Genomic DNA, 72,089 nt, shown 5'->3' with positions numbered 1-72,089 from the left:
GCACACACACAGCCACATATATACACACATATGCAAATGTATGCACACACAGACACACATATGCCCATACATAGGCATATACACCTACAGATTCAGATATAAACACATACAAACACTCATGTACATATGCAAACACATGTACACACACAGTCTGCTGGCATATTGATGGCTAAACCAATGCAGGGTAGGGTAAAATGTCTGTGGTGCAAGGTCAGTAGGATAAAAACTGCAGGATCAAATGGCACACTTAACAACACTCCTCTGTGGGGTATCAGTGTCTCCATTTTACAACCAGTGCTTAATCAAATGCATATTGAGTTGAACTGAATATTGGAAAACGAATTGCTACGTTTGAATGAATCTACTGAAAAATCATACTTGTCCTGGGTCAGACTGTGTGAAAAGCACTGGGTATTGGAGATGAAAAGTGGTTGGCCCTTTTTCTTTGAAAGCTTAGTCCGGTGGGGAAGATGGATGTGGAAGCTGAGCAATTAAAATGCAGCTTGATAAAAGCTGTGCTGAAAAACCCTCATGAAGCAGTGGGGGCTGGGAGGGAGCAGGGCTTACACTGAATGATCAAGTTTAGTGGGAGCTGTTTAAATTCTGAGCCATCAGGCATTTCTGCTGGATTCCTTTCGGTGCGTTTGTTAATCATTTATAAAATAATAATAATGAACACTTCAGGAGAGAGGATGGAGGTTGAAAGACAGTAGAGGGCTGGACTTGAGGTTGGAAGATTTGCAGAGACCTGGATTGTGCATTCGACCTTTACAAATCGAAGCGAGAAGCTTTGCATCTCTGAACATCAGGATTCCAGTCTATAAAAAGGAGAATGAAAGCATTCAGTTTATAGGTTTGCTGTGAGGGCTCAACGAGAATGTAGATCCAAAAAAGCTTCGGAAACCAAAATACCACCAGTTAGCTTGCTGCTTTATTATCCAAAAGAGGCTGCAAAGATTTGAGGTTTGTTTGTAGTTTGTTTGTAGATTAGTCAGTGTCTACTAAAATAACAATGTGTAACAACCATGCCCAAATCTTGGTAGCTTAATACCTTAAATGTTATTTTTCTCATTCATGAGGCTGTAGGTGGGTTGGAGTTTGGCAGATGTAGGCTGGAATTAGCTGGACCTGCCTCCAGGACCTGGGTTGGATCCAAGTCTTCTGTACATGTGACTTTCTTCTTTTGGGGCCATTGCTACTTGGGATTTTAATTTCATGGTGCTAGCAGAAGCATAAGAGGGCATGCCAACCACGCGAACACTTTTAAAGCCTAACATCCTATAGGCCAAAGCCAGCCACAGGTCCAAACTGAACTTCAATAGGCAGGGAAAGTCCTCCACCTGCTTTACCAGGGGAGTACTGCAGAGCAATGACCAAGGAAGGAAATGTATAATCCTATTAGGGAGGGAGGAGGGGACCAGGAACACAAATCCCTCAAGGCAGGATGAGTAATGGTTGGTTGCCTAAGGTTGACAGACTGGGTCTCAATTCCTGGCACTGCTCCTCTCTAGCTATGAGACTTTAGGCAAGTCAACATTTCAGAGCCTCAGTTTCCTCATCTGTAAAGTGGGCATAATAATAGAATTCTCATAGGATTTCAGTGAGGATTGCCTGATTCATGACAACAGCCTTATAAGTGGTCTCCTTCTTTTACCTGGCATCTTCTGTAATCTCTTCTCTATGCTTCATCCTTTAAATACAAAAGTCACCCATAAAGACAGAAAACAGATTAGTGGTGGCCAGAGGTGGTGGAGGGAGAGAGGGGGAGAAATGAGGAGTGCTAAGGGGTATGGGGTTTCCTTTTGGGGCGATGAAAATTTTCTAAAATTGATGTAGTTACGGTTGTACAACTGCAAATATACAATCCCTCTGCCTGGAACCTTTTCCCCAAGGTATCTGCCCCCACCATAAATCCTCACTTGCGTACTGTATAATGAGGCTTTTCTGGACCACTCTATTTAATTACCCAGTCCTTGCTGTCCATGCCTCTCTCTCGATATATTTTCTCTGAATGTTTGTAGTAACCTGACATATTCTGCATGCTTATATACTGTGTGCTTTTTATTAAAGCACAGTTATGTAATTTATTTCTCTGCTCCTTTCACCTCCTTTCCCCCCTCCCTGAAATATACCAGTAGAATGTAACCTTCAGGAAGGCAAGGATGTTTACCTGCTGGGTTGGCTGCTGTCTCCCTAGACAGTGCCTGGCACACAGTAAGCCTTTGAAAAATATTTGTTGAATGCATGATGTAAGCCATATAATGCTTAGTAGGTGCTCAGGGCTGAGGAACATAATTGATGTTAGCTTTTATTATCTTTATTTACTTCAAATAAGCTACTTAATTGGGAAATTTTCCGAGTCTGGAGGGACTCTGAGTTTGAGTCCAATATCTTCCCTGGGAGTCCTTGCTTGCACAAATGTGTGGGATAGACTCCCGCTGTGTCTGTGGACTCAACGTCTCAGCTCCAGGCTCTTTGCTGCCAGGCATAGCGAGCCGTGACATTTATAAATCTCTGGGCTCTTAATCCCCTGCTGATCCTCGGAGAGGAGTAGACGTTTGTTGCTAAACACATTGCCCCACACTGAACAAAAAAAACCAAGAGATACCCAAGCATCAATACAACAGCTGCCCGCCATGGCTATGACGTCCCTTCTATCCTAAGGAGGAGGGTACGGGGACTGAGTCCTGTGCACTGACCTGCCCCACTCACCTGGCTGGTGAGGGGTGCAGTTACTACCTTTAGAACACATATCATTGGGTTTTTGCATTGCATTCTTCTGTCTCTGAGCAGATCTGTTTGTTTAAAGGTCTCTTCCTCACATTCAGCTCAAGCCTGTAAATCCTTCGTATAAATTCTGCCCGCTCCTTGATACCAATCTGTTCTCCTCCAAGTAAATCTTTTAAAGACAATACTCCAGCAGCACCGGGAGAACAGTTCCTACAAAATCATGCCTGGAAGCCCCCATTAGCATGCAAATATGCCCCTTTGCAGCATGTTCTGACTGTAATTCGTGGTGCACAGTGCAGAGAATTAAGCCGGGTCCCTTCCTCATCAGTCACCATTTAATGGAGACTGAATGGTTGTGGATGCTTTTGTTAGGGTCACCAAGAAGGTTTGCAGTGCTTGGCTTGGTAAGGAGGAGCTTGTGTGCTTCTGTAAGACAAACCTAGCACTTTACAAGCTCCCTCAAGCCCATGGTAGTTATAGGAGCCATGGAAAACAAACATGTAGACACTCAATAGTGGCCTCAGGAACCCGTGATGGCAAAGTCACTATTTATGGAAAGACCTGGAGGGCAGTGTCTTTGGCCATGACATGAAACAGCCCAGTAAGCTGCAAAGGCCAGATTGAAGAGAGCTGTTGAAAATTCATTTGCTTGCTACAGGCTGGCCTTTTATTTTGTTTGTTTATTTATTATGTTTTTTAGCAAACCACCTGAAATGGGATGAGAGAGTCACATTTGGGCATACCGCCTATTGGACCAGCAGTTCTACAGAGGTGAGGGTCCATTCTTTGGTTTGTGGAAGCCTCTCTGTCAGCAGTTCTCAATAGGAAAGGAGTTTATTTATCTTCAGCAAAATTTACTAAGTGCTGGCAATGGGCTAAGGGGATAGAGACAAAGAAGGAGATTCTTGCCCTCCAACATAATGTAAACACTTTTCTATACAACATTTGCAAATAGTAATTGCGTGGAAATTCAAACGGTGGACTTACATGTTATCAGACTGTGTGTGTGTGCACATGTGCATGTGTGTGTAGGTCACTCCCTAAAGAATGACAAATATGCTAAGATTTTAGTTACTCCTTGCTTTTTTGTCCCCCCTCCTCGTTTTTTAACCTTTATTGAAGTATCATTCACATACCGCAGACTGCAACCACTTCAAGTGTAAAGCTCAGTGACTATTAATATATTTACAGAGTTGTGCAACCATAACTGCAGTCTTATTTTAAGTAATTTCTACCTTCCCAGAAAGAAGCCTCGTGCCCATTTGAAGTCCCTCTCCTTCCTAACCCCAGCCTGAGGCAACTACGAATCTATTTTCTGTCTCCATGGATTTTCCTTTTCTGCACATTTTATGTAATGAAATCATGCCATATGTGGGTTTTTGTGCCTGGTTTCTTTCACTTAGCATAATGTTTTTTGCAGTTTATCCATTAGACACACTCGGAAGCAGTATTTCCAGCATCAATCTATGCTCTCATTTTGTCCTTTTCCTTTTACAATTGAAGGCGCAATTAACTGGCCTAAATTCGATGAAGTTAAAGGTTGGCCATTTGTGGCGTGCTTACTCAATTCAATCTCGGCTGAGATTTGCTCCCTTATTATTACATTAGTGCTTTTTACTTTTCTGTTTTCAGTTACCTTTTATAAAATAGTAAGAGTGGAAGATAATGAAATAGCTAAATAAATCTTATCAAGAGAGATAGTGAAGGTGCTGGAGCTTCCTCACTGAGCAAACAGAGCTACAGTAAAATGATAACTCGTGAAAAAATTAAAGTTGGGCATATGCATTGGATTTAGGGGCATCAGCGCTCAATGTATGAAAGTGCAGCTTGCTCAAAACTTGAAGGTGTGAATGTCAGAGACTACCTGCGAATCTCGTCATCATTGTCATCATTCTCATAACGATAATAGCAACTCCCTTTTTCTGAGTGCCTGGTATGTGCTATTCAGTTCCCACACATTTCCTCATCGAATCCTCACAACTGCTATTGGAGGAATATATTATTTTTATTATTATTTTCATTTTACAGATGGAGACAATGAGTCCCAGTAAGTTTAAAGACACATGCCTAAGACTGAGAACCCAAAATATCTGAGACAGGTCTCAGTCAATTTAGAAACGTTTATTTTGCCAAGGTTAAGGACGTGGGCGGCACACAGCCCAGGGAGGTCCTGATGACATGTGCCCAAGGTGGTCAGGGCACAGCTTGGTTTTATACATTTTAGGGAACACACGAGACATTAATCCATATGTGTAAGATGTACATTGGTTCAGTCCAAGGTAGAACAACTCCAGGTGGGGAGGGGCTTCCAGGTCATCGATAGACAAGAGACAAAAGGTTGCATTCTTTTGAGTCCTTGATCAGCCGTTCACTGAATACAGTGTTCACTCCTGGGCATAGGCCAAACTAACTTTGGGAAGGAATTCAGTTCGTGGTTTGACTCTGAAACAAAATTGGTAATAACCCTTTCCCAAAAAGACCCTCTTCTTGCCCGGGGACCAGTCTGCCTTTGCAGGACTAACAAATTAGCTACAAGATTAGAAATTACAGTTTAGGAGTCGTGCAGTCTCTGGCTCCAAGGGTCTGAACCTCCTCAAATTGCTCCTGGGGATAACATCACTATTGTAAAACCTAAGATCAGTGCTTGAGATATTTTGCAGACCCTGCACTCCATGGATCAGCTGACACCATGCAGACCAGTAATCTGGCTCAGTCAGTTCTGCTGTCTCACCCAGGAGCAGCAAGAAAACCTCACTTCAACCCCCTAGGACTCCATCTCCAACCTGACCAATCAGCACTCCTCGCTTCCCAAGCCCATACCCGCCAAATCCCAGAAAGCTTGGGGAGACTGACTTGAGTAATAATAATTAAACTCCTGTCTCCCACACAGCTGGCTCTGTGTGAATTACTTTTTTCTCTATTGCAATTCGCCTGTCTTGATAAATTGGCTCGGTCTAGACAGTGGGCAAAGTGAACCTGTTGGGCAGTTACAAAAGGAGCCTGAGAGATGGGTTGAGCGGGGGAGGGTAGGGAAAGTAACGACTGTGATCAGACCTCGCTGAGAGATTTGCCATTGTCATGAAGGTAAGAGGGAGACATTGAGGAATTTTAAGTGCAGATGTGATGTGAACAGATTTGAGTTTTACAAAGATGAATTCCTGGTGGGAATAATGGTGCCTTGGATCAAAGTTCTCAATTCCAAGTAGCAGGTGAGGGTCTCAGAAAAGATACAAAGCTTCGGACCAAGGTTTCCTCTCCTCTCTTCAGCAGGAACCACAGTTTGGGGAACTAAACTTGCCAAGGAGAACTTCAGGTTTCTAGAATCCGAGGCTGATGAAGAAAGAATGTTGGGGCAGATTTTGACAGGGGTCTGAGCTTTGCCTCATCACACTGCCCGACTGAGCAGCCACTGCTGATGAATTCTCGTTTTCTTAACTGGCAAAGCCTTCTTGGCACAAAAGAAGTGTTTATGGTTTTTCTTAAAAAAGCATTTAGTGCCTCTGAGTTGAGAAGGCTGGTGTACTGAGATGTGGCATCTCTTTTCTTGTAAAAGTTAAGGGGCTTTTTTCAGTCACTTTATAGTTTGTTTAATTGATGGAGAAAGGGAAAGTGATAAAATATTCTTGTCTTCTAAAATCTCTGTCCTTTGGTAAAAAGGATGAGAAGGTATATGTCCCGGTAAATTTTTGGGTTACAAAATAACCCCTTCGCTTAGTGCTCTACTGACTGAGTTGCCACAGTGCTTCCCATACACCATCGCCTCAGGCAAGTTGCTTAATTTTTCCAGGCCTCAGTTGCTTGGTCTGTGAAATGGGAATATGAACACCAATGACACCTACCTCTTAGAAGTATTATGAGGATTAGGTATCTAATATTTGTGAAGCGTTTAAAACAAAACAGTATCTGGAACATATTAAGCTGAGAAGTGTTTGTTCAATAAAAGTAAATCGATTTTGAACCACAGCTGGGTCAAGTTGTGGCATGTGAATTACACATCTAGCCGAGTGACCTTGGACCAATTGCTCATTCTCCCTGAGTCTCAGCTTCACCACCTGTGAAATAAGGGAGGCTGGATTGGGTGATCTCCAAGCCTCTTTCTGATCTCTCAGCACATTTTCTCTCATCGTCTGATGAAAGAGAGAAGGTTTGTCCACGTGCTGTGGAAACAGGGATGAAACCAAGACACAGAGAGGTCACACAGTTTGCCAGAAGCCTGGGATTAAAGCCAGCCCCACACAAACAATTTTCAGCTTTTCCTGTCCCGAAGAAACATCTGAGAAGCTTTAAAAACACTGACGCCTGTGCCTTGCCTCAGAACAATTGGCACAGCATCCCTGCGTGTGGGGCCCGGCACCGGTCCTTGAAAAAGTCTTCCCAGATAATGCTAATAGCTGCCAGGGTGGCACATTATTGGCCTAGATTAAAATTCAGGTCTAGCCAAGCTTGTTATCTTTCAGTTGTAGATTTATGAGGATGGATGGTGCTGGTCCACAGTATTCTAGCTAGAGTTGCCCAAGCATTGCATTTTCCTCTTGGTGACAGCACACATTGAATGCCTACTCGATCACATTGCATACCTGTTTCATTTTACCTTCTCGTGAAATAAGAGTAGCGGTGGTCATTTTACAAACGAGGCTCTGAGATGGGTGCACATTTCTCAAGATCCACTGTTTAGTAAGTGGTGGGACCAGGTCCGACTGATGCTAAAAAAGCTTCCTATCCTCCCTCACCGCCAAGAGAGAGGAAACAGAGTGAGCTCCTTGGGGTAAGTGCACCCTTGACTTGCAGGCAGTTCAGATTTTGTTGGATTTTTGTTTTTGTACCTGCTAATGAATCAGGCCTTAGACAGTGGCTTGCTTCTAGTTTGGGTTAATTTCATCTCTGGGTCAGCATATAGTAACCCAGGGGTTCTCCAAAGGTGATGCCTAGACCACCAGCATCAACATCACCTGGGAATTTGTTAAAAATGCAGTTTTTCATGCTCAAGACTTACTGACTAGGAATGCAGATGTTCTCAGAGAGTGGTGCCTGGACTATCAGCATCAACACCACCTGGGAACTTGTTAGAAAGGCAATTGACTCAGAAACTCTTGGGGTGGGGGTCCTACAATCTGTGTTTTAACAAGCCCTCCAGGGGAGACTAATGCTTGCCGAAGTTTGAGAAGCACAGACTTAGGCTGGTGCTTCACAGCCCTGGGTGCAAATTACAGTCACCTGGAGAGCTTTCAAAACATGCAACATGGGTATGCCCAGGACAATTAGGATCTTTGAGATAGAATGAGGCTTGGGCATTGACAGTAAAAAAAAAAAAAAAAAAAAAAAAGAAACTTCTCAGGTGCTTTTATTTTTTTTATTTATTTATTTATTTTTTTTGAGACGGAGTCTTGCTCTTTCACCCAGGCTGGAGTGCAGTGGCGCGATCTCGGCTCACTGCAAGCTCCGCCTCCCGGGTTCACGCCATTCTCCTGCCTCAGCCTCTCCGAGTAGCTGGGACTACAGGCGCCCGCCACCATGCCCGGCTAATTTTTTGTATTTTTAGTAGAGACGGGGTTTCACCGTGGTCTCGATCTCCTGACCTCGTGATCCACCCGCCTCGGCCTCCCAAAGTGCTGGGATTACAAGCGTGAGCCACCGCGCCCGGCTCTCGGGTGCTTTTAATATGCAACTAAGGTTGATCAATTTAGCAAAATAGCAACAACTACAACAAGCCCAGTTAAGTTTGCATTCCAAATAAACAACAAATAATGTTTTAGTAGAAGTACGCCACCTGAAATGTTTGGAACATCATCTTTCCACTCCCCTCACCCTCCATCCTCTGCAAAAAGCCTTATCTAGAAAGCAGCAGTAAGTTTGTGGGTTTTCTTTTTTTGAGATCTTTTGCATTGCATGGTGGATATAGTTAATAATAGTGTATTGTGCGTGTTAAAATCGCTAAGAAAATACATTTCAAATGTCCTCACTACAGAAAATAATAAACATTTGAAGTGATAGATATGTTAATTAGCTTGATTTAATTATTCCACATTGTATTCAGAAATCATAACTCACTTGGCACTCGATAAATATATACAACTATAATTTGTGAGCTTACAATAAAAAATATCTGGGACATATTAACACTGAGATTTTTCTGTTAAGCCTGTGTGCAACCAACGGTGAGAACCACTGAACTTAGGATTTGAAGATTATACTGCAACCTCCAACAGACTGAGGTACTACATAAAATAGGAGAGTCCCTGAATCTTCTGTGTTCAATTTAATGAATTAATGCAAATGATAATGTAGCCACCACCCTCATCATTTGCTTCTCAAAGGGTGGTCCAAGGACTAGCGGCATCACTCAGGAGCTTGTTAGAAATGTGGAATCCCAGGATCCACTCTACCTACTGAGTTGGAATCTGCATTTTAACAAGATCCTCTGGTAATGAGCATAAACATTAAGTTTGAGAAGCTCTGATCTAGTCTAGTTTTAGTTTTTAAAACTATGCTGTCCACTATGATAGCCACATGTGGCCATTTAAATTCAAACTAATGAGAATAAAATATGTTGTAAAAGTTAGTTCCTTAGTCACATTAGCCATATTTTCAGTGCTCATTAACTGTACGTGGCTACCATCTTGCACCTTGCAGCTGTAGAACTTTCCATCACCACCAATAGTTCTACCAGAAAGCCCTGTTTCAGAAGGAGGTATCAAAAGAACCTTCTTTGTGAACCAACAGATGGGCATTGAGACCTTGTTCAAAGACAAACATAAAAATGGTTACGGGTCAGAGAGGCAAAAGAGGTGCCGTTCGGCAGAAATACCTGAGCCATCTGAAAAAGATGGGGGCGGGGAAAGGAAAACCTTTTAAAGTTGGCAGAAGCCTGGGGAACATGGCGAAACCCCATCTCTACCAAAAATACAAAAATTTAGCCGAGCATGGTGGTAGGTGCCTGTAGTCCTAGATGCTCGGGAGGCTGAGATGGGAGGATCACTTGAGCCTGGGAGATGCAGGTTGCAGTGAGCCGAGATTGCACCATTGTGCTCCAGCCTGGATGACACAGCAAGAACCTGTCTCAAAAAAAAAAAAAAAAAAAAAAAAGATGAAAGAAAAGAAAGTTTTAAAATTGGCAGAGTTCCTGGGCTAGCCACGTTGCAGCTCTGCTGGCGAAATGCTGCACAATGCCGAGTGTAAGTGCATGTGGCATCCACATTATTATCAGATAAATTCATTACAATGGATGCGATCACGCTGAATACCAAATGAAGTGGCAGTAGCAGGACAATAAAGTGTTAGACAAACAGCACCCATCCTGAGAGAGGCCTCCCTCTGGCTCCCTCTGCCTATCTGCAGGTGGCGTGGGGGAAGAGGGGAAGGAGTGGCTGCTGAAATGTCAGAGCACCTTGCTGTAAGGGGCAAGCATAGAATCTTGTGGGGCTTGAAGACATTTAAAAAGAAAAACGCCTGGGGAATGTGGATCCTGGCTTCCGGGTTTGTAGGAAGGAGGCTGGGATTGTTAAGGACAATGGTCACCCATTGCATTTGCCAGGATTTGTTATTGCAAATATTTTGTGCATACATTTCTCTCATTTGATCGCCAGCTACCTATAAAGTGGTGGGAGGGATAAATCAGACAAAAGCTCTAAAAGTATTTTGAGAAAATTCATTTTGTTTTTCTCTGGGTTTTAATCCTGGATGCATCACTAGGCAGCTCTGAGATTTTGGGCAAAGTGCTAGCCTCTTTGAGCCTCAGTTTTCTTATCTGCAAAGTTCTTGCCTCAATAGGTTGGTGGAGTGAAGATAATCTGTGCTGGCCCATTATAGGAGCTGAGCAAATGGTAACTAACATCTTTAGCCTTCATATGTTTTCTGAGAGCCTACTATGTGTCAGCAGAAATGCTAAGATGCTGAAGACATTACTCTTGTCATGTGCAGAAAGTGACAATGCAAAATTCATCCCAATATTTAATGCTACGGTGTTTGCAGAGTGCTATGGGAGCAGAGAGGTGTATATCTCCTGGGGAAGGCTTCATGGGGAGGTGTCATTTGAGCTGGGTTGTAAAGGAAGAGGTGGAGTTCTCTAGAAAGGATTGGTGGAAGGGCATTGCAGAGAGAGGGAGAATAGCATTTGGGAAGGTATAGACGTGAGAAAGAGCATGCTGTCTGTGTTTAGAAGATTTAGGGAGGTCTGTTGGATCAGGACCAGGGTGTATATGTCTTATCTGGGAGGATGATGGGTGGGAGATGAGACAGAGTCTGTGAGTCAGGGTGAGGCTTCTGTATCAGGCTAAAAAGTGTGCCTTCACCCTTTAACATTAGGGGACTATATTAATTCTATCTCTGCATAACGAATCACCCCCAAACTTGCAGCCTCCAATATTAATGAACGTTTGTTATCTTGTAGTTTCTGTGGTCAGGAATTTGGGAGTTACCCATTTGGGTGCTTCTGGCTCAGGGTCTTTCATGAGGCTGTAGTCAAGTTGTTGTTAGGGGCTGCTGTCATCTGAAGGCTCAACTGGGGCTGGAGGAGCCACTTACACAGTGGTGCCCTCACATGGCTGGCAAGTTGGTTCCTGCTGGTGGCTGGAGGTTCCTCATCACATGGACCTTCCCAGAGACCTGCTTGGGTGTCCTCATGATGTGATGTCTGATTTCCCCAAGAGAGAGAAAGGCAGAAGCTGCAGTGTCTTTTATGCCCACACAACTGAAGTCATGATCATTTTTGCAATATCCTGTTGGTTACACAAGTCAGCCTGTTAAATGTGGGAAGGGGCTACACAACAGTGGAACCATCAGGGGAAGAGAATCAATGAGGCCATCTTGGAGGCTGGCCATCTTTCCAGTAGGATGAGGGATTTACACCATTGGCTCCTCCCTACCAGTGAGAGACCAAGGCTTGAGGCTGACAGTTTATCCTAGGATTATCCAAGGATCACACCACTAGATGTTGGCAGTGTTGGCACTCTGCTGCCTTCTCAGGGGCTCTTTGTTTCATTCAAAGCCATTTCATTGGGATTTCTGTGGTGGTGTTGGAATAGTAGACAAGTCAATTCTCTGTGTAGAATTTTGGGAATTCACACTCAGAGCAGAAATCAAAGCTGAAGGAAGTTATTCAGCTCTTCCACCCAGAACCTACTGCTTAGGTAAAAGCAGCATTAGATTAGGAGGGAGGCTGCTCTGTTGATTAACACTGGATTATTAAAGACTAGTTTATTTAATGTTGGTTTTGAAGAAGTTTATGATTACATTAAAAAAAGAGCTGTTATATAGATAGGTAGGTGGATGAATGGATGGACGAATAGATATATAGATAAGACAGACAGAAAGATAGATAGATAGATAGATAGATAGATTGATAGATAGATAGATGAATGGATGGATAGATACATGGATGCATAGATGGATAAATAGATGAATATATAGATAAATGGATGGATAGATGGATAGATAGATCGATAGATGGATAGATGGATAGATGGATGGTTGGATGGATAGATAGACAGACAGATAGATAGATATGTAGGCAGGTAGATAAATATATGGATGCCAGCATAAGGCTACAATCTTCCTCTTGGAAAGAAGTGTCCTCTATTTTGAAGTTAAGCCATTTTTGAACAATACTTTTTTATAAAAACCAAAAACAGGCCTTAAATCTTGGAGTCATCTTTGATGTCTCTCTTTTTCTTACACCCCATATTTTGTCTGTCAGCAAATTCCATCAGAATTTATCTTCAAAATATACCCGGAGTGTAGCCCTTTCTTACCCCTTCTACTGCTGCCCCCTATACTATTCCATCTAGAAGGTGGGTGAGGCCCTCACGTTCTCCTCCCTGCTCCAATCTTATCTCTCCCTCCAGGCTCTTCTCCCAAGCTGTTGGAGGGATTTCATGAACAATGGAAATAGATCCTGCTGCTTCTGTGCTCAAACTCTTCCAGTGGTTCCCAACTCAGGGTAAAACTCAAACTCTTACAATGGTCTGGCTGGCTGCACGCAGCCCTGTCTCCTGTGGTCTCTCTGACCCTGTCTCTTACTGTCTCCTTCTTGTTCTCTCTGCTCTGGACAGCCTGGCCACCTGGCTGTTCCTCATACCCCTGGCCTGTTTCCTTTTCAGCAGCTTTGCTGCCTGCCATGTTCTTTCCCAGATAACTGCATGGCCCACTCCCTCACTTTCTCAGTGAAATCTTTTCTGGCCATGCTAACTAAATCCTTCACACCCCTCAAATGTGTTTTGTTCATGGAGGTAGGCCCCACCATCTGGAAGAATGCTGAGTGGAGAGAAAGCTCTGAATAATTATTTGTTGAGTAAACGAACAAATGAACAATTAATAATAGGCAAGACCTTTATATTAATCATCTCATTTAATCCAGCAAGGTAGATATGATTTGTGACTATCCCCATTTTACAGATGAGGAAACTGAGTCTGGAGAGGTTAAATTGGTTGGCCTAGACCATGGTGGAGCTGAGATTTGAACCCACAGTCTGTCTGTCTCCATGGGTGATGTTCTCCTTGCCTGTCACCACCCTGTGAAATCCTCCAGGATGAGATCTTTCTGCTGTGAGATCATAGGGGCTCCAGCATCACAACCTCAAATGGCGCTTTTTCACCAAATTGAGTCTTCAGAGATGTGACATTTAGAGGCAGTGGGAAGTGTAGAAAGCTTGTCTGTTAAATTTGCCTCTCCTCTTTTTATTTTCTAATATTGTTTTTCTTTCTGGAAAGTTTTCTCACCAGGCCTGTAATAATGGCATTCTTCCCCAATCATGCCATTCTGCACATATGCGTAGAAACCTTATTGGCAAGGCCTGTCAGCTCCAGCTACCACATAGCACTCTGGGAGAGGGCTGGCTTCTCTTAGTTCTGCTTGGAGGTGACAAAGCCATTCAGAGTCTCTGAAGGCAGTAATTATGCCTAAAAATAACTGAGCTGCCATTTTCTTCACTTTTCACTTTTAAGACAACATGATCGTATTCCAGAAAGTGTTGCAAACAGAGGGGGAAAAGGCATTCCTAATTCTGCCTTGTATCCCGGCAGCTACGTTGAGTCATAAGTATCCTCCAAGTTATCAAAGCCTCTCCTTGTGACAGAACTTGGTGATATTTTGGTAGAGGAGTGTCAGGAAGGCAGACAGAAATAAAAGACACTTATACACACATTTACACACACACAACCTGGGAACTGTCACTAAATCATTTGGGAATCAGGGCTGGTCTTACCAGGCAGATGAGCCCCATAGCGAGGGGAGAGTAAGAAGATAGGTAATAAACAGTTAATAATAGCTTTTATCATGAGCCAAGGCCTTTCCATTCATCATTTCATTTAATCCATCAAGGGAGTTATTATTTATTACTATCCCCCTTTTACTGATGGGTAAACTGAGTCTAGAGAGGTCAGTTGGATCAGTCTGTGGCTAAGCTGAGATCCTAAGGTTGGACTTAGAGAGCAGAAGCTAATAGTTCACAAGCCTTCATGCATGAGCTGCACCCTTATTACAGGGTACAGCTCTTGGGTTTGCGACCTGGTTCTCAACCAACCTGGGGAGCTTTAACATAATGCTGAGGTCCAGGCCCCACCCTGAAGAATTTTGATTTAATTGGTGTGGATGGGGGCATTGGTCGTGGGTTCCAACGTGCAGTCAGGATTGAAATTCATTGGGTTAAGTCTTTGCTGACTCCAAGAAGTGCCCAGCAAGATGTGAACACTCTGCCAGCTGCACTCCACTAAACTGTGAGCTGGTGGTAGGTTTCACACCTCACTGAAACTCCATCAGTGCTGACATAGAGGACACTTTATGCTGTGTCTCTTCCAAGAGCCCTGCTGGGAGACCTTCTAAAAACAATCATGGGCCGGGCGCGGTGGCTCACGCCTGTAATCCCAGCACTTTGGGAGGCCGAGGCGGGTGGATCACGAGGTCAGGAGATTGAGATCCTGGCTAACATGGTGAAACCCTGTCTCTACTAAAAATACAAAAAATTAGCCAGGCGTGGTGGCAGGCACCTGTAGTCCCAGCTACTTGGGAGGCTGAGGCAGGAGAATGGTGTGAACCCGGGAGATGGAGTTTGCAGTGAGCCAAGATTGCACCACTGCACCCCAGCCTGGGTGACAGAGCAAGATTCGGCCTTAAAAAAAAAAAAAAATCATGGCCCCTGTGGTTTGAGATCCCCCAATACTGAGGCTTGATGGTGGCAGAAGGAATGTTCTCCTATCTGAACCATCCACTGTAGCTTTCCCAAATTAGGAAGAGGAGCATAAAAAGGTGGGCCGGAAGGTAGAGAATTCTCCAGGGAACTAGAGAAGGGAAGTGATGTTGGGCTAGCAAGGAGAGGGTCAAAACAAAGACCCTGGATGTGTGGTGGTGGGCATGATACCACCTTGGAAAAGATGGGGCAGAGAGTTGAGCCAAGGAGACCAAAGACACAGAGAAAGCAAACTCTCCCAAGGAATGGGGCTATCTGTCTTGGTCTTGGTTTCATCATCTTTCCAGCTCCTGGGACAGTGTCTGGTTCCTGTAGGTACCCCATAAATATTTGTTAAATGAATGATAAACACATTTTGCCAAAAAAAAAAAAGAAAAACTTTGTTGTTTTTCAACAGCTTGTCATGATTGGCCTCCATGGCTTTCTCTCTTGGTCCTTCTGAATATCAGAATAAGGATGATCCAGGACTGGAAGACATCCATGTACGGCTGCAAGGTGCTAGAAAGAGTGGAAACATATTACTCGAAGAGTACACTAGGGTCTAGGAACATGTTGGGGCATTATGATGCAAGGAAGCAGGAACCAATGCACGCCCACTTGGCCTTGCTGTGAGAGCCTCCTGGGTTAGATAAGGCAATATTACTCCTAAGTCTGCTAACTGAAGGTCCATGCAGAGAATCTAGCCTGCAGATATTTTGCTTAGGTCACCATTTTATTAACATTATTTTTAATGTGTTACCAATACTTAAAAATTGGGAGATTTCTTTAGAAATCTAGATTTCTGGCTTCTTTTGAAGATTCAGAAGCTCTCGCATCCGTGGACCAGAATTCCCACTGGCAATAGTAGGCTATTCTGGAATAGCTGCTGGTCCCTTTGGACAGATGGGCCCTCTCCCATTTGTTTTGACCTCTGTCCAGGTGGCTTTGCCCATTTTCATTGCCCACCTGGTCACTGTAGACACTGGAGTTCGAGACTCCCTGTGCTGTTCCTTTGCTTCTGTGTCTGGCTATCTCAGCTCCCCCAACAGGCTCATATCCTTTTCCCACTGGGTACTTGGCACCTTAGCTGGTCTGTTTCTCAGCATTTCCTGGTGATTTCCTTACACTCAACCCAGGCTCCCTCCCACAGCAGTGTCTCTTGTATTCCTGACTGCACCTGATATCTTTCATCTGTTCAACAAACATTCTCCCATTTTTTTCTCTTTTTTTTTTTTTTTTTGCCAAAGAGAGGCAATTGTTCAGCCTCAGGGGATGCATCACAATTGGTCTAATTTATCTATGGAAATTCCATTTTATTTTGCCTGGAATTGGTTTAGGGGTGGGCATGTGACTCAGTGGCTCGGTTCTTGCCAATGACACCTAAGAAATCTACCAGGAGTTTCCGACAAGCATTTTCCTCTCTCGTTAAAGAACGATTCCTTCCTTTTGGAAGAGTGTCATCATGTGGAGATGTATTGCTTGGACTCATGGCAGCTATCTTGTGACCGTGAGGTGAGACCTCATTTTCACACTGAGAATAACAGAGGACAGGATGGTCCCAGGACTCTCATGGTATCACTGAGCTGCTAAGCCAAATCTAGGTTTGTTTATTATGGGCTTCTTTTGTTATAAGCCCCACATGTACTTACAGCTTAAGACAGTGTGGGGCTTTTAAAAAAAATTAATTATAGCCAAACGCATTTATAACGAATACATTTTTTCTCACCAGGTAGATTACAAACTTCATGAAGGCAGACTGCATCTGTTTGTTCACTAGTATATAGGCAGGGTTTAGCACAGTGCCTGACACATTGCTTGTAGTCCACAAGTATTTATTTAATGGATGAATGAATCCATCTTGGCATTTGAAACTAAGTTAAGTATGAAGACAGCAGCAACATCTGACTTATGTGCTATGGTCCAAGTATGTAATATATTAAACAAAATTCAGGTGAGTAGTAACATAATATGTTCAAAACCATTTTACACATGAGGGTTCTTGGGCTTTAGAGAAGGTAAATTAGTTGCCTGTATCCATGGATGAAAAATAGTTGAGTCTCTATTTGAACCCCGGCAGTTCAGGTTCAAAATCTGTACTCTATGGACTCTGGTTATGTCCTAAAGTCTACTGCTTGCCACCGTCAAGGGAAGACATAATGTCTGCAGCAAATGATACAGTTCCTACAGGCTTTGCTTTGCAAAATACAACGATGACAGAACTATCCAGCAGAATTTGGTTCCCCTGAGCTTTGGTTCACCAGATGCTATTTTTGTGCCATTTAAGAGTAGAGCTACAAAAATTGGTGTCATGGAACCCGACAATTAGAAGAAAATTTTGGCATTCATCCCTTTAAAAACTACCAGCTTCTGAGCTCATGCTGTGGCAGCCAGAACATGGACCTTGGAGTCTGATTGGCTTGATTTCAAATTCCAGCTCCGCCACTCAAAAGCTGTGTGACCTTGGACATGCAATATCAGCCCTCCGAACCTTGGTTTTATCACCCACAAAAGACAGGTGGTTCTAATGAGGTGAAACATGCAAAGTGCTTTGCACAGTACCTAGCACACAGTAGGCACTCAACAGTTACTAGTTTCTGGATACTACGCTCTTCCGTCTCAGTTCTGAAGTCAACTATAAATAATTTTTATGTTTATAAAAATTATCTCATTTTACATATAAGGCAGACGTTAAAGGGATGTGGAAAATTCTATTGAAGATTTCATAACCTTTATTTCTAGGTTTGGTGCGAAAGAAGTAAACCTCAGTTCATCCCACTATAAAAGAGAAAGAACTTTCTACCTAATGCACAGTACAGCTGAGATATTCTATGATTTAATTAAAAGCTGCAGAGTGTCTTCCTATCTGCAAATGAATAACATTTAAATAGAAACTAGTGTTCAGCTATTTCATTACCTGGTTAGGTAATATGCCCGAAATAGCAAGCTTTAGTAATTACTGTACACTTTTCTTAAATACGCTGTTTACTGATTACCTTATAACCGGATAATACACATACATAATTTTATATTTATAGATAAGTGCTCTTTCCCGACAACTTGAACACTTAAATTATGCAATGCAAAAATCAGATAATTGTGGAGAAACATTTGTCGTCTGGCATGTGATATCTCTAGGTAAATAGCATAATTATAGGTATCTGTTTGGAATCAATAGAAGGTAGGTCCTTCTGTTGATTTACAAGTTATCTTTGCATTATTTTTCCACTTTTAAAAGTGAAATTCAAGGGCTGGGTGCAGTGGCTTGTGCCTGTATTCCCACTTTGGGAAGCAGAGGTGGGTGGGTCGCTTGAGCTCAGGAGTTTGAGACCAGCCTGGGCAACATGGTGAAACCCAACTCTCCAAAAAAAATAAAAAAAAAAAAATTAGATGTGTCGGTGCGTGCCTGTAGTCCCAGTTGCTTAAGAGGCTGAGGTAGGAGGATCAATTGAGCCCAGGGAAGTTGAGGGTGCAGTGAACCATGATCGCACCACTGCCCTCCAGCCTGGGTAACAGAGCGAGATCCTGTTTCAAAACAAACAAAAAAGTAAAATTGAAAATTACCATAAATAATGACTTGTATCTATGACAACTCTGATAGGTCCATGCTCTTGCTTTCATAACCTGATGTTCTTGGAGCTTATGGGTATAGACAAAAGCACGCTTAACCAAGGTAGCTATTTTTTTTTTTTTTTGAGACGGAATCTTGCCCTGTTGCCCAGGCTGGTATGCAGTGGTGCAATCTCGGCTCACTGCAACCTCCGCCTCCCGGGTTCAAGTGATTCTCCTGCCTCAGCCTCCCTGGTAGCTGGGGTTACAGGCATGCACCACCATGCCCAGCTAATTTTTGTATTTTTAGTAGAGACAATGTTTCACCATGTTGGCCAGGCTGGTCTCAAAGTCCTGACCTCAGGTGATTCACTCAGTTCAGCTTCCCACAGTGCTGGGGTTTCAGGCCGAGCCACTGTGCCTGGCCAGTAACTATTTTTAAAAAGATTGTCCAACAAATTTGTGCATCTCCCTTCTTCTGATAACAGATCTGGTCAATGAGGTTGGCATATGACTCAGGTCTGACCAATCATCGACCTCTATTTCTTAGGTGTCAGTAATTGGTTCAGTGGGTGGACATGTGACCTTAGCAGAGCCAATTAGCATTCTTCCCTGGAATTGATGTATAGGAAAGATACTGTGAGAAAGATACTCTTGGTTTTGGCTCTAAATACAAAGTGGGGTGTAAAGTTGGAGGTGCTGAGAGTAATCTTTTTTCCTGTCACGTAGAAAAGGCCTGTTTGTAGTGGAAGATATGAAGCCAAGGAGGGAAAAGGGAGGTGAGAAATATATGGGGGTGTGGGGAAAGAGAGAGAGAGAAGAGAGGGAGAGAAGAAGGGGGGGAGGGAGGGAGAAAGTGGGAGTGAGGGAGGAGAGAGAGAGGGAGACAGAGAGAGGGAGAGGGGGGAGAGAGGAAAAAAGAGGGAGCGAGAGAGGAGAAAGAAAGAGGGAGATAAAGCGAGGGAGAGAGAGAGGGAGAGAGAGTGAGGGGGGAGAGGGAGGGAGAAAGGGAGAATGAGAGAGGGAAAGAGAGAGAGGGAGACAAAGAGGGGGAAAAGGGGGGAGAGAGAGAGAAAGAGAGGGAGAGAAAAAAGAGACAGGGAGAGAGGGAGAGAGGGGAGGAAGAGGGGGAAGAGAAAGGGAGAGAGAAAGAGAGAGAGGGAGAGAGAGAGAAGAGAGAAGGATGAGAAATGTATTTTGGCAGTGTCGAGTGCCAGTTCCACTGCTTGGGGACATTATCCCTGTAACCCATCCTTTCAATGCTATATACTCCTTCAGTATCATTTTCAAAGCATGTGAGCCAATGCATTCCACTCCCCCTTAGGATGGCTTAAGTTCAGAGAACAGAGAATTGCAAATCAAAACTACAATGAGATGCCACGTCACCCCAGTTAAAATGGCTTTATCCAAAAGACAGGCAATAACAAATGCTGATGAGGATGTGGAGAAAAGGGAACCTCCGTAGGCTGTTGGTGGTGTGGCTGTATCCATGGATGAAAAATAGTTGAGTCTCTATTTGAACCCCGGCAGTTCAGGTTCAAAATCTGTACTCTATGGACTCTGGTTATGTCCTAAAGTCTACTGAGATCCTGGAAAAGGATCTCATATGGCCTGGAACAAGGCAGAATTAGTGGCTTTTTACTCATCTTCTGGGTGTTCAGCTTCTCTCTGTCAGGGCTGGAGACTGCAGGACAGAATGTAACAGTTGGATAGAGTCTGGTAAGGGCATTTTATATAAGCCTTGCTGGATGTAACAAGGGCCCCATTGGTATTTCTCCTCTTTTACTCAGTAACTTTAATTCTTCATTTTTATCCTGAAAATAGCACAATAGGGAGTGAAGATTTTCTCCTAAAGATGCAGAGCCAGGCTCTCTCACAATGGTCAATGGGAAACAGCTCAGAGATGCATAATCTGAACAAAATTCAATTAATTATGGTTTTTCCACATACGGCATTTATCTTGTTCCATGGTGAGTTTGAAATAATTTTGTAAATATTTATGCTACAATAGTGAATAAAAAGTAAGGCAGAGAAATTGTAAAAATACTGTCAATTAGTAAAGGGTCCTAAGTACAAAGATTAGAGGAAAATATGCTATTATTTGACTATAACTAAAGGGTAGGATTGTAGGGCACGTTTATTCATGTTTCCCTAGACTTTCCTTCATCTTTTAAATGTTCTACAATGACGATGTATTACTTTTACCATCAGAAAAATGAAACAAAACAAAATATAATAAAGTTAAACAAAACCTGGCTTGACTACACTCTATCTCCTTTTGGTTGAGCAAAGATGTGTAATTGCTTGTGCTTTTAGCTTAGGCATGGAGTCCAGAAGACCAAATATCCTCTGTGACCTTTCAGCAAGTACCCTGACATTTCTTTTCCTAGGCATTTTGCCTGTAAAGTGGAGATACTAATTCCCACACAGTTACCGTTCAAACATGTAAAGAGGGTGTAAAGGGAATGGAATAGATGGAATGTTGAGTATGAATTGATTAAACAGTACTTTTAGGAACTATTTTGCTGGAGGTGGAGGGAAGTCTACAGTGTTCCACAAGACGTTCCTTGGGATGAGCAGCAGAGGCCTTGTTTCCAGGATGAAAGAGAGAAAGAGAGAGAGTGAGCGAGAGAGAGAGAGAGAGAGAGCGAGAGAGAGAATGAGAGGGCCATAGCATCACAGAACCATTCCCAGCCTGCTGAAGTGCTCACCTGTTTAGTCTCTCATTCGTTCAGCCAACAATGACTAAAATATTCTTTATGTACCAAGACTGTGCGTGACATTCACTTACAGATGAATAAAGCAGCCAACATTCTGTGGGGCCTGTGGGTAAAGAAAGCTTCTGTAGAAATTGATTGATTAGACCACTGCTCCCCAGTGGAAATATAAAGTGAGCCACAAATGTGATTTTATATAATTATAGAATTTATGGAATTATATAATTTGATGTAACTTAAAATTGTCTTAGTAGTCACATTAGAAAAGTAGAAAAAAACCAAGTAAAATAAATAATATTTAATAGTATATTTAACTTAATATACCCAAAACATTAACATTAGACTTAATATAGCCTGAGTATTTAGATGCAGAATTATTTCAGTGCCCTACCCTAAACATTTTTATGCTCTGCCAATTTAATTCTCCTTTCCCCAACTCCTGGCAGCCACAGATCTTTTACTGTCTTTATAGTTTTGCCTTTTTCAGAATGTCACAGAGTTGGAATCATCTAGAATGTAGCCTCTTCAGACTGGCTTCTTTCACTTAGTAATGTACCTTTAAGTTTCCTTCATGTCTCCTCATGGCCTTTCATTCTTTTTTGTACTAAGTCTTTAAAATCTGGTGTGTATTTTACACTTGCTCCCATCTCCATTTGGAAAAAACACATTCCAAGAGCTCGATGACCACATGTGGCCAGTGGCTATGGTGTTGGACAGTGTGGGCAGGACTAGATGGTCCTCAGTGCACCCCTGAGCATTAGTTGCTGTGACAACTGTGAGCTCAGAACTAAAGGCACAAGCCAGGTGTCACTCTGGAGTTACCAAGGGACGGAGAAGACGATCCCAGCACCTGGGGGTCTGTTTAATGGAGCTCCCAAGGTGGGAAGGTTGGTCATGATTTCTGAAGAATGGAAAGTTGTGAGTGTGCAGGTATGGAATAAAGGTAGTGGCAAAACTGATACCCCAACATTTTCTGTCTTGCTAGACACATTGATGAATTTTTAGCTGAATGATATCAGACGCAAGGAATTTCAGCCTCCATTTCACAAAGCTGTGTTAATATGGCAGAATCGTCTTCCAATTTAACGATTTGAAATTGAACTCTTAGCTGTATGAAACTGAAAAGAAGGAGTTGTATTTCCATCTTCCCAATTGTAGTAGACAGCATAATAGCCCCCTAAAGATGTCTACCTTGAAATTCCTGAAACCTGTGAATATATGACCTTACGTGGCAATGAGGACTAAGTTAAGAATCTTGAAGTGAAGAGATTATGCTGAATTATTGGGTGGGCTCAAGCTAACCAGAAGAATCCTCATAAGAGGGATGTAGGAGAGTCGGAGTCAGAGGCGATACGATGAGGGAGGCAGAAGCAGGGCGGGGGAGACCGAGAGAGAGACAGAGAGAGAGATGTAAAGGCACTACGCTGTTGGCCTTGAGATGGAGGAGGAAGTTAGGAGCCAAGGAATGTGGGCTGCTTCTAGAATGTGGAAAAAGACAAGGAAACGGATTATCCTCACATGGCCTCCAGAAGGAACTTTCAAACTTTCCCAACATCTTGATGTTAGCCCAGGAAGAGCCGTTTTAGACTTCTGACCTTCAGAACTGCAAGGAAGTACATTTGTGTTGCTTTAAGCCATTACTTTTTTGGTAATTTGTTACAGCATCAATGGGAAACCAATACACTAACCAAGCTTTTGAATCACCAAGGCTTGGGACTTCTTTGCTCCTGGGAAGAACTGGCAAGACTTTATTTTCTGACTCTAACTCCCTTTGAGTTGACAGAGGTGGGCTTTCTAAAATGGAAAAAGCCTCCAGAATTGGAAGAGATGGGAGTTTACTGGGGAGTGTTCTAGGGCTCAGCACTTGCTGGGAGTGAGGGAGGCAGGACCTGGCAGAGGGAGGAGGTGAACTGTTAACATCATAAGCTACCTGGGGCTGGGATGACCCTGAAGGTCCTCCCACCTGGAGGGGAGGGGGCTGGGCCATTGGATATAGGCTGCCCCTGGGGTGGAAACTTTGGGCGAGGCAGTGCCCTTCCGCCGGGTAGGTTTAATTCCCGAAGAAGAAATTGGCTGAGTTGTTTGTCAGCCCATAATATTCTCAGCAGCTGGGGGTATGAGCACTTCAGTCTTGAAGGGAGATCTGGGTGGCGCACCACAGCATGCATGATGAATATCAACTTTATAGGGTAATTAAGATGGTTAAATTTGACCAAATGCACCAAGGGATTGGCACAGAGTATGGCACATACTAGACTTGTTCCCAGACCAAACCAAGGGTTGGACTGCTTATTCTGGCAACCTAGTAACGAGATGCAGGTGAACTGAGGAAGAAAGGAGTTTATTTCTGTAACAGGGTACAGGGAGAAGATCTGGAAAATATTGCCAGACCAACTGAAAATTACAAAGTTTTCCAGAGCTTATATACCTTCTAAGCTATATATATGCCTATGTGTAAGTGCACATTCATCTAAAGACATGAGTGATTAACTTCTAGTCTATAACTAACATCTGAGTCCTGAAGACCTTCCTCCGGAACCTCGGTAAATTTACTTAATCTAGATGGGTCCAGGTACTGGGGTGATTACCCTTATCTTGTCTCCCACTAAATCATAGAGGTTTGGGGAGTTCCTTTAGACCTCCAGTAAAACTTGTTTGTGGAGGTCTGGGGAGTTTCTTCAGACCCCGAATAAAAAATTTGTTTAATCCTAAATGGGTCCTGTTAAGAATTCCTTCATTATTTTGTCATGCTTCAAGGCCCAGGAAAGGCCCTGGGCACAACTCTTGGTGGGCTTTTGTTACATTCCAGCCTTTGTATAGGGCACTAGCTCTTTCAGCTTTTAATATTTAACTTAACCACCGAGTCAGTGCTGAAACAGTTGTTATGGGGGCCTTTCTGTTCAGTTGTCAATGAGAGCTGGCCTGCCACAGACTCTCAATAAGTGGGTGTTGATGATATTGTCATTATTATTACAATAATTCTGATATCGAGAATATTTTTGGAGATGCTAATGGATAAAAGAGGCAATGAGTGAATTCCAAGCAGCCTTAAAGTCCAGGCAATTCCGAGGAAATAATAATCTTCAGTGGCCTTAGAAAAGCCTCTAATCTTAGAGGTACTGACAATGGATTTGGGTCCCGAAAAAGCTGCCAAGTCTGCAAACAAACAAAGCAGTGTTGCTTTTGAAGGGGAAATTCAGAAGGAAGCAGAGATTTCAACAAAGCCATTTTGCATTTCAACCATCCCTGGTTTATGGTTCTCCAGAGCAGCGAGGACAGGTCTGCAAACACCAGAATGTGCTGTTTTGTTTTCCTTGCAGCGGTTTTATTCTGCATTCTGTATTCTCCCTGGGCCAGATGCTGCCTGTGACTTGACTAATTATTTCCAGCATGAAGTGCGCTGAGCACTTTGAATTTAAACATGATACCTTGAGGTCCCCGTGGCAGGCCCTGTCCCTCACCCTTGGCCCCACTGGGGCAGTCTTTGGATTCTTCCTGGAAAAAGGCCCAGTCAGCAGGATATGCTGCTTGAGACACCAAGAAGTCTATAAAAGCCCCTGGGAGTTTATTCTCAAGGTGGCAGCCCTTCCCCCTCTCCTGGGAGCTCCATTAGGCCTGGTCTGAAATATGCACTTGTCAGAGATGGGGATGTGAGGGTCAACCATGAACTCCATGAGAATACAACCTGTTGGTTTACTTTGTCATTGCATCCCCAGAATTTATCATGAGGCCTGGTACATAGTAGAACCTCAATGAATATTTATTTGTTGGATTAACGAGTGAATTCTTCCCCAGAAGGTACTGGAAGGCCAGAACTCACCCTCCTGAATTTTAGGGCCCAGGAAGGCAAGCGTGTTGCCAAGAACTGAGACATGACTGTGCACGGGTTACCTCAAGGTGCTTCACTTCCCCTGAGCCCTGGGACTGTTGAGGAGTTGTATTATGTGGTTGGTCTCTCATGTATGCATGTTCTACAGTAATGGAGAGACAGCGTGCAATGTTCTTTCATACACCAGTGCCTTTACACAGACCAATCCCTCTGCCTGGTCACTGTTCCTTCATCCTCACTTCCCCTTGAAACAGCCTTTGCGAAATTATAACAGTGAGAGAAATCTAATATAACTGACTCCATCTTGCTTCTAACCTCACAAGCTCCCTTCCGTTGCTCATTCTTGTGCATAGGCTAAACTAAATGAAGGAATTTAGTTTGTAGTTTAACTTCGAAGCAAGGATGACCTTCTCAAAACTGACCCCATCCTTGTTTGGGAACTGCAACCACCTTTGTAAGACTAATGAAGGGCCACAAAGTTAGAATTATGGTAGGCACCCGAATTCTGCTAAGATGTAGACATAAACTCTAACCAGTCATTGCTTCTTCTGCTAAGCTAGGACCATAAACAATAGTCAGCTACTATGCCCTAGCTTCTTTTCTGTAATTGCTTACTGCTCAGGAGTCATATAACTGGAGGTCACAAGATTTGTAACTTCCCCAGTTGCTTCTATAGATAACATCACTGTTACAAAAAGTTTTTTATTCTCTGTAGCAATGGGGTCTTGCTGTGTTTCCCAAGCTGGTCTTGAGCTCTTGGCCTCAAGCAATCCTCTCTCCTTGGCATCTCAAAGCACTAACTAGGATTACAGGCATGAGCTGCCATACCTTGCTTCTACAGACAATTTTAAATGCTCCTTTCTCTTGCTCACCTTCTCTGAACTTAATGAGTAGATATTTTACTTTATTCCTTTGTGTTTATTGTAAATGGAGTTGCTTTCTTGATTTCTTCCTCAGCTCGTTTATTACTGGTGTATAGAAACACTAATGATTTTTGTATGTTGATTTTGTACCTGCATCTATACTGAATTTGTTAATCTACTCTAAAAGTCTTTTGGTGGCATCTTTAGGTTTTTCTCTGTATGCAATCATGTCATCTGCAAACAGGGAAAATTTGACTTCCTTGTTTCCAATTTGAATGTCCTGTATTTTTTTCTCTCGCCCGATTGCTCTGGCTAGGACTTCCAGTATTAGGTTCCATCAGAGTGGTGAAAGTGGGCATGCTTGTCTTTTTCTATTTCTTAGCGGAAAAGTGTTCTATTCCTCATTCTGTATGATGTTGGTTGTGGGTTTATCATACATGTCTTTGTTGGGTTGAAGTATATTGCTTTTATACCCAATTTGTTGAAAGTTTTTTTTTTATCGTGAAGGGATATTGAGTTTTATCAAATCTTTTTTTGCATCTGTTGAGATGCTTACATGGTTATTATCCTTCATTCTGTTCATGTGATGTATCACATTTATTGATTTGTATATGTTGAACTCTCCTTGCATCCCTGGATTCCTAGTTCATTATGGTGTATTATCTTTTTGATGTGCTGTTGGATTTGGTTTGCTAATATTTTGTTGAGAATTTTTGCATCTGTGTTAATCAGGGATATTGACCTGTGGTTTTCTTGTTTGGTTGTATTTTTGTCTGGTTTTGGTATCAGGTTAATGTTGACCTTGTAGGATGAGTTTGGAAGAATTTTCTCCTTTTCAATTTTTTGGAGTAGTTTGAAGAAAATTGGTGTTTGCTTTTAAAATGTTTGGTAGAATTCCGTAGTGAATCCATTGGTCTTGGGCTTTTCTTTTTTTGGGAAACTTTTTATTATTGCTTTAATCTCATTGTTATTGGTGTATTCAGATTTTCTGTTTCCTTTTTTTTTTTTTTTTTTTTTTTTGAGACGGAGTCTCGCTTTGTCACCCAGGCTGGAGTGCAGTGGCGCGATAGATTTTCTGTTTCTTTCTGGTTCAATCTTTGCAGATTATATTTGTTCAGAAATTTATCTATTTCTTGTAGGTTTTCCAATTTTTTTGTATATAGTTGTTTGTAATAGTCTCTAATAATTTTTTAAAAATATCTGTGGTATCAATGGTAATGTATTCTCTTTTTGTTCCTGATTTTATTTATTTGAGCCTTCTCTCTCTTTTTCTTTTCATAGTCTAGCCATGGTTTCTGATTTGCTAGTCTTTAAAATAACAACTTTTCATTCTGTTTATCTTTTGTATTTTTTAAATCTTACTTTGTTTTATTTTTTTTTCTGATCTTTATTATTTCTTTCCTTTAATTAATTTTGGGTTTGGTTTATTTTAGCTTTTCTAATTCCTTGAAGTGCATTGCTGAGTTGTTTACTTGAAACATTTCTATTTTTTGAATGTAGGCAATTATTGCTATAAACTTCCCTGTTACTACTGCTTTTGCTGTGTCCCATAGATTTTGGTATGTTGTATTTTTATTTTCATTTATTTCAAGACATTTTTAAACTTTCTTCTTAATTTCTTCATTGACCCATTGGTTGTTCCGAAGCATGTTGTTTAATTTCCATGTATTTGTACAGTTTCCAAAGTTCCTCTTGTTGTTGATATCTGGTTTTATTTCATTGTGAATAGAAAATATACTTGATGTGATTTTGATTTTTAAAAATTTGTTGAGACTTGTATTGTGGCCTAACATATGGTCTATCCTGGAGAATGTTTCATAGGAAAATATGTCCTACTGTTATTAGGTTGTACTCTATCTCCCCCTTTAGATCTATTAATATTTGCTTTATATATCTGGGTGCTCTGGTGTTATGTGCATATATATTTATAATTGTTATATCTTGTTACTGAATTGATTGATCCCTTTATCATTAAATAATGAGATTGTTTGTCTTTTTTCACAGTTTTTGGCTTAAAGTCTGTTTTATCTAAGTACAGCTACTCGTGGTTGATTTTAATGTTCATTTGCATAGAATATCTTTATCCCTTTAATTTCAGTCTATGTGTGTCATTACAGATGAATTGAGTTTCTTGTAGGCAGCATATTGTTGGGTCTTTAAAAAAATCCATTCAGCCAATCCGTATCTTTTAATTGGGGAATTTACTTTATTTACATTCAAGGTTGTTATTGATGGGTGAAGATGTACTCCTGTCATTTTGTCAATTGTTTTCTGGTTGTTTTTTATATCCCTTGTTCCTTTCTTCCTCTTTTTGTTTGTGGTTTGGTGGTTTTTTTTGTAGGAATAAGGTTTTATTCCTTTCCCTTTCACATTTGTGTATCTGCTCTACCAGTGAGTTGTATACTTTCATATGCCTTCATTATGGTAGCTATGACTGGCCTTTTGCTTGCAGAGGTAGGACTCCTTTAAGCACTTCTTGTAAGGCTGGTGTACTGGTGATGAATTTTTCATTTAATTTAATCAAGGAGGCAAAAGATCTCTAAAATGAAAATTATGAAATTCTGATAAAAGAAACTGAAAAGGACACAAAAATTAGGAAGACATCATATGTTCATGAATTGGAGGAATAAATATTGTTAAAATGAATATACTACCTAAGGCAATCTACAGATTCAATGCAATTCCTATTAAAATACAAATCACATTTTTCATAGAAATAGAAAAAAATCCTAAGATTTATATGGGATCACAAAAGACCCTGAATAGCCAAGCAATCCTGAGCAAAAAGAACAAAGTTGGAAGCATCACACTACGTGACCTCAAAATACAGTACAAACGTGTAACCAAAACAGCATGGTAATAGCATTAAAAACACATACATAGACTAATGGAACAGAATATAGTATCTGGAAATAAATCCATATATTTATAGCCAACTGATTTTCAACAAGGCATCAAGAATGTACATTGGAGAAAGGACAGTCTCCTTAGTAAACGGTTCTGGTAAAATTGGATATCCATCTGCAGAAGAATGAAACTAGACCCCTATCTCTCACCAAACACAAAAATCAACCCAAATGGATTAAAGACTTAAATATAAGACCTGAAACTGTGAAACTACAAAAGGACAATGCAGGGGAAATGTTTCCGAATAATGGACTGGGAAAGATTTCATGGTCAAAACCTCAAAAGCATGTAAAACAAAATAAAAAATAGACAAATGGATTTATATCAAACTAAAAAGCTTCTGCACAGCAAAGGAAACAACAGAGTAAAGGGACAATCTACAGATGGAGAGAAAATATTTGCTAACTGTTCATTTGACAAGCGAATAATATCCAGAATATACCAAAAAACTCAGTCCAATGGTAAAAAAAAATTCTGATTAAAAATGAGCAAATAATCTGAATAAACACTTCTCAAAAGAAGACATAAAAATGGCCAAGAAGCACATAAAGATGCTCAAGATCACTAATCATCAGGGAAATGCAAATCAAAACCACACGGAGATATCATCTCACTCCAGTTAGAATGGTGATTATAAAAAAGACAAAAACAAATAAGCAAACAAATGCTGGTAAGAATGTAGAGTAAAGGGAACTCTTGTGCACTCTGATGGGAATGTAAATTAGTACAGCCATTATGGTAAATAGCACAGTGGTTTTTCAAAGAACTGGAAACAGAATTGTCATATGATTCAGCAGTGCCTTTACTGGGTATTTATCTAAAGGAAAGGAAATCACAATGTCAAAGAAATATCTGTACTCCCATGTTTATAGCAGCACTCTTCACAATAGCCAAGGTAAGAAATCAACCTAAGTGTCGATCAGCAGAGGAATGGATAAAGAAAATGTGCTATATATGCACAATGGCATACTATTCAGCTATAAAGAGAATGAAATCCCGCATCTGTGGCAACATGGATGAGCCTAGAGGATGTTATAAGTGAAATAAGCTGGGCACAGGAAGATAAATATTGCATGCTCTCTCATTCGTGCAGTGGAAGCTAAATAAGTTGATCATATAGATGTTGAGAGTAGAATAGTGGTAACTAGAAGCTGGTAAGAGTGGGGGAAAGGAGGAATAGAGAAAGGTGGGTTAATACATACAAAATTACAGCTAGATATGAGGGAATAAGTTCTAGTGTTCTGTAGAACTGTAGGGTAACTATAGATAACAATTAACTCTATATTTTCAAATAGCTAGAAGAGAGGATTTTAAATGTCCACAGCACACAAAAAAATGATAATTATTTGAGGTGGTGGATATGCTCATTACCTGAATTTGATCATCATACATTGTATACAGGTATTGAAATATCACATTGTAACCCATAAATATGTGCAATTACTATGTGTTAATTTAAAATTTAAAAAGTATCTAGAGAGTTTCTTATGTAAGATCAAACAGACCATCATCCCAAATGGATTACATGTGGTACTAGATAGCTAGATACGGAAGGTAATTCCTTTCCAGGAGAGCTGAGGGAGTCAGTCACTGGGGGTGGAAGTGGAGGAGGGAGAGATCAGGGAAAAAAAAAAAAAAAAAGAGAGGAGGAAGTGGGCAGTTAATAAAGGAAGAGAAGAAGGGAAGTGGAGAAAGGAAAGTTCAGTGAATTCCATAGGAGGGAGTATTTTCTCCTAGACCTGGAGCGAGGTGGCATTTACTGTGTTAGTGCATCATTGAGTAACATAAGTGCTGTACTCAGAGGGCACAGGTGCAGACACACCTACAACACTTGGATGCATCTTGATCTGTTACTGCTCCGTTTCTGTCATTTGCACTGGAGTCTGGGGGTGGAAGTTTCTGGAATACTCATATTAAGAATAACTCAGCATTTGTACAGCCCAGCTTACAGTAACCTCATAAGAAATCAGTGAGGTCATCATATTGTCCCTTCTCCCACTGAAAAGAGTTAGCCAGCTTGCTTTAGGCAGACCGTAAGGAAAGGGTCCCCGGAGAACCTCTGACCCACCCACAAGTGGTTACACTGGGTTTTGTGCAGATAGAGAAATTGGAAAGGGGGCTTGCATAAACATACCTGCAGTGGAAAATTCTATTCCTTAACACATGGGCAGTAAGGGAAATAAATCAACATGGAGTGGCTCGGTTTAAGGGCCCACATGTGCACTGGGAGGATGGGGTGGAGCTGCCAGGAATTTGCACCTTAAGCCCTGGTATTCAACTGTGAAGAGGACGACTGGCAATTGCTTTCAGGACCCCTGTCTTTGCTGACAGCTTTCCTTTTGCTTAATAAATTCTACTCCACTCAGTCTCTGGGGTTCATGTGCCTAATTCTTCCCAGTCATGAGACAAGAACTCGGACCTAGCTGAGCTAAGGAGCAAAAGTCCTGTCTCACCACTAGTGTCTGTCACTCAAAGAGAGAAAAATTAATTTTGTTCAAGGATGCATTAGAGGGTGTGGGGACTGAGGAGATGTTGGTCAAAGGACACAAAATTTCAGTTAAACAGGAAATAATTTCAAGAGATCTAGTGTATATCACAGTGACTGCAGTTAACAATATATTGTATACTTAAAAATTGCTGAGAGTAGATTTTAAGTGTTCTCATCACAAAAATCATATGCATTATGTGAGGTAATGCATATGTTAAGTAGCTTAATTTAGTCATTTCACAATATATACACATATCAAAACATCATGTTGTATACCATAAATATATACACTTTTTACTCGTCAATTAAAAAAAGAGAGAGAACACACAGCCACTCAGTTCTGGCTCAACTCCTGTGACAGACATCACTAATCAATCATGGCACTACCTGATCCAACCCTTGATTCAGGCAGTCACTACTCATCAGATGCAGATGAAAGCTATTTGCTACTGGGCAAAGAATAAGACCATGTTGCCCCTGTGGGTATTTCAAGCCATACCCAGCATTATGTAACTCTCTCTCCATCATGGCCATTAATTGCTGTTGTATTACTGGAAAAGGCCCTCAATCCAGACCCCAAAAGACTGTTCTTGGATCTCACGCAAGAAATAATTTGAGGCTGTTCCATAAAGTGAAAGCAAGCTTATTAAGAAAGTAAACAAATAAAAGAATGGCTACTCCATAGGCAGAGCAGCCCAGAGAGGTGCTGGTGCCCATTTTTATGGTTATTTCTTGATGATATGCTAAGCAAGGTGTGGATTATTCATGCCTCCCCTTTTTAGACCATATAGGGTAACTTCCTGACGTTGCCATGGCATCTGTAAACGGTCATGGCAGTAGTGGGAGTGTAGCAGTGAGGACGACCAGATGTAACTCTCATCACCATCTTGGTTTTGGTGGGCTTTAGCTGGCTTCTTTACTGCAACCTGTTTTATCAGCAAGGTCTTTATGACCTGTGTCTTGTCCGACCTCATGTCTCATCCTGTGACTTAGGATGCCTTAACCTCCTGGGAATGCAGCCCAGTAGGTCTCAGCCTTATTTTACCTAGCCCCTATTTAAGATGGAGTTGCTCTGGTCAAACACCTGTGACAGTTGGACCAATGACTTTATGACCCCTGATCATTTCCACCTCCTGTTCATCTCCTTCTTCTCTTATGGAACCTTGCATAACACCTGCTCTGTCAACTCAGCTGAATCCTCCTTGACCAGGAAGCCTTATTTCACATAGATCCCTTGCTCCTATAGAATTCCTTAGAGCAGGATTTCTCACCTTTGGCACTATTGATATTTTGGGCATATAGTTCTTTGTTGTGGGGGGCTGACCTGTGCATTGTAGGCTGTTTAGCAGCATCCCTGGTCTCTACTCACTTGAGGTACCATTATTCCCTCTCACAATTGTAACATCCAGAAATATCTCCAGGCACTGTCACATGTCCCTGGGGGATTAGGCAAATTTGCCTCTGCTTGAGGACCAGTGCTTTAGAAGTTCTTTGACCGTGATACCCCAAGCTGTTTGTGTTGTGAACATGCTTCGAGGCCATTACATTTCATAAGGCAGTAGCCAGGGCAATTGCTTGGAAGTGCTAATTAGATCAGGTCCATTCAGTGTTTAAAATCCATCAGGGGCTTCTCATGGCCCTCAGGATAAAACTCCAAAGCTCTGCCATGTCCTACCAGGTCTTGTTTTCTCTTCAATATTATCTTGGGCCACCTTCTCCCTAGATCACAAGAGACAGTGCCTGGGTCAGGAAATACTGGGAATTGTACTCAGGTCACAAGTACTTCCTGGGGAGGTACAATAGCTAGTACTACAGGTGCGCTTGACCTTTGGTAGCAGATGCTGGTGGCTTCTCAGTTCCCACATGCCGATGGTTTTCTCTGACACTCTGGGGTGCTCTCTGGCCACTGGGATATCTTTGGCTTGTGCCTTGGGTAGATGAACATGCCAGAGAACTAATGCCCCAGGAGCAATGCTCAATGGATGAGGGATGGGAGTTGGTGGATGAGCAGTCCAGTTTCCCCACCCTCGGGTGGGACAGTTCTGGGTGTGTTCCAGATGAAGCCTTACTTGCCCAATGACAACCCATACGCGAATGCACCCACTGTTGGCTTTCCCATTTCCCCATCTCATGTCTCACTTTCCCACTGGTGCTAACTGAGATCATCCTCCAACTAAAGGACTTGCACCCAGGTTCTGTCTCAGGCTTAATTTATGTGCTCATAGTTGAAGGGCAACAAATGGCTGGGCTGAACACAATGTAGACAAGACAGACAAGACAGCCCATCCACGTGGCTTGTGAGTCATGGACCTTTGGGATTTCCAGGAGTTCTGAGAATGGACCTGGATGGCATTCAGGCTCACAGGTGACTGGTCTGCACTGCATGGGGCCCTGTGGGAATCTCCATTATAAAGAACCCCAGTAGATAATTTTAGAATCTGAGGCAAGCAAGTGTAGTGGTTAGTGGAGAAAATGGACTTGGGTGTAAGTCCTGACTCTCTTGTGTGATTCTGAGCAAGTTACTTCTCTCACCTCGATTTTCTCCTCTGGAGGATAACTATATGATTGATTTATGGTCCAGACAGAAAACTGGGAGCATGAAGGGTATGCTGATAATAATTTATGCTGAACCATGGGCACGAGCCAGGATGTGAGAATCCCTTTCTCATCTGCTAAGTGGGGATAATAATAGTGCTTTGGGGGAACCCAAATGAAGATATGTTACTTTTTCGATCTTTGCAATAATCCTATGAGTCAAGTACTATTATTATGCCCATTACAGGGATGAGGAAACTGACACCAAGGGAGGTGCGATGACCAGCTCAGGCTCTAGAACGTGCTCACATCTAGACACAGTGCTCTTGACCACAATGCTACAATGTGGGGGCGGGAAGGGGGCTGCACTGGTGGCACTGCCAAGTAGACGTCAGCTTTCTGAGCTCTCTGCAACGTTTGAGTGTCTGCTGTGTGCCAGCCCCTCACCTGTGTTATCTCATTTGTCCCCAGGACTACTCTCTGCGCTCCAGGCACTGTTATGATCCCCACCTAGCAGACCTAACTATTCAGCGCTACCCTTGCCTGCTTCAGATTCTGAAAGCATCTCCCAGTGTTCTTGCTAAAGAGGCTCTGGAAGGGCTCCTTACAATGCCAGTCATTCACCTGCAAGCCAGGGAGCTGTCCTAGTTCCTTCTCAGAACTCCTGGGAATCCCCCAAATCCATTCCTCACAAGCCACATGGATTGTGAGGACTGAATGGTGTCTACATGAAGCTCAGCCATCAGTGGCCCTTTAATTATAAATGTATAAATTGAGCCTCTTTTATTTTTCAAGGCCATAAAACTATTCATTTAAAGTAGCTCCTGCTCAGCCCATCTTCACAGATAAACATAAATAAATCACACCACTTTTCCATGAATTATGCATTAAACACACATCTGTAAAACTTCCCTGTCAATGGTAGGACTTTGAACAAATGGGGTTTTAATTGGACACTAAATTTTCAAATCTCTGTTGATGGAATTAAAAAAATAATCCTAGCTTTATTTAAACTGTCTGTCCTTGTTATGTAAGAAAAATAAGGCCGGGCATGGTGGCTCAAGCCTGTAATCCCAGCACTTTGGGAGGCCGAGGCAGGCAGATCACCTGAGGTCAGGGGTTCAAGACCAGTCTGACCAACATGGCAAAACTCTGTTTCTAGTAAAAATACAAAAATTAGCTGGGCATGGTGGTGGGCACCTGTAGTCCCAGCTACTCAGGAGGCTGAGGCAGGAGAACTGCTTGAGCCCAACCCGGGAGGTGGAGGTTGCAGTGAGCTGAGATCATGCCACTGCACTCCAGCCTGGGCAACAGAGTGAAACTGTCTCAAAAAAAATAATAGGCCGGGTGCGGTGGCTCACGCCTGTAATCCCAGCACTTTAGGAGGCCGAGGCAGGCGGATCACGAGGTCAGGAGATCCAGACCATCCTGGCTAACACGGTGAAACCCTGTCTCTACTAAATATACAAAAAAATTAGCCGGTCGTGGTGGCAGGTGCCTGTAGTCCCAGCTACTCTGGAGGCTGAGGCAGGAGAATGGCATGAACCCAGGAGGTGGAGCTTGCAGTGAGCCGAGATTGCGCCACTGCACTCCAGCCTGGGAGACAGCAAGACTCCGTCTCAAAAAAAAAAAAAAAAAAAAAAAAATAATAATAATAAAATAAAAATAAAAACCCCCTTCCTCAGACCCCTGCAATTTTGATACCTGCTGCTTTTGCTCCCTTTCCGTAATTCAAATCCCAGCCTAAGTACTTATGGAGAGATTAAAACAGTTCTCATGAGCTGAGCAGCAGAATGTCCACATAGCAGCAGAAAATAAAAGGTGAAAAATGATCGGGTTACTGAGGAAATATGCACGTGTGGGCATTCACCACAGGCACCCTCTGTGTTAAGGCTCCTTGTATGTTTTAGCACCATAACCCTTTCCTGGGGATGCCCGAGAGGCAGGGAGCATTACAGGAAATCACGTAGCTGGTGAGAGGCTGAGCTATGTCTTGCAGCAGCGTTAAACCAGGGGCCTTTTTGCTGCCTCCCCGTGTGTTATCCTATGACTCCATTTCCTCTTCTGACCTCATAGCTGCTCCCAGGTGGCCTTGAGAACTTCTCTGCACTGATAGGTGGAGTCTTCCAGGTGAGTGATTGACAGGCATTCACAGGAGAACAGCCCTGGAACGGCTCCGATGTTTATTTCCTCATTATTTTGATTCCGAGCTTTTGCAAATTGAGGACTCAGCAGCATGAGGATTAGGCAATTTTCTTTCCTCCTGTAATGTACTTTCTCCAAATTGCTTCTTTCGAGACAATTATTTGAGGCCTTTGAATTGCTCCTGTAGGCAGGCTGAGGGAGTCAGACAGCACATCTTCATTTTCACAGGTCTTAGGGCCTTCTCCATACAAACACAGAAAGGGAAGGCAAGGAGAAAAGGAACACCACTCCTTGGACCACAGCAAGGGTCCCCGCATGCAAATCTTCTAAGAAACATGCATCAAGCCCCTCTGTACTCATTCATATGACACCCTCACCCTCTGAAATGAGTACTATCATTTTCTTTTCTGACTTAAGGAAACTGAGGCTCACAGAGGTGAAATAAAATTTCAGGTAACAGAGCAAGGGCTCATACCTCTCCATCCTTCGCTGATGTCTCCTTCCTTTGAACTCTCAGAGTATAAATTGCCTGTCTTTTCATTTGGCACTTGCTAAAAAATGTAACCTTCTCTTTTATTTAACTGCATAGGAGAGTCAGCAGAGCATAGAGATGAAAACAATAAGCTCTAGAATTGGGGAGATTTAGGTTTGAATTCTGGTTCCATCTCCTGTTAGCTGGGAGAATCTATTAGTTTTTTAGCCTCTGAGCTTGTTTCTTTTTGTTGGGGCCCAGAAACCAATACCCCCAAATACTGCGGTTTGACGTGCTGAACTAAAGAAGTAGCCTCAAGGTCTCTCTGACTTTCCCTCGTCCCAACTCTCCATCCTCTGTGTCTCCCAAAGCACAGGATAAAGTTGTTCTCTGAAGTTCTCTTATCTACCTAGAAACCAGAACTGCCAAAAACACAACTGTCTTCCCCAAGTTTTCACAGCCTTAACTCGTATTGCAGAAGGAAAGATGGAAGTCTATTAATACACCTGCACAGACTTTCGTCACCAGCCATTGGCTGCCCTGTGGGCCCAACAGACTTTGTCTCAGGCCATTGTGTGTTCTCCAACTCCATTCATTTCCCCCTAAACATCATTTACTGTCCCTCAAATTTCCACACTTCCCCCATCTCCTCTTCCCCTATGAAGAAGAGTATATAAACATCTGTGCCCCACTGGGTTATTCGGTAATCATTCCCCTGCAATTTCCCTATACTATGCATGTTAAAATACAATTCTGTGTGCCTTTTCTTCTCTTAGTCTTTGTCTCTTTCTTCTCTTAGTGCCTTTGGTCTGTTGATTTTCAGTGAACCATCAGAGAGTAAAGGGGAAGTTTTCCTCTGGCCCCTACAGTTTTCTGTAAAATGGGGAAAAAAAGAGTACTTATTTCACGGAGTTCTTTTGGGGAGAATATATTTAAAGTAGTTAGAGCAGTTCCTGCACATTGTCAGTGCCTAAAAGAGTTTAGCCTGCCTTGTTTGTGTTGGCTTGAATTCCTACTTTGATATTTTTCAACAGGACCCTGAGATGCACAACAGAATCTTTCTGAGACTTGATTTCCCCAACTCTAAAAAGTGCGCTTATATTACCTACATCATAGGGCTGTGGTGAGGATTAGCAAGACAATAACTGGGAAGTGTTTAGCACAGAGCCTAGTACCTAGTGATTATTTAATACTGCTGTTATTGCTGTTATTAGGAATACTCAGCACCGTGCTAGGGAGGTGTACTTAGGAAACCAGCATGTATTAAGGACCGACTTTTTTTTCATATTTTATCTAATCCTCACAGCAACCCAAGAGGGAAATGCTATGATTATGCCCTGTGTGTTTATAGATGATGATCTGAGGCTCAAAGAAGTGAGGTAACTAATGGAAACGGAACACTAGGAAATGATGGAGCCCAGTTTGTCCCCAGGTCTATCTGATTCTAAAGACCTTGGTCCCTGCACCTCAACACAAGGACAGGGGCTTTCACAACTAGGTGAGGAAGAAGAGCAGGGAAGCAGGGAGCCCAGAAGAACTGCAGACAAGTCAAGCAGAGGCAGCTCCTGTAGCTACATCCTCGTGTCAGCAAGGAGGACCTCAATTGCTCTGGGAGACTGCCTGATCTATGAGATTTAAAATGCTTTCTTCATTTTGGGAGGCTGAGGCGAGAGGATCACCTGAGTCCAGGAGTTCAAGACCAACTTGGGCAACATAGGGAGACCCCCCCATCTCTACAAAAGCAATTAAAAAATTAGCCAGGCATGGTGGCATGTGCCTGTAGGCCCAGCTATTCAGGAGGCTGAAGAGGGAGGATTGCTTGAGGTGGGTAGGTTGATGCTGCAGTGAGCTATGATTTTGCCACTTCACTCCAGTCTGGGCAACAGAGCAAGACCCTGTCTCTAAAAAAAATAATAAAATAGCCTGTAATCCCAGCAATTTGGGAGGCCAAGGTGGACGGATCACAGGCTCAGGAGTTCAAGACCAACCTGGCCAATATGGCGAAACTCTGTCTCTACTAAAAATACCAAAAAATTAGCTGGGCGTGGGGGCACATGCCTGTAATCCCAGCTACTCGGGAGGCTGAGGCAGGAGAATTGCTTGAACTCAGGAGGCGGAGGTTGCAGTGAGCAGAGATCACACCATGGTACTCCAGCCTGGGTGACAGAGTGAGACTCTGTCAAAAAAGAAAAAAAAAAGCTTCCTTTCTTTTAGAGTCTATCAAGATTTTTTGCAATTTCTTGACCTTTGGTGGGGTCTACAGACTCCTAGGAGCATAGCATGTAGGAGAAGTACCTGCTTTCTGAGGCTCAGTTGGAATCAGGAAGAAGGTGGTCGTTGATGGGCTGGCCCCTATGGAGATGTCTTTCTTCAGTGAGCACCTGGCCAATTCCCTTCCACATTCCCTTCACACACCTGGCTTTGTGGTCACCTTTCCCTGCATGTTGGTCCAGCTTGTCCTGTCTTCCCAGCATTCAAATATGAAGAGCAGGGATAAGTGAAGGGTTGAGTTCATGGCTTTGTGGGCTTTCTTTACAGTCTCTCCATAAATGAATCCATTCAGAGAGTTCTGGCAACACCGTGAACGGCCTTTGAAGTTCCCTTGCTCAAAAAGTCTAATCACTGTCTCACTACGTCTATGCACTTATGCACTAGGTTATGTAGGGGAAAAGGGCTTAATGACACACATGAGACCTCTTTTTCATACCGGGTCTTTGATTAGCCTATTTAATCCTCACAGCAACACTATGAAAGGAGGGCTTTATAATCCCCAGTTAACAGTAAGGCAATTGGATTTTGGAGAAGTAAAGTGACATGTCCTAGGTCACACAGCTGGTAAAGGAAAGATGCATGACTAGAACCTAGGTATATATGATTCCTGACCCTGTGCCCTGGCTACCGTGCCAGCCTGGGAAATTATGGGGCTTTGAGATGAAAATAATTGACCAGACAGTCAGCCAAAAGAACATGTGGGTAGATGTCACAGCTGTCATGACCAGTGACCTCTGGTGAATAGCATTATACAAATGTAGAAATGGTTTGCTCTGAGGCTGAGATGAGTCAAGGTCTGGAGAAACAGTCTTGATCTACAGTGGTCAGTTACCTGTGCTGGGTACTACTGAGGACAGCTGCCCAGGAATGGATGCACTGGGTGGTGCAAAATCCGGGGATGCAGGACACCAGGGGAATCCACCTTTCAGAGCCTGCCCTTTCACAAAGGGGTGGCCACGTGCTCCCAGCCCGCTTACCAGGCTGTGTCATGCTGAAGCATAAGCAGCTCCGGGAATGCCCCATTGTGTCTGTCTCCACTGGGCTTTGGCACAAACTGGTGTTCCTTGCTGGAGGACGCCTCTCTGCCTGGCTGATTCTCATTCACCCAAGACGAAGGCTGGAGATATTTAGTATCTCCTTTGATTGGTAACTGGTTCTAGAACCTGTGATTGAGGAACAGGTAGGGGAAGGGGTAGAGATTCACTGCTTTCCTGAGAGTTCTATAAATCCTGAGTAACTTGGGATCTGATGTAGGAGGCAAACACTGTTGAGACTCAGAGTTGGGAGACGAAAGTATGGAAGTAGCTGGGGCAGCTGGTGGCTTAGGTGGCTCCACTGGAGGGGATTGTATATTATCATGTGTTTTAAGAATAAGACGAAGTTTTGAATTGTACCTTAAAGATACAAATCTCAATCTCTACTTCTCTTGCTATTGATTTGAATTTAAAAAAATTGGATGTTGGGTTTTGGTCAGAGGATTGAGGCGGCATAGGGAAACATTTTGAGATAATACTTCTCTGTGGGCCAGAGGTCCTCCATGAAACTTTTGTAGAGGTTCCCATAGTGCTGTGGGTAAGTAGACTCTGAGGTCGGAAGACCTGGGCTGGAATCCCTGCTTCTCTACTCATCAGTCATAAGTCCTTGGACCAGATACTTAGCTGTTCTGGACCTCAGTGACCTCTTCTCTAAAATGGGCATATTGATGCCTACCTCGTGGGATCATTACTGGAAAGAAGAGAAGGCATGTTAAATGCTTAGCTTAGTGCCTGGCATTCGGTAATCCTGATCATTAAATGTCAACTTTTGTTATTTTTTATACTTTTAAAAGCTCAGGTTTTGGCATCAACACAGATACGTGTTTCAAAAAAGCATTGTCATTTGCCTGACAATGGAAGGGCAAATTAATTAACCACTCTGAGCCACAGTCTTTCTCCTTACAAAATAATAACAGCAACAATGAGGAGGACAAAAACCACATAACGCGTCAGGCTCTTGTAAATTTCAATGAAAGGCAACGCCTGTGAAGTGATTAGAAAACTGGTAAACATTCAATACATAACTTGTGTTATTTTTTCTTATTCTCTTGGTCTTACTGGTGAAGGGCCATTGTCTGCTTCTGTGAAAGTACAGAGAGTCCAGTAAATCTTTAGAAAATATGCAAGCTTGACTGGTCTGTGTTCTCAACACTGTCTGAAGAACCTGGCTGAGACCTACTCACCCAAGACAAAGGCTGGAGATACGTGGTATCTTCTTTTGATTGGTAACTGGTTCCGGAACCTGTGATTGAGTAATAGGTAGAGAAAGGGGGAGAGATTCACTGCTTTCCTGAGAGTCCTATAAATCCTGAGTAACTTGGGATCTGATGTGGGATGCCGAGGGGAGGTGGCAAGCATGGTTGAGACTCAGAGTTGGGAGGTGGAAGTATGGAAACAGCTGGGGCTTTTGGGGGCTTAGATAGCTCTGTCGGAGGGTACTGTGAGACCTGGGCCCTGAGGGGTTATGATGGCAGCAACCAAGACAACGTCTGCAAAATACAGAGCATGATCCATTTGCAGCAGGCACCTCAGCAGGGTACAGGGGAGCTGGGAGCAAGATCATGGTTCTGAGTGCACAAAAGGGAAGGCTGGTTAGTGGAAGTTCTGCCCATCTTCCTGCTATTTCCCAGACATTCCAGGACCAAGAGTCACTTTTATTTTTATTTATGTATGTGTGTATTTATTTTGAAGCAGAATCTCGCTCTGTTGCCCAGGCTGGAGTGCAGTGGCGCAATGTAGGCTCACTAAAACCTCTGCCTCCCGAGTTCAAGTGATTCTTCTGCCTCAGCTACCAGAGTAGAGTAGCTGGGATTACAGGTGTGCACCTCCACACCCAGCTAATTTTTGTCGTTTTAGTAGAGAAGGGGTTTCATCATGTTGGCCAGGCTGGTCTCGAACTCCTGACCTCTGGTGATCTGCCCGCCTTGGCCTCCCAAAGTAGTGTGAGATTACAGGCATAAGTCGCCATGCTCAGCCAAGAGTCACTTTGAAAGGAAAGAAAAATCCTACTGGAGTAATGGAGAGTCTCATCAGGAAGAACAGAGCTTCAGTATACATATAGACTGAGTTTCTGTTGAGTTCCCTGTCATCTGTTTATGGGTGAGGGCACATGGTGGGGTGAGTTTTATTTTATCTTTAAGGGGCATGGACCCAACAGGCCTGCTCCGATGCAATTATTTTTGAAATACCCTTGAGGATTTGATATTTACAGCTCAACGTCTGAATTGAGCCAAGGGTATTGATAAGACTGTGTGTGTATGTGTGTTGTGTAAACTAAGTTATTTTCAATTCCTGCTCCCTCGAGCCTCTCTTTTCTTGGCAGGAGCCCTTGGAGGCCACTTGGCAGATGGCAGCTGGCCCATAGCTGCAAAGATCTGTCAGTCATGAGGCACCTCAGGGCTGGCATGTTTCACCAGGGCCCTTCTACCATCTCTGGGTGATTGGGTCCAGGAAGCTCCAGAGAAAAATTTAAAAATAAAAAACAGACTCAGGCACACGCTAGGTTCTTTATCTGAAATGTTTTCAGAAGCTGCTTAGGTGGCTTCTAGCTCAAATGTGAATAACAGTGGTAATAATTGTTAGAGGACTGTGATTTTTCCCCCTTCCATAACAGTGCCACCCCAAAATAGCAGGAAGTTCAATTACCTTGGAACTGAGTTTATTAGAGCCAAATGCATGCATTAAGGTCTGTCCCACATGAGTCTGGGAAGAATGGAAGGAAAGCCAAATTGAAACCTGCTAGGTTCAAAGGAGTAGAGCAGAACATTTCATAAACAAAACAAAATCTCACAGAATGGGATGCTCATAAGAGGGAACTGAAATCTCCAGAGGGCAGTGACTTTATAACAACAATGGTGATGATTTACTTGTTTGTTCACTCAATACACATTCATGGAATACCTGCTTTGTGCCAGGCTCTTTTCTTGGCACTGGGATTACAAGCATGTCCTGAACTTCAAGTTCTATCAGGAGAGACAGTCTTTGAACATGATTTCACTCATACAAGTAATTAAAAGGCAAAATCCATCGGTGCTCTGAGATTGACTGAGGGAAGCAAGTCTAGGCAGGAGGTTGAAGGAAATGACAGTGAAGATGAAGTTTGAAAGATAAGTATGAGCCCTGCGGGTGGGTTGGGGAGATGGGGCTAAAGGAACATTCCAGGCAGAGGAAAGAGCATGTGGAAAGACCTTGCGATGGAAAGAATCTGGCTCACAGAGGAGACAGATATGCGTGGTTGAAGCAAGAGGGAAGACAAAGATCCTAGAGTGAAGCTGGAGGGGGAGAAGGAGACAATCAGGCTGCCCCTGAGGGGCATGTTGTAGATTTTTGAACTTGATTTTACAAGCAAAGAAAAGGTATGAAATGAGTGGGTGCAGTGGTTCATGCCTATAATCCCAACACTTTGGAATGCTGAAGTGGGAGGACTGCTTGAAGCCAAGAGTTGAATTCCAAGCCTGGGCAACATAGTGAGACTCTCATCTCTACAAAAATATTAAAAAAAAAAATAGCTGGGCATGGTGGTGCACACCTCTTTCCAGCTACTTGGGAGGCTGACTTGGAAGGATCACTTGTGCCCAGGAGGCCGAGGCTGCAGTGAGCCATGATTACCCCAGTGCACTCCAGCCTGGGTGACAAAATAATACTCTGTCTCAAAAAAAAAAAAAAAAAAAAAAGCATGAAAGGTCTTTTAAAAATGGAGAATTAAACAAAGGGGGTAATAGTGGAAGTTAGGAAACAACAGTAATGGTCCTGGTGACATGGGAGACAATCTCATGAGCTGAGGGGGTGATGCACAGAAGTAGACATGCTCAAGAAATATATTTAAAAATTTGTATAAATGTATGGGGTACCAGTGTAATTTTGTTACATGTCTAGATTATGTAGTGGTGAAGTCAGGGCTTTGAGAGTATCAAGAAACATTTATAAGGTAAAATCCATAGGAATTTGTGAGTGAGAGAGTGTTCGGGAACAAGAGAAAGGGAGTGTCGGACATAATTGCCAGGTTTATTGTGATATGATGATGGAAGTCATGGTGTCATTTCCTAAGACAGAAGATACAAGACGGGAGGGGGCAGATTTGGAAGGGGAGGGCAAGAGTCCAGCTTTTGTCAGATTGAGTTTGAGGCTTCTGAGAGACACCCAGATGTAGATTCCAGGAGAGGAGTTTTTTCTAAAACATGGAGAAGTCATGTTCAAAATATCTTGACTGAAAATGCCAATGAGAACTCATCAAAATGTAGCATTTTAGAGGGAATTGTTGACATCATCTGAAGGAAAGCACAGAGTGCTAAGGAAGGGTACCAGGGTTGGGGGTGGAGGAAAGATGGATTGAGGGAAACTGAGAGGGAGCACCCAGAGAAGTAAGAGAAAACTAAGCAATGAGGGTCATGGAAGCCAAGAGTAAAGTGTGGTAAAAACAGCAATAGCAGTGATAGTCATAGTAATAGTAGAAATAATGGTAATAATGGCATTAGTAGCAGTATTAGAACAGCAGTAGTAGTAGAAGAGGAGCAAGAAGAAACAGTGGTCGTAGGAGTAACAGCAGCAATACTAGTTGTAGACATAGTGGTAGCAGTAACAGCATCAGCAGCAGCAGAAGTAATAGTGGAAGTAGTAGTAGCAATGGCAGTAATAATGTCAGTAGCTGCAGCAGCAGCAGGGGTAGGAGTAGTAAATGCTCGGAGTTACCTGTTTGGTGTTCTTTGGAATATAGCAGTCTGTGTTTTTTTTTTTTTTTGAACAGATTGAGGCACATGACCACTTCATGCAACAGGAAGTGTAAGTTGCGTTGTTCCCACTTTACAGATGAGGAAGTGAAGAAATAGAAATGTGAGGTAGTTTTACTGAGAGAGAAGCTAGTTAGCAACAGGACTGGAGATAGAATTCTGGTCTCTTGAGTCCTCATTAAATATCATGTTCACCATTTAGATTTACGGCATAGCATTTCAGAAGTTCCATGTTGTTTCCTACTGGAATGTAACTTCTGCAGGGCAGGACTTTTGTCTATTCTGTCCACTGAGGGATCCTCAGTGCTTTGGGTGGTGCCTGGTGCATAGGAGGACTCACAAATTATAGGGACTCACAATGAACTAATGTTGGAGAATGAATGAATGAATGAATGAATGAATGAAAGAAAGAACAAATCTTCCTCCCTAACTTGGGTATAACTTCAGGAATGTTTTATTGTTTTAATGGGTCTCACAACCCTGCCCAACCTTTCTCTTGCTATGCCTGCAAACTGTATGTTGCAAATCTGTTTGGAAATATTTTAAAAAATTAATCTAATAAAATAAAAAGATCTTGGCATTTTTCATATGTTCGTATCATTAAAAGTCCACATCACAAGTTCCTGCTTTCAGAATCAGTATTCAAGAAGTAATTTAAATCTAGCTTCCTCCCCTTCCCTGATCATTCACATTCATTTGTATTAAAGGTCAATGTGGAAGTAACTTTTTTTTCCTAGACCAGCCTGCTTGGAGAGAAGAGCTTTGAAATCATGCTGTGCCAAGGAGGGGCCAGCTATAGCTCCATGAATGATTCACTATGCTCTTTAGGAATATAGTATTCTGCATCCCCTCCTGTATTTATGAATGTTTAGGTATAGCAAAAAGGCAGGATCATGTAATAAAAAGAGAACAGACTTGAGAGTCAGACAGACGTGAGTTGAAAACTCCATGTTCAGACCTTGGACAAGTCATCTTCTCTGGGTCTCAATTTCCCTGATCTTTTTTTTTTTTTTTTTGAGATGGAGTTTTGCTCTGTTGCCAAAGCTGGAGTGCAGTGGTGCAATCTCGGCTCACTGTGAGCTCCGCCTCCTGGGTTCACGCCATTCTCCTGCCTCAGCCTCCCGAGTAGCTGGGATTACAGGTGCCCACCACCACTCCCGGCTAATTTTTTGTATTTTTAGTAGAGACGGGGTTTCACTGTGTTAGCCAGGATGGTCTTGATCTCCTGACCTCGTGATCCACCCACCTTGGCCTCCCAAAGTGCTGGGATTACAGGACTGAGCCACCGAGCCCGGCCAATTTCCCTAATCTTTAAGCAGAGACGGTAACTAGTACCCACATCTCAGGCATGTGGCTGGATTTACATAGGATAACTTAAAACCTCAAAGCTCAAATGCCAGGAGTATATTAGGTAATTCAGTGTATGTAAGTTTCCTTTCTCCATAGCTTGTAGAACCATTTACATAATGGAGGTGAAGCACCTTAGCAAGCTGTGCAGTGTTGTATCTTGTGGGGAGGTGCCTCTCTGTTTTTCTTCTCCTGCTGCTGCTTTACAAAATTCTGGGTTCCGGCCATGTGGAACTATACATTAGACTCCCAAATGCATTATGTTCCCCACATTCCATCTGAGTGTCACATTCCCTCCATTGTTTAAGAGCCAGCTTAAGTGCATTCCTTCAATAATCTTCCTCTATATAGCATTCCCCCCTCCATCACGTTGGTTCCACTTTCTTCTTTGAGTTCTCCACTAAAACCACACACCACCTTCATTATTCCTTATCACTTAATAACACATATATTTGCTTATATTCCTTCCTCTCCAACAAGAGTGAGTTCACCCAGGACAGGAACTTTGATTTATCCGGGATCTCCAGTGGTTAGCGTATAATTGGAATTCTAGAATTATGTCTTGAGTCAATAAATGTGATTATTATTACTATTATTATCATAATAAGAATTTTCTCTAAACTCAAGAAAAAAGAAAGAATTATCTCAGTCAAATCAATACAAAAGAAGCCTGAGTGTTATCATAAAATCCTTTGGAGAGTAGACCGGTCTTTGACCATATCCTAAGAACAATGGCGTTAAATGTAGCTATTACTTTGCCTTCTTCAGTTAAAATTACTTATTCTCTCCTAAACAATTTTGCCTATCCATGTTCTCTCTATAGACACCCAACATTCTTAAGTGAACCAATAGGGTTTATATGGACCCCTATGGTCAACAAAATAGTCACACAGAGTTACTTTTTTTTTTTTTTTAAAAATCATAGGTTGACTGCAAAACCTAGTAAGGTGGATAATTCCACATCATGACTTTATGCCCAGTGCACTCAGAGCAATTAATCATTCCATCTTGGTCCAGCACAGGTCTGGCTTTCATGTCCATCATTTCAGTAGAAGCACTCCCACCAAGCCAGCAATGCCTTCCTTGTTGAAAAGAGCATGGGTACTGTCATTCTCCTTTTTTTTTTTTTTTTAATTATTTCAGTAGTTTTTGGGGAACAGGTGGTTTTTGGTTATATGGAAAAGTTCTTTAGTGGTGATTCCTGAGATTTTGGTTCACCTCTCACCCAAGCAGTGTACACGATATCCAGTGTGTAGTCTTTTATTCCCCACCCCACTCCCTGCCTTCACCCTGAGTCCCCAAAGTCCATCATACCATTCTTATGCCTTTGCATCCTCATAGTTTAGCTCTCACTTATGAGAACATATGATACTTGATTTTCCATTCTTGAATTGCTTCACTTAGAATAACAATCTCCAACTTCATCCAAGTTACTGCAAGTGCCATTATTTTGTTTATTTTTATGGTTGAGTAGTATTCCATGGTGTATATATACCACATTTTTTTTATCCATTCGTTGGTTGATGTGCATTTAGGTTGGTTCCATATTTTTGCAGTTGCAAATTGTGCTGCTATAAATATGCATGTGCAAGTGTCTTTTTTCGTATGACTTATTTTCTGTTGGGTAGATACCCAGTAATGGGATTGCTGGATTAAATGGTAGTCCTTCCTCTTTGCAGAATTTTCCAGGTTTGACCATTCTTTCCTTACTGAAAAACTCCCCATCATCTTGACTTCTCTATAGCAGTAAATCAGAGTGGTTGAGGCCATTTAATATGGAGTCAGAAAGTCTGAGAGCAACGCCTTGCACCCCTTCTACTGAGTGTACAATCCTGAGCAAATTACTCCAGCAGTTTAAGCCTCAGTTTGTCCATCTGTAAGGAGAAGACAGGAGTTATACCCACTTCAAAGAATATAAAAATAATCTTTGCAAGTCTCATTGCATAGTGACCAGCACAAAGAGCATTCCGTGAAAGTTAGTGCCATTATCAGCACGTTCTCCTGGTGTTTCACTGACAGGCTTATGTGAAGCCTGTTTTCCTGGCTTCCACTCTTCTGCTCTTTACTTAAAAACTGTTTCTTGGCCAGGTGTGGTGACTCTTGCCTGTAATCTTAGCACTTTGAGAGGCGGAGGTGGGAGGATTGCTTGAGAACAGGAGTTCGAGACCAGCCTAGGCAACATAGAGAGGCTTCATCTCTACTAAAAATCACAAAAATTAGGCAGGTGTGGTGGCATGCACCTGTGGTGCCAGCTACTCAGGAGGCTAAGGTGGGAGGATTGCTTGAGCCTGGGAGGTCAAGGCTGCAGTAAGCCACAATTGTGCCACTGCACTCCAGCCTGGGTGACAGAGCAAGATCTCATCTCAAAAAACACAAAAGACTGTGTTTCTCCAGGGCTCTTTCATGGGCCCTCTTTCGTTTTTGAGCTATGGATTCTGACTAGGAAGACTCCGTAGCCTCAGGTATTATTTTTGAGCTGGAGATTTTCCTCCTTTTGTACCTCCAGCCTCAGTTTTTCTTCTGAGTGCCACACTCAAATGATGCCATATCTCCTCTGAGATATCTCCCAGGGAACTCAGACTCACTCTGCCTCAGGTTGAGTGCACAGCCTTCTCCTGAAATGCAAACTTCATTTGGCGTCAACTATCTCATGATCCATTAGGTGCTCAAGCCAGAGTCTTCCTCACCGTCCGAGCCAGTTATTCATCGTGTCCTGTTGTTTTAAACTATCCACTTCATCTGTTTCCACCGCATCCGCATCCTTCTGGTTGAAATGTCTCCAATAGTCTCCTAACTGGTCTCCCTGCTGCCATGTTTGCTCACCCCCACTTCATCACCCAGCGGGAGTCATGCTTTCACAGTGATGGTCAGACCATGCAACTCCCCTGCCTAAACCACTGCAATAACTTCCCCTTATTCTGAGAATAAAATCTCAATTCCTTCCTTTCGTACAGTGGATGTTGTAGTGTGCTGCCCTGACCTTCCTACAAGACTAAGGCATTTATTTCCCCAGCGGCTGGGAGTGTAGATGAAGCCGTCCCTGTGAACTTTATAAAAATAATCAGGGAAGAAAGGAAAGGGAGAAACATAATAGACGAAGTTTGCAGCACACTCAGCTTTAATCATGAGGTCACTTTGCCCTCTGACCTGCTTCCTCATAGTTTGGTGCTTATTGTCCTGGAATCATGTAGACCTTGTTACAAGATTATAGTTCTCCTTAACTACTCTACAGGTAACAACTTGAACATTATAAAATGTTTTGTTTTCCCTTTGAGATATTCTTTCAGGTCCTACATACCAGTGAAACTACTGTTGTCAGCTGGTCTGGAGGACCCCATGAGAAGCTGATTCACCAAGGAATGCAGTTGCGATGTCCTGATGATTTCCTTCTATTTGCCCCAACCAATCTATGACTCCAAATTTCCAGCCCCTCAGCCTCCATAATCCCCTTAAAACCTCCAGCCCAGAATTCCTTGGGGAGATGGCTTTGAGAGTCTCCTCCCATCTCCTTGTTTGGCACCCTGTGATCATTAAACTCTTTCTCTGCTGCAAACCCTGCTGCCTCAGTGCATTGGTCTGTTACTATGCAGCAGGCATATATACCTGTTGGTCCATTGACTGCTGATAACTCATAGCTGAGTGCCTCCCTAGAAAGAGTGTTGCCCCATCCAAGGTCATGTCTCTTCGTTGTATGCAACAACTGGTCAGGGTTAAGGCACACAAGCCTGCCTCCCTTGCTTCAATTTGGAACATCTTTGAGGGGCCACCCCAGCTCCAGTGCCCCCACAGAAGATCATCTGCAGCTTCTATTGTCACTGCAGTTTTCCTTACTTCCTCCCTTTGTCCAGCTTGCTTCCTTCCCATCCTTATATCTGTTGTTCTCAAAACCACTCCCCAACAAAATCCCTGCATGTGAATCTCTGCTCAGAATCTTTTTTCCCTGGGAGACTGACCCACAACATAAGTCTTACAAGGTTCTCCATGACCTGGCTCCAGCTCCATGCCCAGCACAAAGTGGATGCTCAGTGAGTACCTTGGATTGATTGGCTGGTTGGCTGGTTGCTTGGTTGGTTGGGGTAAAATGCACAGAACATGAGAAGTCAGGTGAAGAATATCTCTTTCACATGGTCAGCACTGGGCATTTGTTCAGGGGGCTTCAGGGGCATAATCAGAGGACATCCAGGATAGCAAATGGGCAACGCAGACCCCAGGCAGCTGCTGGTATCAGTAATGAAGGGTATCTGTAATCCAGGTAGCACAGGGGAGAGCAGAAAGGCCCTGCCAGTGACCTACTTTTATCGTTAATGCTTTTCTATTAGCAGAGCATTTACCTCTGAATCGATTTTCTTGTATTCTCTCTCTGCCAAACCAGGAACAAAAAGAAAAGACAAAATTTCCCAATGTCTTTCCTCTTGCAACTGATGTAGCTGTGGCTGAATTTCACCTTTTTGAATGACTTCCTGTGGAAACAGCAAGGGAAGATTTCTGGCAGGATTTATTATGCAATTTGATTCTAACCTGATCCCATCAAGCAAAGAGAAATGGTAAAAAGCAAACAGAACCCCAAGCTTTGCTCACAAGCTTGGGGCCTGCTATGCTGTACCTTGTCTCCAGGCCTTTGAGTGTACTATAAAGTTCACCTATATTACCCACCCTTGCTTTATCGTTGTGCATAGCTCCTGCTTGTGCTTTGAGATTCATCTCAGACATGACCTTGTATAGGATGTTTTCCCCAACTCTCCTCTTCTTTCCCTACTGACCACACCAAATTGTCCGGTAACTTCTTTCTCTTTTCACATTGGCAACTAGGAAGCTCAGTGCTCAATTTACAGGCTACGAGTAACCTGTTAAACATGCATGTGTGAACACTAATTTTTTGACTTCCTCTTATTTTACTTACACTTATTTTTCTTTTCCTTAATTTCCTTATTAGCATAAATTTGCAATCCTGTACTGACTTCATTGTTTTTCAAACAAGAAAGAAAAAACGTTAGAAAGTGAAGCTTTAAAAAATGACCACGATGTATTATAATTGACCACCTACTTATCCATTTTCCCCATTGCTTTGTGAGTTTATAAGGAGAAGACAGTAATATCTTTTCATCCATCTAACTCAAATGCCTGGCACTTAATAGGTTCTCAGAAATATTTACTGAGTGAATGGAGCAGACCTAAGGGGAGATGAGGTGAGAATGGTGATTTGGGGACTTTTTACTTTGAACTGATTACAGTATATAAGACAAAGAAGATAGAAGGACTCAAATATTTTGTACATTTCTATGCTTAAAAGATCATGGATGATTTCTTAACCAGAGACATTGAGAAAGAAGGAAGGAGCGAGACAACTAGAGGGAAATTGTCTCATTTGGGCATCAGCCCCTCAGAATTAACAGTGAATAGGCCATTTATTGAATTGGTGGGGCCTTGTCTAAATTTCTAAAACACATAAAATACTGAACATGATCCAATAACTTTTTTTTTTTTAGGATTAGAGTACATACTTTGTGAGGCTGAGGCAGGAGAATCACTTGAGCCCAGGAGTTTGAGACCAGCCTGGGCAATATAGCAAGACCCCATCTCTACCAAAAAGAAATTAATTGGGCATAGTGGCATGTGCCTCAGGTCCCAGCTACTTGGGAGGCTGAGGTGGGAGGATCAATTGAACATAGGAGGTTGAGGCTGCAGTGAGCTGTGATCACACCATTGCACTCTTGCCTTGGCAACAGGGCAAGACCTTGTCTCAAAAAAAAAAAAAAATCAGGGTGAATTTTTATCTTTCTCATGGAATAATAATTATTTCTGTTTATTTAGCAGAACTGTATAATGCTGTGATATTTAGATTCCTGACATTATTACAGTTAATATGAAAAATATCCCTGGGAGGAGGGTTTCATAATCCTCATTTTACAAAGGAAACATTTAAAACTCAGAGAAGTGAGGTATTTTGCTTCAAGCAATTCATCTGAGGGTGAACCAGAATTTGAATCCTTGTCAGCTGATCCCAAAACCCACTCTCTGTATTTTTTTTCCTAAAGTTTTCTTTTTTTGAGATGGAGTCTTGCTGTCACCCAGGTTGGAGTGCAGTGGCGTGATCTCGGCTCACTGCAGGCTCTGCCTCCCGGGTTCATGCCATTCTCCTGCCTCAGCCTCCCGAGTAGCTGGGACCACAGGCACCCGCCACCTTGCCCGGCTAGTTTTTTGCATTTTTAGTAGAGATGGGGTTTCACTGTGTTAGCCAGGATGGTCTGGATCTCCTGACGTCGTGATCCGCCCACCTCGGCCTCCCAAAGTGCTGGGATTACAGGCGTGAGCCATCACACCCGGCCCTAAAGATTTCTTTACAGAATGCTCTTATACTTCTGGTTGTTTTCTCTTAATTTTATTACAGGGAGGGTTCCAGAATCAGGGATATCCCCAAGGAGTAGCAGGGAAGGGATGGATTTAGAGTAGGGGTCCTTAGTGGGGCACATTTGTCTCCACAGGACATTTGTCAATATCTGGAGATACTTTCAATGGCCAGAACTGGTGTGTAGCAGGGGCAGGGGCAGTGTATGCACTACTGGTATTTAGTCAGTGGAAGTAAAAAAAAATGCTACTGAACATCTTACAACGCACAGGACATCCCCCACAATAACGAGTCCTCTGGCCCCATGTCAACAGTGCTGAGATTGAGTGCTGAACTCTGACCTAGAGATATTTCTTACCTTTCCTGACCCAGGAGCAGCCTCTCCTCTGCTGTCCTGACCTGTGTTTGTAGAGAAAATTGGACAAAGCCTAGGGGAACTGCCTTTACTTTCTAGCCGTCTAGCTCACGTACTTTCTATTTCTGCTTCCTGAGAGAAGTCAATGAAGATGGTGACAAAGATGAGTGAAAACATAGAGAAGTTTCTCTGAGGAAATCCAGGATTCACTGGGGGTCTTTTCAAACTATCCCATTGCTAACCCATTTCTTCCTGTTATCTCAAAATGGAGGGAAAGATATAAACCACATTTATTGGTATGGACCTGGTTGCATTTGAGGTGGGAAGAGATCATTTTTCATGGGTAGCTCTTGGGGAAAAGCCTGGCTTGGAATTCCTGCCAACTTGGAGATACATGGACAAAATTACTAAGAAATAAAATGGGACAGTCCATAATTAATCATCGTGTAAGGGCTGGAAAGGTTAACCTTGGCTGATATTCTTCAATTCTGTTCCCACATTTTGATGCACCGATGACTTCTTAAACAAGTGTTAATTCAATTTTATGTGCCAGGCATTACGCTTAGGGCTTTGTGAGTATAATCCCTATTAATCTGAATGCCAAATGAAGTAGGTACCATCATTAACTTCGTTTTGCAGGTGAGGAGACTGAACCCTACCCAAGGTCACCCAGACACTAAGGTGCAGAGCCAAGACTTGATCCCAGTTCTAACTAATTCCAGTGACTAAGCTCTGAACTGGCTGTCTAAAGGCTGATTTTGGCCCTTAAATGTGTTTGTCGACCTCTATAGTGTTTTTAAAAAGTTGGCCAGGTGCAGTGGCTCATGCCTGTAATCCTATCACTTTGGGAGGCCATGGTGGGAGGGTCACTTGAGCCCAGGAGTTCAAGGACATCCTGGGCAGCATAGCAAGACCCTGTCTCTATAATAAATAAATAAATAAACAAACAAACAAACAAACAAATATTTATTAGCCGAGCATGGTGGTGCACAGCTGTGGTCCCAGTTATTTGGGAGGCTGAGGTAGGAGGATTGCTCTAGCTGGGGAGGTTGAGGCTGCAGTGAGCTGTGATCTCGTCACTGCACTCCAGCCCAACAGAGAGTGAGACCCTGTCTCAAAAAAAAAAAAAAAGAATTATTTGCCAATAGTTGAAAAATTGAAGATTATACAGAGAATCTCATCTTCTAACTCATCCTGTAAAATAAGACTACTGGGAACACTGCACACCTCTATGTGGCAACAATCAGCTGGCACTGAGAAGTAGCTGCTCTTTTCAGATAGTGCTGTCATTCATCCAGGTAATCTGCTTGGCCGGTGTAGGTACCCGAGATTTTGGTCGTTGGTTAAAATCACCCTGGCATGTGAGTGGGTTGAGAGAAGAGAGAACAATACTTGCATGTGTTATGAGCATTGTTTCCTTTCAGTCCTCTCCTCTTGGGCAACATGACCCAATCAGTGTCCTTGAACTTGACCAACTCCTCCTTGAGCCAGAAGGATGGGACACTTCATTGCCCATCACTGTGACTTGAAATGCATAGCAGTCGCAGGAAACAGAACCTCCTTAGAAGCCAGCATAAATACTCAGGCATTCTCTTCAAAGCTATTATTAGTTTTTTTAAAAGCCCATAGATTCAGAATTCCTACAGGTATTGTTAAACTAGATGTCAGTTCCAGGTCAACCCCTCTGACTGTTACAGTCATAATTCTGATACCCAGAGGGAGCAAAATCAGGTAAAGAGTCACTCCCCGCCCCTTGCAGAATCTGATTTAACAAGGCTTATTTATGTCTCAGCATACCACAGGTTACAATAGAATCATCTTTCCCATACATAAATAATGCATAAATTTGTGTTTAGTCATTGTGCCTGCTTTTCAGTCCTTGGGGAAGCAGAAGGACAAAAGATTCAGCCTTGCACAGAGATTTAGAGGATACTACCTCTACCCTTCTTGCATTAAACATGGGATCTGGCTGTCTCTTACAGAGAAGTCCCAAGAGAATATTTTTACATAGTGTCACAGGTTCAATCTGCTTGCAAGTAAAAGGTCACAAACTCTCGGCTGAATGATGTTGATGATGATGATGATAAGTTAGCACTTTTATTTAGAGCACCCATTACATACTGTGTTGGTGCTTTATCATCTCTAATCTTCATAACAGCTCCTTCAGTTGGTCTTATTATTTACATTTTGTAGGTGAGGAAAGTGAGACTTCCAGAGGATACATGTTCGAGGTCACAAGCTAGAAAAAGTCATAGCTGGTATTAAAATGTAGTTTTATTGGCTTCCAAAGCCTTTTACCCTGCCACATAGGTAAATTCTTTAGCAATTTAAATTAAGCCATTTAGGTTACCCAAGAGTACAGTTTGGAAGAGATTCATCTACCCCATTTCCTAATTATCCAGTGAAAATCTATGCGTCTAGGAGACTTCAAGCATTCATCGTTGTAAAGGCTTGAGCAACTTCAAGAAGCACAGGTTTAAGAATTCATTTAGAATGAACATGGTGTATTAAGGAGCTAGGGAGTGATATTGGGCCACTTCCATCTTCCCAAGATCATCCCTGACAACTCACAAGCCCCTCTCCTCAATGTTCCTTTAATTAGGCAAAGCACAGGGAACATATTCTGCAAATTGCTAAGTGGTTAGTGGCTATTTTGTACTAAGAAATGTTAACCTTTCATTTAGAGGAGCTCAATTAGCAAGAGTCAACCAGTGGTTAATAATAATAATAATCCAATAGAATGATCACTGAATGAAAGGATTTTATTTTTATTCACAGGAATCATTTGTTAAATATGAAGAGACATTCCTTTACGTTTAATTGAAGAGGGAAGGGATGCTCTGAATATCTCTCTGAGGCTTTAATGACGAGATGATAGGGAAGAGGCATGGAGGAAGGTATCTTCTGAAATCTTTTCTTTGAGGCTTAGGATGGAAACAGATGCTGAGTGAATCCTGCTTTCTCTCTTTTTTTCTTCTCCTTGTGTATTTCTCCATCAGCACACGTCATACACTCTCCCCAGGGATTGGGGCCTAATCACACACCAAGGCTCTTGGCTCCTGAACATTCAAAGAACATCAATGACCTGAGTAGCAAGATCTATAGAGAGGGGACAAAAGATCACAGGGCTTCTGGCAGTCCCAAATGAGTCAGAAGCAGAGTTCAGAGTGGGCAGAGAGGTGCAGACCTCGTGCATGCGATGTGCCTTCTGACCTCAGACCTGGTGGAGGAAAAGTACTCTTGTTTCCTGACCACTTACTCTATTCTGTGCACTGTCTGGGACACTTACTTGATTTGACTTACCACGTGACCCCATGGGGCAAGGTGTTGTTCTCTACAAATTACAGAGAAGAAAACTAAGATTTATTTGTCCCCAGTACCATACTAATAAGTGAAGCTCAATTAAAATTTAGGTCTTTTTTCTGTGAGTCGGTTCTCCTGATCTCTTCAAAGCATACCTTTGACTAGGGGGTATGCCCTGTTCTAAAAAAAAATTCTGATTTTCTACAGAGGTATGAAGAAGGAGGAAAAGGATGCAGGAAAGAATTTAAGGGGCAAGGTGGATGTGATAAAGGAACGAGAAGGTCCTGAGAAAAGATGAAAAAGAGAACAGTGACTGACCCGTGTCATGAAGCATCAGTTTCTAAACTTTGCTATATGCAGGCTCAATGGTAAGCATTGTTCAATGCATTTCCTCATTTTGTCCTTGGGACACATGAGAAAATGGAAGCTCAAGAAACTTAAATGGCTTGCCCAGATCACACAGCTAACTAAGTGGCAGAGGTGGGAAATGGACCCAGATATTCCATCTCCAAAGCCCAGAGCCTTCTCATTGCATCATGTATTCTTCTCTGAGAGAAAGAAATCTGGTTTTTCCACTTGAACTCCAACGGAGTTCCAGGAATAGTCACTTCAAGACTCAGGAACAATCCACATCTTTATTCATTCTTGAAACATAATGTGACAGCCCCAGATGTTGGCAAGGACATGCAGAACTCTTCTGCATTATTGGTAAGGATGTAAAATGGTGCAACCACATTGGAAACATTTCAGGCCATTTCTTATAAAATGAAACAGACACCTGCCATTTGAGCCGATCATTCCATTCCTAGATATTTCCCCAAAAGAAATAAAAACATATGATTAAGAAAATACTTGTACAGGAATATTCACAGCAGTTTTATCTATAATTTTCGTAAATCAGAACCTATTCCCAGCACAGTGTGTATCCATACAATAATGTATAAGTAAACTGTGGTACATTCGTACAATGGAATGCTACTTAGCAATGAAAAGAATAAACTGTTGATTCATGGAAAAGCATGAATGTATTTCAAAAACATTCAGCAAAATAAGCCTTACATAAAAGAGTGTATAGCGCATAATTCTATTTTTATGAAGTTCGAGAATGGACAAAACAAACCTAGAGTATAAAAATTCACAGTAGTGTCTTGGTTGGAAATTGCTTGAGCAAGAGCGTGAGAGAACATTCTGGAGTGTACTAATGTTTTGTATATTGACAGATGTTTGAGTCACACAGGTGAATGCATTTGTCAAAACCCAGTGTATTTGTTTGCTACGGCTGCCATAACAAAATGCTACAGACTGGGTGGCTTAAACAACATGAATTTATTTTCATAAAATTCTGGGGGCTAAAAGTCAACAATCAAGATATGGACAGGGTTGGTTCCTTCTTAGGGCTGTGAGGGCAGGATCTGTTCCACTCCTCTCTCCTTGGCTTGTAGGGGGAGGTCTTTTCCCTGTGTTTCCTCACTCTGTGTGTGTCTGTCCCAACCACCTCTTCTTTTAAGGGCACCAATCATACTGGATTAACGTCCTCCCTGATAAACTCATTTAACATTAATTGACCTTTTTAAAGACCCTATATCCAAATACAGTCACATTCTGCAGTACTGGGGTTAAGACTTCAGCATAGAAATTTTAGTGGGGATGCAACTCAATTCATAATATCCAGTAAATGTGCTCTTAAGATTTATATATTAAGCTGTAAGTAAATTTGCATCAAAAGAAAAAAGTACAAAACAATATTGAACAGAAGTTAATGATATGCATGCTGAAATACCTGGGGGGAAGTGTATTGATGTTTGCAGTTTACTTTAAAATGCTTTGGAAAATGAAGTGGATTAATAGATGGGTATATATATATAATTTTATAATATATAATATATATATAACATAGCAAATATCATAACATTTAAATGGTAAAACATAGGTGGTGAGTGTATGAGCTTTCCCTGAAAAATTCTTTCAACTTTGCTATGTTTCAAATCTTTTATAATAAAATGTCGGGAAAAATATTAATAGAGCATCTATGGTGTGCCATGCATGGAGCCAGGTGGTAGGGCTTGAATGGTGAAGAAGACAGACAAGGCCCCCACCTTCATGAAGCTTGCATTTTGTAATACTTTATTAGCAGCTGTGGTTTCCCATGTTGCATCCAGTGGGCACAGTCATTTATGAGTTAATCAGACCTAACCTGACCTCTGTCCGTACCATGCAATTCACATTTAGCTGCTCAATGAACATGGGCCCATTGGCTTTCTGCCTCCACTCGGATGATAAATTCGACAGCAGCCCCTAGTTGTGCAAAGATAAATCACTCCAGGTCCAAGTGGTAAACCACAGAAATAACAGCAATTTATATATACCCCAGGAGTCCCTGGTGAGAACTCCTACACTATTTATGATGTGTAGTGACGAAAGTTAAAAGCAAGGACGGGAATGGCAGCTTTATTTTATTACCATCTGCACACCACAAAAGAAACCCGAACGGAAATGCTTATTGGAAAGAAAGCCACTTAGGAAATCCTCACGACACAAAATTTATCATGAAAAAAAAAAAACAACGCAATTCACACAGAGCTGCAGTAATATTTTTAATACTGGCTGAATGCTTCCGAATTGGAACAAAGAGATTTTTCAATCTTCTCATATAACTTCTAGGCTTATGGTCAAAATCTCTATGAGCAAAATGTTACATGGACTCCAGTCACAATAATAGCAAATAAATAATTCCTTTGCAGTGTTTATATTTAGAGAGTTTGGGACACCTGGATTGACATAGAAAATAATCTTTGCACATTACACATGAGTTTTTCTATGATGTCATAGCCTATGGGTTTGAATTTTAGTTTTCAAGAGCCAAACATAGGCAAGTTACTTTGAGTCTTTAAATCTCAGTTTCTTTATCTCTAAAATGGGGATAAAGTAGTACTCATTCAGAAAGTCCTAAAAATTTGAAAAAAACATGGAAAATATTTAATACCTCCTTAGTATCTAGCCTCAATTTTATTTTTATTTTTATTATTTATTTATTGAGATGGAGTCTTACTCTGTCGCCCAGGCTGGAGTGCATTGGCGTGATCTCAGCTCACTGGAACCTCCAAATCCCGGGTTCAAGTGATTGTACTGCCTCAGCCTCCATAGTAGCTGGGATTACAGGCACCCACTACCATGCCCAGTTTATTTTTTGTTTTTAATTTTTAGTAGAGACAGGGTTTCACCATGTTGGCCAGGCTGGTCTCAAACTGCTGTGCTCAGGCAATCCACCTGCCTTGGCCTCCCAAAGTGCTGGGATTACAGGTGTGAGCCACCGTGCCTGGCCTAGTTTCAATTTTAGTATTTAGTCTGGTTCAGAGTTAGTGTTCTGAAAATGATACTGATGATGATGTTGATGATGATGGCAACGTTATTGGATGATATTGGAGGATGGAGAAAGGCAGAAGGGCATGCAGGGGGCAATTGTTGCGAAAAGCAAACCAGGAGGCAAATATTCTGTCTCTCAAAGAATTAAATGGCATGAAATCAACTAGGATACTTTGGACATGGGAACTGTTGAAAGACTTGAGTTTAGGTGGATGAAAACCATCAGAAGGAGATAATCTGATAGCCAGGGTGAAATGGTTTCTCCTTAATCAATTGTCAGTCTGGCTTATCCGTTGAGTGTCCCTATCAATTAGTAATGCCTGTCATGAGTCAGACCACAGGCACAGCAACATACATGTTGTGACTCTATGGACTCTAGTGAAGGGATCCCAGGCCAAGTTTTAATATTTCATACCTATGATACTCCCGAAGTTTAATATTATTCAGATGAGGCTGTCTCTTTAGTTTTGAGAGTAAGAACCATCTGTTTCTGTTTTATCTCTAATTCCTCTAGCACATTGGCAATTCTTTGGTGTTCAGTGGATTTTTTATATATATATACATGCAGTATCCACCCTACTGACAGAAGTGAATATTTGTTAAATCAAATTTAAAATGTCTTTCTGCTACTGATTAATTGGTATTTAATATTGTACTCTGGAGTGCAGCATGTTAAAAAGATCACTGGAAAACTTTCGTCCCCACGCAACTCTCTTTTAAAAAAGTGCATGATGGAAAACAAATGACTTACACTTAAAAAATTACCTTGAGCTTATCACTTGCTCTATAGGCATAGATTTTTGTAAAATCCTGGTTAACGTTGTTCCAGGTATGACTTAATGACTGGGTTTGTGATTCTCCTTCCAAAACTGTTTATTTGCTTCTCGAAAAACCAGTCTTTGTTCTAGGCTAAGCCTGGCTCAAGACGGAAATTCTCCACTACGAACTTATATGTAATAATGCTACAATCTCCCCCAACTTTTTTCCCACAATTATTGTGGGAATTTATGTTGCAAGAAAAAAGGGAAATATTCAGGATGTGGTTTTGTCTAGGGGACTTACCTTTGCCCCGTACTATTCTAAGATTTACAACATTACCAATGCTGAGGCAAGACCTTTCTAAAGAACTTTGGCCAGTGCCCAGGGAATCATGAGTTTTTCCAGTCTGGCTAGTAGGAACTGTTTCTGACCCTGTATGAGTCTCAGGCAGTATTTCTTCTAATCCTTTTGGACGTTCTTTCCATGGGCTTGGGTAGTTTCCTCACATCCAGGTGCTGTTCAGTGTTCTGCTCAATACACCAGGGGAGCCTCTGCAGGTCTCTCTCCTTTACATCCTGCAAACTGTGTTTACTTCAGATTTCCTGGTCTTACAGCTCCATCTCTTCAACTCCAAGAGTCCGTGGAGTTGAGGAAGCTCTTCCTGGCTTCCCTCTCCTTGGGCTGCTCCTGGAAATTCTGTCAAGGCAGTAAGAATCATAGGATTTAACTCGTTTGTTTCTCACCTCATAGGGGTCACTGTCTCCATTGTCTGCGGTACACTGGCTTTAAAACCATTACTTTGGCCAGGTGCGGTGGCTCAAGCCTGTAATCCCAGTGCTTTGGGAGGCCGAGGTGGGCGGATCATGAGGTCAAGAGTTTGAGACCACCCTGGACAACATAGTGAAACCCTGTCTGTACTAAAAATACAAAAAAATTAGCCACATGTGGTGGTGGGCGCCTGTAATCCCAGCTACTCAGGAGGCTGAGGCAGGAGAATCACCTGAACCTGGGAGGTGGAGGTTGCAGTGAGCTGAGATCGTGCCATTGCACTTCAGCCTGGGTGACAGAGCAAAACTCCATCTCAAAAACAAAAACAAAACAAAACAACAACAACAACCAACCGTTCCTTCTTGTATTTTTTTGTGTCTTCATAGTTATTTCAGGTGCAAGGGCAACTCTGATCTGTTACTCCAGCTTAGCCAGAAGCAGACTCCAGAAGTATAGTACATGAATCTTTACTAACTGATAAATCCCGGCACATCAAGGGGTCAATAAATATTTGTGATTTGGTTCAGTTTTCAGTCTTACTTAAACAACCTGCTTTGTAGGTCTTTTCAGAAATGATCACAGAAGCAGAATCTCTCTACTTAAAAGCCAGAAGCGACCATCAAGGTCAACTTGTCCTGCTCTCTGAGGATCACGTAGGCAGAGACTGTGATGCCAGAACCTACCTTCTGTGACAAAAGTTGTTTTTTTTTAAAAAACACATAGAGGCGTCTGATTTAAAGCAATTTCTTGTGCATTCTTACCTTTACTGTCTTCATTTCTCAGATGGGGGAAAAAGGATATAGAAGGATATAGTCTAAGCTGGGAGTTAAAAACACTAGGTTAAAATCCTAGCTTTGCTACTGAATAGCTGTGTGACCTTAGGCAACTTACTTAACCTCTCTGAGTTTCTGTAAAATGGAGGGAAAAAATGCTTCTCTGGAAGAGTGGTTAAATACTTGAAAGAGGAAATGTAACTGTCTTATGCCTAGAGCATAGTAGGTGCTTAACAAACAGTAGCTTATTTCTGGCATTATAATTAGATGAGGGGAAGGTCCCTCCTAGCACAGACCCTGGAAGATTCTATGACTCAGGGAGTGGGCAGATTGCATCCATGGTCCCTGCCCTCATTTGTAGCTACCTGAAGGGCCTGTCTCAGCAATAATAACAGCCAACTGAGCACAGGCAGAGAAACATCATTTCCTCCTCCTCTGGAGGGCAGGAGTCCAGGTGCAGCCCCAGCAGCAGGTAATGCCCTAAAGCCAGGTAAGGATGCTCCCTCATCACTAACCTTCATAACCACATCAGCAAGCTGGGAAGCTTTAATAAGCTCAGCTGGATCAAATCGCTCTGCTCCTGAGTCAGCTGTCCCAGGCCTGGGGGGTGGTGTTGGTGGCCTAGTTGGAACTTTCCTCTGGCTTCAGGGAAGTGAGCCCTTTTAGCAATGTCTTTTGCTCAGGACAAGGCCAGATGGGTACAACCATGAGAGGCACGACAGCTATGACTTACTGAGTTTTTACTTGGTGCATTTCCACCTCCAGCTGCCGCACTCGTTACTTTAGTAAGCATTGTAGATCCAATTCGTCCATGGCTACTCTGGGATGAGCCAAGTTATGTTATTCTGTCACTTTAAAATCCTCTAAAAACCATCCTTTACACTTGGAATAAAATACAATGTTCTTACCGTCTCCTAAAATTCCTACATGATCTGACCCTGCTTTAAGCTGATTTTCTCTCCCTTTTTCCTGCTTTCTGTGTTTCAGCAACACTGTCTTTCTCTTTCTTGAACACATACATCCTTTCCTGCCCTAGGACCTCTGCACTTGCTGTTCCGCTGATGCTTCCTGACCCTTCCTGGGACATTCTTTTATGTGATTTTTGTATGTCTGTCCTGGTCTCATCCTTCAGGTCTTGTTCAAGTGTTAATTGCTTCAAAAGATCTCCCTTCAGCATTAAAGCCACTGGTTGATTTGACAGATACTGTCTTATTAGTGCCATTATTATTTTTATTTTTATAAATGACAAAATTGAGGCTTGGAAAAGTGAAATAACCTGCCTAAGGACCCACAGCTAGTAAGTGGTAGAGTTGCAATGGAACAGAAAGGCAAGTAACTGTGCTGTTGTTTTACATGAGGCTTGCTTACTTACAGGGGACTCTTCTTTTGGGGAGTCATTTTAGGTTCAAATTGATTCATGTTGCGTCTCTTTCTCTGAGGCATACTCAGACCGTGTTTGATTAGTGGTGTAAGCAAACTTCCCTGATCAGAATGCTAGCCTTCCTCTTTTCCTGTGGGCCAGCACCTCTATCATTTATCTTATTACGACCCAACTGGAAACAGCTCATGCTGTGGAGAGACCAAAATTGCCAACACTAAACTTATCTACTTTCCAAAGCAGTTTGTGAAATAAAATGGGTAACATTTTTTCCCCCTCAGGCCAATTCAATACAGTGGTAAGAATAGGTCTCAACACCAGGCACAAACAATATTTCTGTGTCGGTGTGGGATCTACAGTTGTAGAACCCCCATTCATCTACGCCCTCACCCAAGCCCAAGCACTTCTTATCCACTTCTTTGCCCTTCCTGCTGCTGAGATATGTCGCTGGTTGAGACCATCATGATGTTGAAGGACAAAGTAGCCATGAAATGTTTTTTCTCTTCTTACTGAATTCCCTGGGGGCTCCTGGGCTTTTTCCATGGGAGGCCAGAGAAAGAGCATTGGATTGGAATCAGACAAAACCAGGTTCAAAGCTCAGAGCTCCTACTCATCAGGTAAAGGACTTGGGGTAAAGTAATTATCCCCTTCTGAGCCTCAGGTTTCTCATCTGTAAATTACTGGCCTTACTAAGTAGTTAAGAAAATTAAAAGAGATAATACATCTCAGATTGCTTGGTATACGTCGTACTGAATGGGAGGGTAGAATGATCATCAAAGGTGCAAGGTTCCATTTTTACTAGTTAAGTTGGTTTACCATGGGGAAGGTACTTATTTTCTTAGCACGTTGGTTAAGCTCATCTGAAAAATCAGGATAGTAACAGAATATTTCTCATCAGGATTTTGTATAAATTACATAAGTTAGTTCATGGAGAGTTCTCTTTCGCCATGGCTGGAATATAGTAAGTGTTCAACCAGTACTATTATTACAACTGATATCAACTTTCTTCAAAAATGTCAGCAAATGGAATTTTTGGTTATTGTGCACTCTCTCAATCTTTCTAGGATTTTAAGCTCTGTCCACATTGCTGGAATAGAAGGAGATATGAGTAATGGAGACTCATTCCTCTTCACCAACCCCTGGACCACTTCTCTTAAGAGCTCTTTTCTGTTAGGATGAGTACAGGCCCTGAAGTGGCCTACACCACAGACCCTCTGGACATGCCCTGACATAATCAGATACCAGAAGAAGCACAGTGGGGGCTTTTGACCCACAATGCTACTGCTCAAAGCAACTTGGAATGAGAGGAAGTGGGTTCTTTATGAAGAGGACCGTCCTTCCCCTAAGTCAAAATGCCAGAAATCATACCACTTCCAGCCTTGGCAAAGCAGCTGGCTTTGGGTTGGCCTCCCTGCTTTAAAAAAGTATAAAACTAAACAAAATTTATGCTTCTAGTCACTGGGTAGTAAGCAGCCCAAGACTGTGATCCTGGAGTGTGGGAAACTCATGAAGTAAGACCCATATCAATGTGGTATTGGCTGGGACAATCTTTGGATCATGGTGCAGAGTGTTGGAGCCTGGGTAGGAAGCAGCAGTGCTACTGATCTGATGAGGCAGAAATGAGAGATCAGGACTGCTGAAGTGGCTAGAAGCTATAAGGCAGGGCACTGGAAAGGAGGGAGCTGAACAGAGGCATCTCAGGGAGTCTCTGTAGGGATTCTAAGGGATTCCTTGGCTGAGGGATGCACATGTGCAGAGCAAAATTATGCAAGACTTACCAGTGAGTCACTGCCATGGGCTGAGAGAAGAGAATACTGCAGGTTAATGAGTACTAGGAGATGTGAGAGTTGTGGCCTACCCACAGTTGAGAAACCTTGTTAACATGTTGGTCATCCAGATGAGAAGCCAGGAAAAATACTCTTATGGTGTGGGAATATATCATAGAGTAAGGTCTTCTCTGGATCTTGTCTAACAAAGCTTAAAATCAAGCCCTGCCAAAATCTGCGGAGACATCAACATTTGGAGTTTGAGGGGCTTAGGAAAAACCTTGGGGATTCTATAGATCTACTTTAACAAAGCATAATGCCAAGACTACACATGTTAAAGGTGATTACTCAGTAACTGATCTTCCTTAGAGAATAAAAATCAACATTCTTTAGAGTAAAAGAACCCAGAGTCTCTATAATGTTCCTTTATTGATGTCCAGTGTACACTAAAAAATCACTAGACATGCAAAGAGACAGGAGAATGTTAACCGTTCATTGTCAAAAACAAAAGTGAGTTTATAGAAATCAATACCAAGATGATGGATATTATGAAAAAGAATATAAAGCATCAACTTATTGGTTGATTTTTTAATTTATTTAAAATAAATTTTATTGTGTATATTTAAAGTACACAATATAATGCTATGGGTAACATACAGATAATAAAATGGTTGCTATAGTGAAACAAATTAACATATCTGTCATCTCACAAAATTATGTTTTTTTGTTTTTTTGTTTGCAAAAGCAGCTAAAATATACTTATTTAGCAGAAATTCCAAATAAAGCACAATTTTATTACCTATAGTCTTCATGTTTTATGTTAGACCTTCAGACTTCTTAATCGTATATATGTACTATCTCATATCAGCTGACTTACAGTTCCTTATTTCTTCACTGCTCCTTTTTCTTGTCCCTGGTAATCACTATTTTAATCTCTACCTCTAATCAAATATATGGATATTTGACTTTAGAAAAAATAATTTTATAATATTTTTCTTTCTGTGCCTGGTTTATTTCACTTAGCATAATGTTCTTCAGGTTTATCCATGTTGTGCAAATGGCAGGCTCTCCTTCTTTTTAAGGCTAACTAGTATTTCATTATGAAATAAGTTTCTTTATCCATTTGTCCATTGTTGGACATTTAAGTTGTTTCCATACTTGGCTATTGTGAATATAAAGCATCAAATTAAATATATTCAAGAGCTTAAAGGGAAATATAGCCCTTATGGGTAAACAGATAAGGAATAGCAACAAAAAATGGAAATTATATAAAAACATGAAAATTATGAACTGAAAAGTATTGTAATTTAAATTAAAAATTCTCTAAATGGATTTGATAACAGATCGGAAACCCATTTGTGATGAAAAACTCTTAGGAAATTGAAACAGAGGGGAACATCTTCTATTGGATAAGGAGCATCTATAAAAGCTGTACAGTTAACATACTGTTTAGTGAATGCTTTTGTCCCCATCCCCCACAATATTAGAAACAAGGCAAGAATATCTTACCACTATTAAACTTTTTGCTAGATAGGGGAACTAGTTAGTGCAACAAGGCATCAAAAGTAAGAACAAAGATATGGAAATTTGAAAGGCACAGTAAAATTTTTCTCTATTTTCAGATGATATGATTGTCTACATAGAAAATTCTACATAAAATTCTAGAATTAATAAATGAAATTAACAAAGTCAAAAAATTGAAGGTCAATATAAAACTCACTTGTATTTAAATTTGTTGATCATAAGGAACTAAAAATAAAATTTGAAATATCATTTAGAAGAAGATCAAAAATAAAATATTTAGGAATAAATTTAATGAAAGATACACAAAACTTTAATAGTAAAACCAATAAACATTGCTAAGAGAAATTGAAAAGGAAAAAGAGGGGAGATTGAGAGAGATACCATGTTCGTGGATTGGCATATTCAATATGATTGTGGTAGGTAGACCTCCAATATGGTTTCCAATGATCAATATCTCCTGGTATTCATGACTTGTGTAATCCTCTCCCTTTAGTATGAGCTGAGTCTAGTGACTTGCCTCTAATAAACAGAATATGGCAAAGATGATAGAACAATTGTTCTGAGATTAGGTTCTAGAAGACTGACTTCTATCTTCTTCTAACTCTCTCTTGCCTACTTTGATGAGGCCAGCTGCCATGCTGTAAGCTTCCTTATGGAAAGATCCACATATTAAAGATTTGAGGGTAGCCTCCAGCTAACAACCAGTAAGGGTGAGACTGTCAGTTCAACAACCTGTGAGGAACTAAATCCTGCCAATAACCACGGAGTGAGCTTGGAAATGGATCCAGTCAAACCCTCAGATGACTTCAGTCATGGCCACCTAATTGTGTCCTTGAGTGAGACCCTGAGCTGGAAGACCTAGCTAAGTCATGCCCATGTTACTGATCCACAGATAATGTTCTGAGATACTAAATACGTCATTTTAAGTTTGGAGATTTTTTTTATGTAGCAGTAGATAACTAATAACATTGTTATTGTATTGTTCTCTCCAAACTTACCTATAGTCATCATAATCCCAGTCAAAACCCAAGCAGGCTTTGTAGAGTACAAAAGATCTAGAATAGCCAAAACCATTTGAAAAAGAAGAGAGAAATTAGAGAAACTGCACTACTCAATTTCAAAGCTACCATATCAAGACTGTAAAAGTTTTGAAATAAAGCTACAGTAGCAAGACAGTATAGTATCGGTGTAAAGACAGAGTCTAGAAATAACCCACACATATGATCAACTCGTTTTAGACAAAGACTTGAAGAATTCACTTGGAGAAATGGGGTGTTTTTTTAACAAATGGTGATGGAAAAAGAAGATATTTAGAGAGGAAAATGTGAGCCTCAGTCTCTGCTTTACACTATACACAAAATTTCATTTACAATATATCACAGACCTAAATATAAATGCTTAAATCTATAAGAAGAAAACATAGAAAAATCTTATGATTAAGACTTATGACTTAAGACTTATGACATAAGATTTATGCCTTATGACTTAAGATGTCTAAAGTTAAAAAGAATGACTATGTCAAGTGTTGTTGAGGATATGAAACAACAGGAACTTTCTAATGGGAGTGCAAAATGGTACAACCACTTTGGAAAATAATATGTCAGTGAAAACGTTAAATACACACTCATAAGACTCAGCAGTTCTGCTCTTGGCTATTTATCCAAGGTGAAATAAAAATGTACTTTCACAAACAGACTTGTACCTGAATGTACACTGCAGCTTTATTTCTAACAGTCAAAAACTGGAAAAAACCCAAATGTCTATCAACGAGTGAGTGAAAAACAATTTTGGAATAGTACTGTACAGTTAAAATGAACATCCTACTGTTACATGCAAGAACCATGAATGGATCTCGAAAACAGCCTGGGTTAAAGAAGCCTTATGTTGAAGAGTAAATACTGTATGATTTCACTTTAAGAAGTTCTCGAATCAGCAAAAATTATCTATGGCAATAGAAATAACATCAATAGTTGCCTAGGGTGGAGAGTTGAGGATTTATTTCAAAGGGGCACATGGTAACTTCTGGGGTGATGGAAATTTTCAGTGTCTTTTTTCTTTTCTCTCCTTTTTTATTTTTATTTTTTGAGATGGAGTCTCGCTCTGTCACCCAGGCTGCATTGCAGAGGTGCAATCTTGGTTCACTGCAGCCCGCACCTCGAGGGTTGAAGCGATTCTCCTGGCTCAGCTTCCTGAGTAGTTGGGATTACAGGTGCACAACACCATGCCTGGCTAATTTTTGTGTTTTTAGTAGAGATGGGGTTTCACCATGTTGCCCAGGCTGGTCTCGAACGCTTGACCTCAAGTGATCCGCCCGCCTCTGCCTCCCAAAGTGCTGGGATTACAGGTGTGAGCCATGGCGCCTGACCCATTTTCAGTATCTCGATCAGGGTAGTGGTGACTGTTGGAGAAATACCATATAATTCAAAAGAAAATCCCCTCTCAACTCAAAAAGGTAGAAGAGAAGGCAGACAATTTCATTACTGAATAAGCATTAGTTCAGAATGTGATGTATATCACAGGCAATCTGCCGCACAATTGCAAAGATAGAAAGAAATCTCACCCTTTTATACAGTCAAGCAGATATAACCCATTACCTGCAGATTCTCAAGATAAACAATAAATAGTCCTCAAGTCAGAGAATTTGACAGCAACATTTGTCATACATAGTTCATCCTAGATTCACTTAGTAATTGGGATGGCCATCTGTGCTTGCTAATTGGCTTTATCCTAAGGAAAAATAGACTTCTCACATCTTTATGACAGGAGACAGTTTTGTAACTTGCAGTGAGGTGCCCACTCCAGCTTGGATTAGACTCCTATTCTCCCACAGGAATTGGGAGATAGAGGCGCCATCTTTCTTGATGATTACATTTCTAAGAGATGGTACCCAGGTCCCTGAGAAAGCCATTTCTGGCTCCTAAAGCTGGCAAGAAACTTAGTTCACTTTTAAAAAATTTACATACGTTTTAAAGAGACAGAGAAAGAGCCTACAATTAGAGGTTTTCTAAAGTAAATGCTCTAAGAAAAGGGAGGGAGAAGTCTCTTTCCTTATTTTCAACAGGGAAAATTAGGCCTCTTGTTTTTAATTTGTCTTTGCCGCTACATGATGTAAGTGTATATCTTTGTCCAAATTATTAAACTGTACACTGAAAATGTGTGCATCTTAGTGTATGACAATATACCTAAATAAAGGTGATTTAAAATATGCCACGAGTCCTGTGGAACACTTCTGCAGACAAAAGATAACAAGTGTTGGTGAGGATATGGAGAAAAGGGAATTCTTGCACACTATTGGTGGGAATGTAAATTAGCACAGCCATTATGGAAAACAGTATAGAGAGGTGCCTCAAAAAGTTAAAAATAGAACTACCATGTGAGCCAACAATCCTACTACTGCATACATACCCAAAGGAAATAAAATCACCATGTCAAAGAGACATCTGCACACCCATGTTTATTAGAGCACTATTCACAATAGACAAGACATGGGGGCAACCTACATGTCCATCAGTGGATGAATGAATAAAGAAAATGCAAAGCCGGGTGCGGTGGCTCACGCCTGTAATCCCAGCACTTTGGGAGGCCGAGGTGGGAGGGTCACGAGGTCAGGAAATCGAGACCATCCTGGCTAACACGGTGAAACCCCATCTCTACTAAAAATACAAAAAATTAGCCGGGCATGGTGGTGGGTGCCTGTAGTCCCAGCTACTCGGGAGGCTGAGGCAGGTGAATGGCGTGAACCCGGGAGGCGGAGCTTGCAGTGAGCCGAGATCGCGCCACTGCACTCCAGCCTGGGTGACAGAGCGAGACTCCATCTCAAAAACAAATAAATAAATAAGAAAATGCAGTATATATACACAGCAGAAAAACTTCAGCCACAAAAAGGAATAAAATTCTACCATTTGGGACAGCATGGATGAACCTGGAGGACATTATATGAAGTGAAATAAGCTAGGCATTGAAAGACAAATACTGCATGATCTCACTTATATGTGAAACCTTAGAAAGTTGATCTCACAGAAATATAGAGTATAGTGTTAGAGGGGTGAGGAGAATGGGAGAGGTTGGTCAAAGGATACATAATGACAGGAGGAATAAATTTCAAGACATCTATTGTGCAGCAAGGTGACTGTAGTTAATGATGTTATGCTGTATTCTTGAAAAATGTAGAGTGGATATTTTATGTGCTCTCCCCACTAAAATAATAACCATGTGAAGAAATGCATTTGCTAACTATTGGGTTGGTGCAAAAGTAATCGTGGTTTTTGCCATTACTTTCAATGGCAAAATGTATATATACTTTAAGACATCATGTGATACATAATAAAACATACAATGTTATCTGTCAATTAAAAAAAAATAGGCTGGGCGTGGTGGCTCATGCCTGTAATCCCAGCATTTTGGGAGGCCGAGGTGGGCGGATCCTCTGAGGTCAGGAGTTAGAGACCAGCCTGGCCATCATGGTGAAACTCTGTCTCTACTAAAAATGCAAAAATTAGCCAGGTGTGGTGGGTGGCAGGCACCTTTAATCCCAGCTACTCAGGAGGCTGAGGCAGGAGAATCGCTTGAACCCAGGAGTCACAGGTTGCAGTGAGCCAGGATCGTGCCATTGCACTCCAGCCTGGGCAACAAGAGTGAAACTCTGCCTCAAAAAAAAAAAAAAAAAAGAACAGGGGAGAGAAAAGCACGGAAGTGGCCTTTCGGCAATGGTCAAACTGTGATTTCAGGAAGTAAACTTGGGCTCTTATGCTGTGGTTTCTGTGGGAAACAGCTCTGCCAGTCTCCCATTAGGAAAAGAAAATTATTCCTACATAATACTTAATGTGTGTCAAATGACCATTTCTCTCTTACAGACGAGAAACCCAAAGCTCAGAGAGTTTTACGGATTTGTCTGGATCTCATGGCAGGGAAGTGGGCTGAGTCCACATGCAGTTCCTGATCTGTCTGATACTAGAACTTCATTCTTTTTACTATACTCTACAGTTTCTTTTGAAGCTGTATTTTAAAATTACTATTTTTTTAAAAGTCAAATTGGGCTGGGGGTGGTGGCTCATGCCTGTAATCCCAGCACTTTCAGAGGCCAAGGTGGGTGGATCACCTGAGGTTGGGAGTTTGAGACCAGCCTGACCAACATGGAGAAACCCCATCTCTACTAAAAATACAAAATTAGTCAGGCATGGTGGTGATGCATGCCTGTAATCCCAGCTACTCGGGAGGCTGAGGCAGGAGAATTACTTGAATCTGTGAGGCGGAGGTTGCGGTGAGCCAAGATTGCGCCATTGCAATCCGGCCTGGGCAACAAGAGTGAAACTCCATTTCAAAAAAAAAAAGAGAGTCAAGCTGATGAAGGTCTTGATCCTCTGGGAAACAAATATCTGGAAAACATCTCTACAGTGACCGTCTCATCATGACGATCTCTGAAAGGTGGGCTGGAACAGTATCAGAATTCCCACTTAAACCCCAGCTGATGGGTTTGGAAAAGTCACTTCATCTATCCAGTCTCAAAATTCCTTATCTGTAAAATGAGACTGCCAGTATCTATTTCAAGATTTGGAAATAGTAAATGGAAACGCAGGTCAATCATTAGGCATAGAGCAGGCTTTGCATAGGTAAAAGTTATTGCTGGTTATCATTAACTCTATAGTCATTAGCAGAATCTCTTAACCAATGTGCTGGGCTCAGGGAACCCCAGGGCCATGAGTCAATGGGGAGAACAACCAAGGAGACCTGGGTCTCACTAGCCAGTTCTAAATTGTAAGATGTCTCAGTTCTTGTTTTCCCTTGGTCACCAGATGGCGACCCCTAAGATGAGGCAGCTATAGAAATCGATTGTGATGCTCTTGTGTTACTTTTGTAAGACTCTGATCATTTCTGGCCCTGTAGACACCACCACAATCTGTCTAACTGAACTCTTCAGCAAAAGGGTGATTTGTTCCCATCTTTACCGTCTGAACCAGAGGCATCTGTGAGTTAACCTGGCATTGT

At 42.0% G+C, this 72,089-nt stretch overlaps 1 long non-coding RNA gene across 1 annotated transcript; it reads right to left on the bottom strand.

Moving 5' to 3' along the window:
- Positions 1-40,721: 40,721 nt before the first annotated feature.
- Positions 40,722-50,194, bottom strand: LOC115831190. Its single transcript, XR_004026699.1, has 5 exons — positions 50,101-50,194; positions 44,385-44,493; positions 42,597-42,730; positions 40,880-40,938; positions 40,722-40,777 (listed from the first exon to the last, which is right to left on the bottom strand). It is a non-coding gene; the product is annotated as an uncharacterized LOC115831190 (long non-coding RNA).
- Between the last annotated feature and the right edge of the window lie 21,895 nt (positions 50,195-72,089).

The sequence above is a fragment of the Nomascus leucogenys genome, chromosome 18, assembly GCF_006542625.1.
Source record: "Nomascus leucogenys isolate Asia chromosome 18, Asia_NLE_v1, whole genome shotgun sequence".
NCBI classification, from domain to species: Eukaryota; Metazoa; Chordata; class Mammalia; order Primates; family Hylobatidae; genus Nomascus; species Nomascus leucogenys.
The sequence above is the reverse complement of the archived record's forward strand: the minus strand, read 5'-3'. Positions and strand labels throughout refer to the sequence as shown.